This window comes from Rhopalosiphum padi, chromosome 3 (assembly GCF_020882245.1).
Source record: "Rhopalosiphum padi isolate XX-2018 chromosome 3, ASM2088224v1, whole genome shotgun sequence".
Taxonomy (NCBI): domain Eukaryota; kingdom Metazoa; phylum Arthropoda; class Insecta; order Hemiptera; family Aphididae; genus Rhopalosiphum; species Rhopalosiphum padi.
In genome coordinates this window covers 38,054,677-38,126,765 of record NC_083599.1, presented here as the reverse complement: position 1 = coordinate 38,126,765, position 72,089 = coordinate 38,054,677, and the positions used below count along the sequence as shown (strand labels likewise).

At 30.6% G+C, this 72,089-nt stretch overlaps 5 protein-coding genes across 5 annotated transcripts; 4 read left to right on the top strand and 1 right to left on the bottom strand.

Annotated features, from left to right (window-relative positions):
• Positions 1–12,795: 12,795 nt before the first annotated feature.
• Positions 12,796–17,230, bottom strand: LOC132924105 (homeotic protein female sterile-like). The gene has a single exon (XM_060988207.1). It carries the CDS (start codon positions 16,087–16,089, stop codon positions 14,020–14,022), a length of 2,070 nt encoding a protein of 689 aa, XP_060844190.1. The 5' UTR covers positions 16,090–17,230; the 3' UTR covers positions 12,796–14,019.
• Positions 17,231–28,357: 11,127 nt separating this feature from the next.
• On the top strand, positions 28,358–31,430 carry LOC132927873 (uncharacterized). Its single transcript, XM_060992453.1, has 7 exons — positions 28,358–28,702; positions 28,887–29,109; positions 29,171–29,431; positions 29,598–29,972; positions 30,221–30,748; positions 30,847–30,941; positions 31,021–31,430. Exons 1-7 carry the CDS (start codon positions 28,484–28,486, stop codon positions 31,222–31,224), a joined length of 1,905 nt encoding a protein of 634 aa, XP_060848436.1. The 5' UTR covers positions 28,358–28,483; the 3' UTR covers positions 31,225–31,430.
• A 9,368-nt stretch (positions 31,431–40,798) lies between these two features.
• On the top strand, positions 40,799–47,980 carry LOC132925033 (KRAB-A domain-containing protein 2-like). Its single transcript, XM_060989464.1, has 4 exons — positions 40,799–40,863; positions 46,410–46,520; positions 46,583–47,543; positions 47,616–47,980. Exons 1-4 carry the CDS (start codon positions 40,799–40,801, stop codon positions 47,784–47,786), a joined length of 1,308 nt encoding a protein of 435 aa, XP_060845447.1. The 3' UTR covers positions 47,787–47,980.
• An 8,174-nt stretch (positions 47,981–56,154) lies between these two features.
• On the top strand, positions 56,155–59,604 carry LOC132925032 (uncharacterized). Its single transcript, XM_060989463.1, has 2 exons — positions 56,155–56,453; positions 58,793–59,604. The coding sequence occupies exons 1-2, from the start codon at positions 56,155–56,157 to the stop codon at positions 59,472–59,474; spliced, it is 981 nt and encodes a 326-aa protein (XP_060845446.1). The 3' UTR covers positions 59,475–59,604.
• An 8,695-nt stretch (positions 59,605–68,299) lies between these two features.
• Positions 68,300–70,968, top strand: LOC132927889 (uncharacterized). Its single transcript, XM_060992464.1, has one exon. It carries the CDS (start codon positions 68,660–68,662, stop codon positions 70,529–70,531), a length of 1,872 nt encoding a protein of 623 aa, XP_060848447.1. The 5' UTR covers positions 68,300–68,659; the 3' UTR covers positions 70,532–70,968.
• Positions 70,969–72,089: the final 1,121 nt, after the last annotated feature.

Below are 72,089 nucleotides of genomic sequence, written 5' to 3'. Positions count from 1 at the left end.
AAACAAAATTTGTATTATATATATAATATGTATACATTTATAATATGAATTTAGTATTTTATAGATTGATAATCAATTTATTTTTACAAATGTACTTTTAATAATGAGGTGAATGCGAAATGTGTGCTTGTTTTCTGTTATGGTTAATAACAGCATTGACATCATAATTCAAAAAATTGTTTGCGACCCACCAAAAATTGACTGACGACCCATCAGTGGGCCGCGACCCACACTATGAGAAACACTGTTTTAAGGTATTTGAGATAAAATACTTCAACAAATTCTGAATACCTACACTATATTGGCTTTCATGGTTATACATATCTACTATCGGTATTGTATATGATATAATATTAATAATATTATATGTATCAGTGGCGAAACGTCATAGGAGACAATGAGACAACGTCTATCCACTAAGAAATTAGAACACAGGACAAATAATTTTGTTTTATAAAATATTTACAAATTTTAACGTAATTTATATTATAAAAATGATATACGTTTTAATATTTGTTAAAATTGGTTTTTCGTTGTACAGTTATAGTCTTTAAGAATTATTAAAATAGATTAGATGCCCGCGATACGGCTGTGCGGGTCATTCCAAATATTATATTATATCAAAGAGACGTTACGATGCAACATCTCCAAATTATGGGCGCGCGGGTACAGGGGAGATTTTAATGTAAGTGGGGTTTACTATCTTCGCTATGAGACATGTCTCGCTATTCAGATTTCCTCAATTATCGACATCGCCATCGTCCCCTGTAAATCGCTATTAGCTAGCCGATAGGTACCTACGTGTTTCTTAATATTGTTGTTATTATATTATAGTTTGCCCTCATGGTTGATGATTTAATTTATATCATTTTGAACGATGGAATTATTAATTACTCATACGAAAAAAAAGTATTATTGAATAGGTAAAATAAAAAGGGAGGAATCCAAGCGTATAGTGTCATTTTATTCAATGTCTCTCCAACTAAAAACTTAAGCTTCGCCACTGATATGTACTAACTATACCAGGTATATAAAGAAGTAGTGTAGAATATTCTCGATTTTATGGTTTTGTTGGGTATCTGCCGCAATATATTGATAATTTATTTTTAGTATAGGTATACTTAATAACTAAAAACTAAATACAAGTCCGATCTTGATCGCGATGTGTCATATTATGTGACGTTATATTTATACAAATTTTATTTTTTATGAATATTATCTTTCTTTTTTTTCACCATCAACAAGCGATACAACGAGGGAGAATACAATTTTTTAAGGAACCCGCCGCCACGTGCATAATAATAATAATAATAATAATAACGACGATGGTTAAACGGCTGTAATCCTACGCGCAGGAGGCGCGTGCGCGGCCGCCGGCCGTCGTGGTGGACCCACTACGATCACGATCGCGTTAAAACAACACCACTACTACGGTGCATTTCTCCAGCAACCCTTAAATCTGCAGAATACCTCCCTGCGTATACACGCACATCCACAAGTTCACATGATGAGATGGCGTGGACACGACGACGATATATGTGATGGTGACGATGAATCCCGGATGTAATTGAAAAAAAAGGCCGCCGTAAACCTAACCCCTTTTTTATCCTTTGGCGGTGGTGATCTGTTGCCGGCGGTGGTGGCAATCTCGTTAAACAAATATGCAACGGCCGATGAGCGCCGTCGTCGCAGTCGTTACATATATTACGCGCGGCTTAAAATACAAATAAAATGCGCACGCGCGCGTTTGCCGTCGTCGTCGTTGTAAGTTCGCGTGCGCACGGAAATTAAATAACATTTTATAAACAATAATAGACACGCGAAAAATGAATTGCGTGAACGATGCACGCGTACATGATTTTTTTTTTTATTATTGCAACTAGCCGATTATGTTTTTTTAGAGCTTCAAACGTGCGTGTACCTATATAGGCTATATAATAGCTATAATATCTATATCGGCTATACTATAGCCGCTATAGCCTACACCGCCCGTGCACGCGTGTATATTATATACTAAGGTCTAGCCGTTTAATACAGAATACAAATTATATATACGGCGGTATGAGATGTTTTTTAAGTATTTAATTCAATGGGTTTTTTATTTTTTTAAATATGAGATGGTATACGCGATACGACATTTGCACTATAGGTATATGTCGGTCGATATTATTATAATCTACCGTACAACTATAATAGATTTATAACTACTCGTCTATTTTGTCTATAATCACTAGTGATTATATATGTATTAACTATAAATGACAGTCAAATTAAATCAAACTGGACTTGGACGACGTACCTATAGTGCGACCAAAAGTTACGACGTTGTTCTATATAGCTGATAGGCATTTTTATACACTATAGTTTTGTCCCATGTTAACTGGTCATCGTTTTAACTTGATTAAACTATTTAATAATAATAATAATTATTATAAGAATATTATACCCATAGTATTAGGAATTATATATGTAGGCAATAGCAATATCATTATAGCCTATATAACCGGACTGAAGAAACAAAAAACTTGAAGTATTCATTTCTGTACAGAAAATCCTATAAATTATTGTACTTCCGTGGATAAATCAATAAAAATGATGACTTATTTAATCTCTGACTATAAAATTTCAAATAAAAATTTTATAAATTATAATAATTTAGTTTCCATATAGGAATTTTATATAGGTTGGTTAATCAAATAATTTTGGTCGAACCCGCGGCCTGTAAAAGTATTCCAATCGGCCCATGACCATTTTATAAAAAATATTATAATAAGCTTTTAAAAATTACAAATTATCATTGATAACACGGTATTCAGTATCAAGTTTGTGCTTTTTATTTTGAAACATTTGAAGAATTAAAATTTAATTTAGTATTTTTTGAAAACAAAAAATTTAATGTAAACTTGCAATTGCCAATTTCTAATGACGAAAACAAATTAGCGACTAGCGTGGAAGTATTCAGTACTTTAAACACATACGATAAACTCGATAAGTGAAAAAAAAAATACTATTATACTCGTACATATTGTACATTTTATCGAAATGAACAAAATAAAACCGTGAAGTATATAATATACGGCCCGCAGTATAAATATAAATTTGGAATGTAGCCCGCAAGTTAAGATACCTCTACTCGTAAATCAGAAGAAAATAATATGCTCCTGTAAAACTTTCGTGTATTGTGTAATGTATTTTATATATTATAATATAGTTGCGGGCACTGAAATCGTATCAGCGCGATTGTATTGTTCGACGATTATAACGGTGGCGGTATAGAATGGGGGGGGGGGGGCGAACAAAGGATAACGACGACGAGTCGGTTACAACCGCACCGAGTGGCAGAGGCATTTGAAAGTTTCGCGATTCGCGTTTTACCCGTCACCGCCGCACCATCGCTATACTCTATATATACGTATATCGAAACGGCAACGAAAACTTACGAAGGCGGCGGCGGTGGGGTTTTATCTGTTGCCGGCGGAACTTCTCGGCGTGCTCTCAGATACAAAATGCAAATACACACACACACACACACACCGACGAAACCGTAGAGCAGCGCGATAAACGAAAACAAGACGCCGAGCGCTCTCATATGTCCCCGAGATAAGCCTATTATTATACGACGTATTATTGTTATATATACGTGTGTAATACGCGCCGCGCGCGCTCTCGATTTTAACAATACCGTCTCCGTAGCCTCTTATATTACACATATATAGAGTATATTATTAAACACGTCACATGTGTGTGCGAGTGTGTGTGTGTGTGTGTGTGTGTGTGTGTGTGTATGTATATATAGGTATATTGTTATGCGCGTTGTCTTGTGTCGCCGTCACACAATCCGTTTAAACTCTGCTGCAGCCATTGTAAATGTATAATGTAATAATGTAATATTATTTTGTTATTATATACATCATTAAATTATCATATAATATCTCAGGTACCCCTGTATGTATACCCGTGCGGTGGAGGGATTGTCATTGTCGCGTTGGTCAAATATACATTATATACGCTTATATACACCATCGTGTTCTCACTCTCTAAGATATTTAAAAAATATACCATCGTTCACCTTATATACGCCACATATACACGTATATACCATTTAACGTACAGATATACTATACATTATATAGGTATTATATATAGTCATCGTGTAGGCCGCCGCCGCGATCTAGAGGAGTGGCTGCCGCAGACCTCACACGGTCCCGCCGCCGTTTTGTCAACAACCATAGGTGGCGGGCTGTATAATAGTATACATTAGGTAGGTAGGTACCTACGTTTTAGTGATGTTCATCGTCGTCGTCACCGTCATCGTCGTCTTCATATCTCTACACACACTAAAATATAATAGTTTTGAGAAAAAAAAACCACCGGCAAACAGGAAATATCATGATCACACGGCGAGCAAACAAAGTGCGTCGTCGTGTTCGTCATCGAGCGTACCTATAGGTGTATATTATATATATATATGTATAAACCTGTGCGGTGGCGGTATATAATAATGCGATATTGGGCGTGCGCAGTGGGTTGCGGTGGGGTGGTGGGTACGGCACTCGCGATGGCCGATGGGTGATGGGATGGGTTTTATTTTTTTGAAGCAGGTGACGGCGTGGCGGCGGGTATAAAGACAAAAAGAAGAGAGATTGTCAGCGACGGCGGCGGCGGCCCAGGTAGAAACTGCACCGCGCACACACTCTCGCTCGCACCACTCACTCGCCGTCACGTATACATATATATATATATATATAGGTACGACTATATGCGCGTTGTTGTTGTTCAAACAGTTCGTGGAAACAAAACAAGAAAAAAAAACGCTCGCACGGAGGAAAACAGGGTTGGGTTAAATGGGTAGATAAATAATAATAAACCGCTCCGCCGTCGTCGCGTAGTCGTTTCCCGAGACCCACGACGAGAACGACCGTGCGACCCGGCAGCTATATATACATAATATACGCATCACCATCACCGGTCGCGCGTACATATTATTATTATATTCGAATATTATGTATTATATTATATACATCGATGTGCGGTGTTATATGTGCTAGTGTTTATATATATATATATATATTTAAATATCTACGATATATATATATATATACGTTGTGTAACGTACGTGTTAGGTACACCTATTGTATATAATGTGAGCACGAGTGCCGTGCAAATGGGATGGTTTTTTTAGGATATGCGTGTGTTTGTGTGTGATGAGTGCGTATATTAATATATATATATATATATATAGTATATACGTTTACGTATATTATGTGTACAGTGGAGCGTATGGGTCGTTGAAAAAAGACACATGCGGTTAAAAAATAATAATAAATAATAATAATAAACCGCTGCCGCCGACACCGTCGGCGGCCACTCGAAATTGCCGGCAATTGATGGTGGCGGGGGTTTTGTGGTGGTCACCCTTAGAGAACGACAGTATATTGTGTGTGTATATATATATATATATATATATATATAATATATATGTACACCTACGTGTGTATATTAATAAAAGACCGATATTTAGGGGACGTTATAGTATATATATTATATTATATACGACGACATAACAAATACGCGAGGCGGTATTTATTGTTTTTACGCGCCGCCGTGTTGACCGACGTGTATAGTGGTCGCATACGTCGAAGCACACAAAGGGAGAACAGTTTATGACGACTACTACGCGACTCGGCGTCACGAACGATAATATTTTTCTTATTAAAGCGAATTCTCTTTCTCTATAAGTTTGCGCTTGATGTATATAACACATATATAAATAATATTTATAACTATATATACTAGTATATAATATTATATATTATAACAGTGGCGTCAAACTTTATTTTAAGAATTAACTTAAAAAAAAAAAAAAAGCGAACAAATGAAATATTATAACTGATGTTTGTTACACTATACCTGAGGTAATAGGTCATTTATTAAAATTATTATACATGCTACCAGATACATCGATTTATCACTTTCGTTGCGGGGATGGCTATTGTCTATTGCAGGATATCCACCATAGTTCATAAACCATAAGCCTTGCGTTCTAGATGGACGAGGAACAGAGTTCGTATCTTGAGTTCCTACACACACACACATGACACACAAATATATATTTATATTTATGTATGTATAATTGGTACAGCGAATAGATCCAACTTTTAAAACGTATTACGTATAATAGGTAATAATATAATATATACACGTATACAAGGGTCGTGTGTGTTGCATTTTTGTATACATATTATATACTGTGTATATATACTGTATATTAAATACAATAATTTGCAGCCTAAACACGTAACGTTGGTCCTCCCGTCACCGCCGACCTTTAAGTTCGGACTTGACGCGTTGTTGACTTTTTAATTTTTCCATAATTGTTACGAGTCACGATGATTTGTTATTCGTAATTCTCGGACACCGGCAGCCCATATGTCGCGGCAATAACGGACGTGGAAGTGGTCGAGGTGGACGTCGCCGGTTCCGGTCAATGGTTGCATATACACACACATACACACAAACGACGACACGTAATTTGACTTTATGTACGCAACTCGCGCGAATACGTGGTATCGCACCTGCTTGTACGCCTCCCCCCTACCGCCACTACACCCCGACAGTCATAAAATACTACTGCCGAGACCGACTTTTTAGAATTATTTTATAAACACTGCGCTGTACTCGTCACTCTATTAAATAAATGTTTAAAATAATTATTACAAATCACGCTGTTGTCGTGCGGACATCTGCTGCACACCGCGCGTGTCGTGGGGAAACAATAACGATAGAACGAAGCGATTTTGTTGTATTTCATATGTTTTGAAATTTTTAATCGTCATTAGTCAGTTATGCAGATGATATAAATTTAATAAATTCACAGAATAGTATAGTGTATTGCATGTATACAAATACTTATCATTTCCTTTACTCTTCATATTGAGAAATTGATTATAATTGCCAATCGGACTATAGTTACGCGTTAGGCATTACATAGTTAGCTAATCTAAGCTGTCGTCATAATTAAAAATATTTTTAGAAAGCCGAAACTATTTATTTGTTTAAAAATATATTAAAAATAAACTTATGTATTAAAATATAACATATCATTATTGAGTATTAAATCTATTATAATAGGTTTAGGTTTAATCTATATTATGGTTTAGGTATAAAACGTCAGATTTCAAATTAAAATGTTTACCTAAGGCCATTTACAATTATTTTTAAAAGCTTACCGTGATGAATGGTTGTTTCTATCAAACATACGAAATATACGCGTATTATATATATTTTCATTTTTCCAAGGGAATATCTCAACTTTTATCTATAGTTAACCAGGTGGGTATGTGTTTAGGGCCTATATTTGAATACTTTTAGTGGATTTTCAGAACATACATTTGATATAATATCTAAACCACCTACATAATTTATTATGAGTCTACGACTAGATATACAAATAATATACAGAACGAATCAAAGTGGTGCTGTTTTCTCGGTTTCACGTACCAAAATGTTGCGGAAATGCGGGAAATCAAATCACTGACAATACCGTAAAATCATTACAATAAATTATAACAGTGGTTTTTCATTTATATACCTAATATATTTAGAAATATTTATATACCGACTAATTATAATAGTAATATAATATACCTAATAGCTATAAATTATAAATATTTATAATGCTATATACTTCTTATATTATTGTAATCATGTTATACCGTGTTCTAAATATAATATGTGCATACCTACATACATTGTAATAATTGCTTGATGTGTACACCGCGATCTATGAAATATAGCTGGGCGGGCCACAACGTTTTGCCTTTTTTTCCCAGTATATTTAATATATGTATATATATATATATGTGTATACTGCAGAAAAAGAGAGAGAAACAATAAAACTTAGGTCCATCCGTGGTATATATAAGGTACATAGATATAATTATATATACAAAAAAATAATGAACAAAAGCTATATATATAATATACTACAACAATAAGTACAACAACTGTAAATCCCTAAAGTGGCGACCGCCGTCGCGTTTATTTGCCAAAGCTCGCTCGACAGCCGTCCGGTGCGGCGGCTATGTATGGGATACTCACACACACACATTTATATATGTACACTCAATACATACGCACGTGTACCGCCGTGGCCGAGCGACGACCCGCCTAGGGATGCGCGATATCCGACGAGCCGACAAATGGGTGGAAACGGGTGGGCCACCCCGCCGCCTCCCACACTCGATGAAAATCTCAGGCCACCGCCGCCGCCGCCGCCGATGATAATGATTAGTGGCGCATAAACGGCGACTGCGGGTATATTATTATGTGTATATACGCGTGTATATATATATATACATATGATATAGTAAACGGCGGCGGTGGCGGTGGCGCGTAGTAGTAGTATTATTATTTTGATCTCTCCAATCTGTTCTACCGCTGCAGGGGGATGACGCGGAGGGGTATTTGACGTCGGGTGCGGTGATGGGGAAGGGGCGACGGGGACGGTGATGAATTAATTATTATCGTCGGAGCGGCGGCGGTGGCGGATAGCTACCCGGTCGGCTGTGTACTCGACCGCGGGGCCCGCGGCCGCTTTGGAAAATGGGTCGGTCGCGCGGCGAGGGGAGTCGTTTCCCCCCGGCCCCGCGCGCACAGATTCGGATGATGATGGAACCCCCGAGAGACCGCTGCGCCGCCCCGTTACGGTCGTCGTCGACAACGGCGCGCATTACATATATTACAATAAATCACCGCCACCGGCGCGCGCGATGGCTTTCCGTTTCTATACATATATATATATATATACATATGTATATACATATAATATATACCAATTACTATTAATTATTGTTGTTGCGCGCGCACCATCTCGTCTGCGTACTATGCTTATATATATATGTACATATACTATTGAATATAGACTATATAGCGTTCCGTCGGCGGCGTTTACTGACGACGAAGACGACCCGTCAACACACAGCGCTGCATAATACAACAATATAATATTAAAATAGTTAAATATACCGAGTAATAACTAATAACTCCGTGAAATCTCATAAGCACACACGCGCGTACTCACTTATAATAATATATACCTACCAATAATGTAATATTATGATGTATTCCTAATTGTTGTTGTATTATATAGAATGCTATGAAAACGCATTAAACCCGAGTTTATTACAGATGTCCGTCATATTATTATATATACTCGTTTATAACCGTTGCCTGTATACCGTGGTAACGTATTATTAATATAATATTGTATATACTTACTTACTTCTTGCTTATATTAGGTTTCAATTTACAATGTTATATGAAAAATTATTGTGCAATTGTGCAAATTATACGTCATCTTTTATGCGTATAACTGCAGGTATATACTGCATGCAGTTATAGTGCTATATACGTCACGAAAAAAATAAATTATAAAATTGATAAATAAATAAATAAATAAATAGATATAATATATAATCAACGGACCGTTTTGACGTAAAACCTGCAATAACCCCGCACGTTGATGAGAATTAATAGAAATTAGTATTTATCTGCAGTTAAAGGTAGTTGTATGTATTATCAACATTCAACACGCATTGTTTTGTATATTATGACGATTCATTATGAGTTTACGACATATTACTCGTGAGTCGTGAGTAGTCGTTAATCGATATGGTAATTATTTAATTACACCATTTTTGTAAGTCGTTAAAGGCTACAGCGTATTTATTAATCAGTTTATGTCCTTAAAAATAAAATGTAGTTATGCTCTAATTTATACATTGTATTCAATTATGTTCTTTTTAACTTAAATAAGTTTAATCTTCTATATTATTCTACTGTTGGTACAAATAAATTTAATACAAAAATTAACTTAAAATATTTTTCTCTTTATTCACAATCATATATTTGTTGTATAACTATGCTAATTATTAGTTTATTTTCTTATCAGACATTTTTATTCCCACACTGTTATTATTTGAATAGAAAATATTATTCCCACATCCAATTGTTTGAATTTTAGAAATCAAAAAATATGGACTTTGGTTATTACTGAACTAATAATGAAAGCATCCGGTTATAAAAAAATACTCTTTCGATATTTATAAATATAGTTTAAGTTTTTATACCAATAATTTTACTATACATTTACTGATATACTATAATTACCTAATTAATTCTATAGAAACTGAATTAGGGATAATAATGGTTTGAAAATATTATTCATTATTTCTATACCTAAATAATAAGCCTATATAATAATATTATGCCCTATATTTTTTTAGTTTAATTATTCTGCTATGTAGGTTGGACAGCACACATATAAAATGTCTTGTGAAAAAATACATAATTGAGTAATATATGTACAGAGTGATTCAATGATTCACCAAGTATACTCACCTATATTGTTCAAATCATATTATATGGCCTTTATATATTTTCTAAACCTATAATGATTATATAGTATGATATTACTATTATCTTGTATATCCATAATATAGCCCATAAGCTTTAATATAACTCAGATATTTCTCGTTCAAATTTAAATTTATCCAAAGACCTATATGTAAGTAGGTACATAAAAATCATTAAGATATTAGCATCTAAAAATGTAAGTTTAAATAGGGTGGTTAATATTTAAAAAAAATGTTCTCAACTTTTCAAGTTCCTATTTAGCAACAGGTATTTAGCAATTTAAAAATTCAGAATTTGTATATAATAAATGTATAATTAAAGGAAATTATAGTGATTGAGTATGCTTGGTGAATAACTTAGTATAAGTAATGGTTAATGCATTTTAGATTTCTTTTCGTATATAATACTTTTTCGTAGAACAAGAAAGTAAATTTACATTTAAAATAAAAAAAGTTTGCACAATTTAACACATCATTAGGAATATCTTTGAGTGACCTTAATCGAAACTGAATAAATGGTTTTGAAGCCTTTCCAGTAGTAATGAATATTTAATGAAATTTCAATAATCATTAAGTATATTTTGGATATTAAGGCTAGACTTTTTATTTTTATGACATTGTCTTTTTGTATACGTAATTAGTTACTAAATTATACGGCTTGTTGCAATAAAATATTTTATCAACTTCGAAAACCTGCTTAAACTATCCACTTTTAAATGAATTATATGAAGAAAAAGTTTTAAGTTGTTTAAAATAAAAAAAATAATAGGTACGCGTTTTTATGCAATATTATAATAATTTTTCTAAAATACTTCATTGTATTCATTTTAATTGATACTGAATTAGTGATAATGTCATGAAAAATTAATAATTGTTACGAATTATATAATTATCATAATTGTTATACTGTCATATTGTATAGGTACCTTATATATTTTTTTTTACTGACACGATAAAATCCAACAGTTGTCTCTAAAATAAAATATTATCGAATGAATACTTTATACGTATACTAATCCATTTTTTGTATCAGTTTTTATTTTAATACATACCTATCAGGTATATTATAAATCATGATTGTTTTCTTTTAAGTTATAATTTTTATTTACAATAATTATATTCAGAGTAATATTATATAATATAGCTATTTTCCACTTATATATTTTTATATGCCTGTACATTTTTTTTGTGTATTTTTGTATATTTATTATTTAACATATTACATTATAGTTACAAAAGTTAATCATATTATACGTTACTATAAATAATAATTAATGAAGCTAAATTGTACATTGATTCGTGATAAATTATATCTGACGAATGTGTGTAATGTGCGCATTATCGTAGTACACATATATTATTATAATTTAATCAGAATATAAAAGTAATGATAAATGTAATGTTATTGTAACTGCCAGTTATTATACAAGTATTGGTACCTATATTATTGCAGTTAATAGAAATTGTTTGATTTATTGTTGTGATATGAAAAAATAATATTGCCACTATTTAAAACAACACACTATTTATGCTACAATATGAACGAAATCGTCATTTAAAAAAGATAAATGCTTATTCGTATAATTAATAAAGAATAAAGGTTTTACTCATATTAATGTTTAAAAATTAAAATGTGAAAACATGTGGTAGTCTGATATTCATTTATTCTGTTTGAGATAATTTTATATTTATAGGTATACCTGCTCCTACAAAGTAATATAACCTGTGTAATAGGTCAATGATATATTATATGATAATAAATATAATAATACATTATGATGCGAGGGAAATCGTGATGATACTTTTCCTAATTTTTTGTACAGTTGCCGCCGTGTTTAATTCCATAACACTATACATACGTAATGATAGTTTCATATACTTACAGGTTATTTTGTGTAGTTGTATGTTGTATCAGAAATATATATTGGGGTTTTCAGGATATTGTAAGTTGTAGCTAAGCTAAAACTATTGTTACAAGTTACGTTATTATATAATGAATAACCTATATATGTATATATGTATATAAATAAATAAATAAATAATTATAATATATTAATATGTCACACTGATACACGCGCATACACTGCAATGTTCTGCATATTTCATATAGGTATTACGCGTGTATATACTAATTACGTGTGTAGTATAATTAATTACCCTAATTAGGTACCCGTTTCCTAGTCAAAACTTGATATATAGCTCAAAACTCAAAAGGCATATAATTATATTAAAATACAAGTATATCGTGTAAAATTATACATCTAATATAAATAGGTATATACTATATAGGTAATATTATGTCGTGTGACATAAAATCCATCACACGGCATTGCATATTGAAATGATAATTTTACACGGTTTGTAAAAAAGCACGTTGGTATAATTTTGTATATGTTGTCGAATTGAATTTATTTTACTTAAAACCGTACACATGATAAATATTTATAATATAATATACACATAATATAAATATTTACATATTATATAGGTAAAATATAGGTACACGGCATATATTTAGGACATGATCGCAATGTGACAAAGTCACATTACAAAATATACACTTACAATGTACATATATCGTATTATTGTATTGTTGTATATATATATTAATAGATATATATATGTATATAAAAAAAATACTTAAAGTACAACAGTTTGCTGTGCGTACGCGTATATATATATATATATATATATATATAGAGTATAGTGCAGTGGCGGCGGCGGCGGCGTCGTTTAAGACCCGGCTAACACCGCCGTCGCCGCGCACGCGACGACGACAAAAAAAGTAACATAAAAAACTCCTATTTTCAACGTACATATTTTATATATTATATATTAGTTCTAAAATTATTTTAACATACTATATGGTAACGCGGCGAAAAAGGTCGTAAGTCGCTCGACGTACCTATATATAATATATATATATATACTGGCCGCAGTGAGCGTCCAATATATTCACAATAGTACAGCTTACTACGTTTACAAATATACATATAATTCACAATATTTACATATATTATACTTTTATTTGTATAAAATATATAAATATATAATATATTATATGCATACATAAATGTTTACGAGGGAAAAAACGCAACTACTTGCACAACAATTTTTGCATCACATCGCATTACTGTTTTGTATAAATTAATAATTTATATATATATATATATATATAGATAGATAAACGTAAAAGGTCGTTTTGTAATTTTTTAAACGCGTACACACTAACATAAAATATATACTGTACACACACACGTATATAATAATAATAATAATAATAATAATAATAATAAATCTAAAAACGAAACATGACGGTATCAAACACATATGAGTATAATATATATAATAGTTTATAGGCAGAAGGTACTCGAGAGATTACTAGAAAAAAACAAAATAAAAATTACACATTCGTTGCGTACCGCGGTCACGCATGCGCGCGTGACAAACGCTTGGAAATTAATGAAGAAAAATTAAGCGCGGCTGCATTAATTACTATTGCTGCTGCCGCTGTTGTTGCCCACGATCGACCACACCGTTTTCAAACAAGTGGCGGATATTGGTGCTGGTGGTGCTGCTGGAGCTGCTGATGGTGATGGTGATGTCACAACGGCGACGACGATCCGGCGGCGGCGGCAGCGGCGGATACTGACGATCCGGACGATTGCGGTCCGCCGGAAGCTGCTGCTGCTGCGGCAGCTGCTGCAGCGGCCGCGGCCGCGTGATATAGTGATGCCTGCTGGTGGTGTGGATGTGGGTGCCCGTGGTGATGTGGATGATGTGGGTGTGCGTGTGGGTGATAGTAATCGTTATACCCAGCCGTAGTACCGTATTGCGAAGCCGCTGCCATTTCGTACATTTTCTCGGCGGCGGAGGCGGCGGTCGCGGACGATGCGGTGGCCGCGGCCACGGATGCAGCTGACGACGGTTTGTCGGACGCTGATGCGGCTGCAGCGACCGATGCCGTTGGCGGTGGCGGCAACAGTCGCGTAATCGAAAACGGATGACTGGATGCGGCGAATTCGGCAGCGGCTGCGGCCGCGGCGGCAGCTGCTGCTGAAGACTTGAGGTGTTGCTGCAGTTGGAGTTGCTGGTGGTGGCTATGATGCTGCTGCTGCTGTTGCTGGTGTTGTTGTTGTTGCTGGTGGTTGTGGTGCGCCGCGGCCGCTGCTGCGGCGTAAATGTCCACCGGACTGTGCTGCTGCTGATGGTGTTGCTGCTGCTGGTGGTGGTGCTGTTGCTGTTGGTGTTGTTGTTGCTGGTGTTGGTGATGTTGCAGCAACGACCCAACCAACATTGACGATGACGAGTCATCGTCGCCACCACCGTGTTGTTGTAGGTGATGGTGCATGTGGTGCACGTGATCGTGGTCACTGTCGTGGTGATTACCGTTGTTGTGGCTGTTTTGGTGCTCGTGCGTGTGGTGGTGGTGTAGCAGTAAATGGTGTTTGCTGTGCTGCTGCTGCTGTTGGTGTTGTTGGTGTTGATGGTGCATGCCACTACCGAAACCTAAATCTGCCGCGGCGGCCGAAGACATGAGCCCGCCACCACCGGCACCTAGTTTTTGATTATGGTGGTGTTGCAGTTGCAGCAAATGGTGGTGGTGGTCCGCAGCAGCGGCGAGTACTGACGAGGACGACGCCGATGACGGCGGTACCGACGACGACGGTTTTTTGTCTAATACCATGTCTAAATGGTGCTGCTGATGGTGGTGGCCACCACTCAGTTGATGTTGACCACTAAGCTGATGTTGACTGCCACCGCCACCGCTGTGCAGCATGGGCGACGAACTCTTTGAGTGATTATGACCTCCGTGGTGCTGATGGTGGTGACCGCCACCGCCGTCACCGTGTTGTCGGATCGACGAAGCGTCTTTTTTGTCGTCTTTGAAACGCTTTTGTCGTCGTAGGTAGCAACCGTTCTCGAACATGTTTCCTGAGTCTGGGTGTAACGTCCAAAATGAGCCCTTACCTGGTTTGTCGGGTGTCCGTGGCACTTTAACAAAACAGTCGTTGAACGACAGCGAGTGCCTGATGGAGTTCTGCCACCGCTGTTGGTTTTGCCGGTAGAACGGAAACAGATCCATGATGAACTGATAGATTTCGGAGAGTGTGAGCATTTTCACCGGCGAATTTTGTATGGCCATCGTAATGAGCGAAATGTACGAGTATGGCGGTTTAGCGTGCGTGTAGTTCCGACGATACGTCTTGTCGGCACGTACACGTTGTAGCGCTGCGGCGTTCGCGGCACCGGTCGGGTCTCCGCCGGCACCAGCGGCTGCGGCCGCGGCAGCGACAGCGGCGGCCGACGCGTTCAAACCGTACATAGCCGCGGCCGCGGTTGCGGCGGAATTCATGCCGCCGTACAGTTGCTGTTGCATGTTAGCCGCGGCTGAGGCACTGCTGCCGAACACGAGCTGCTGTTGCTGTTGCTGTTGCTGTTGCTGCTGCTGTTGCTGCTGTTGCTGTTGCTGTTGGTGGTGCGACTGCGGAGGCGGCGAGCACAGCGACGGCGTCGACGACGGTCCGCCGCCGCCCCCACCGGCGCCGGTGGTCGACGAGTTGCCGCCGTACATGGCCGCCGCGTTGACAGCAGCTGCAGCGGCGGCTGCGGCCGCGGCCGCGGCGGTCGCCGTATCGGAGTACAAAAGTTTTTGCGACGATAGCATTGTCATAGTTAGCGTTTGTACTTTTACCTGTATTTATCGGTATAATAATTATGTATTGTATACCTCCTATGATGTGACGACGGTTACGGGCGGTCGCAGACGGCGTTGCTTCACGTGTGTACACTATGTATAATATACGACGCTGTCACACTTGCGCTGCAAACATCTACCTGTATGTGCGATATCAGAGGCGACGGCGGAGTGGCGATCGCGACCGCGGGGACGACGGCGACAACGGCGGCGTTAGCGAATGCGGCGGTGACGGTAACGGCGGACAATCGTACATAATATTTGTGCACAGCGACTGTACGGCATGTATATTATATACAGGTATAGATATTTCGTAACACTTGCGCCGCGCTGCAGCCGCTTTGCTGGCACTTGGATCTGGTGCGCGTACCCGCAAACGGCGCGGTGTATATTATAATAATAATAATATTATACTCTCGACGCGTGCGGTTCGCAAACACTGCGACGACGTATCGGCGCGGCGGTGGTGAATTCGCGTGCGTCTTCGACTCGCGGACACTGTAACACGACCGACGGATCGCTATATATTATATTAGATACGGTTCGCGGCTACAATAATAATATAATATTATATACCTATTATACGCGATGTACCGTACAAAATAATAACACGATATTATTATTATGATGCGTCTGTGTGCCTTTGCGTGCGCGTGAGTGCGTTGTTTGCTCGCAGGTATATAATATGATATTATTACGTGTACGCGCATATATCGTTCGTTCGGGCAAGGCTGATCGCGGCAAACTGCTGCCGTCGTTAAACCGACCGAGCGAGAGTGTGGTGCCCCGCCGGCCCCGGTCACGGTCCCGGTCGACGGACACACACACACACACGCACACACGTACCCACACACGCGCACGCACTAACGCACACACCCACAAAACACGTATACTCGTACACGTCAGTGGTGCGGCGCGGAAGGAGGAGGGGCCGGCCGCCGAACAAATGTACATGCACGTCGGGTGCGTGCGTGCGTGGTATCGTTGACGTGCGCGCGCGCGCGCGGCGTTTCTCCGTGCGTCGGTGTCGTTTGCCCGAGGCGCGGTGCGGTGGTCGGCGAGGTGCGCTCGCGCATTGGACGACGTCCTACCGCGACGCCGTGCGCGCGCTCCGCCCGCGATACCGCGCCGCGCCCCCCCAGCCGACGGTCTCCTAGACTACGACCAATCGGCCGTCGGCCCACCGTCGCCGCCGAACGTCACCCCGACCCCACCCGGCGACGCGACGACGGGTTTTCCGCCGCCGTCGCAGTGACGGTTTTTTTTTTCGTCGGCCGTTTTTTTTCCCACATCAGTCACGTCGCCGCCGGCACACGCACACACGGTCGGTTGTCTTGCCGCCGCCACCAGCGCACCAGCAGATGTTTGGCCCGCCTGCACTTCGAACTGCACCCGCACCGCGCCCCACACCGCGCCACGTAGCGGACTTGGGCGCGCACAGTAGTGATGGTGTTTCAGTGATAGACGAACTTTGCCTAAACGCCGCCGCCGCCGCCCGAAGTCGCGGATCGCACCTGAAGAGAATAGAGAGCGCTCGTTTTACTATATATTAATCAATATTTATTATTATGTTTTTTATCATACATTCATTATGACATAGTATGTAACATTAATGTAATATTATTACGATAATTTAATATACGCACGTAGTATATATACGTAAATATCATAATAGGCATAGGTAATATCGTGTGCGTTTAACGGTCCCATAGAATTACCCGCTTGGCCATTAAATTGTGGCGGCGCCGGAGTAGTAACAATATCCGTTAAACTCGCACTGGGCGCGTTTACATAATATTATTATATTGTAATGCGCTTATATATTATATAATATAAAACAATATATTATGTTGTTACTTTTTCGAAAGTTAGAATTTTACATAAAAGTATAGATATGGCTAAGTATAGTTATCTATCTATAATATCTACCGTATTGTAATATTATCGCAGTGTAGGTACCTGTTATAGCTAAATGTCCTACATATAGAATTATGGGTTGTATCGTAAATTTAGGCTATAAAATAAACAAACTATATATTGCCCGCTACTTGAATGTAGGTATTTTGGGTATGTTTTACGCTCATCGGCAGATAAACTATATCTTATACCCTCTCTGCATGTACATTAATTCATGAAATAAATATCTACAATTTTATACTATAATATAGTCTATATAACTGCAGAGGTGTATCGTGTATAACATATAGGTATAGTGTGCAGCAATATTCACTGGGTATACCTATATAACGATGGCTAGGTAATGGTGACCAGTTACATATTATAATAGATACTCATATATGCATCATGGAAGGTTACAGTTAATCTTTATGGATATATTCAATGTAATATACCTCAATTTACTACACCCATACTAATATGCAGGTTTAAAAAAATGTATTACTGACTATATTGTATACCTATATATTATATATAGTATATATATAATTATACTCATATATTACTCACCAACTAAAATTGTTAAACAGTTATACTTTTTATTAATTTTATTATTTTGAATTATGTTACCTAAAAAAACATTCATAGGTACCTACATAATATATATATGATTATTTCTGAATATATTTACCTAGTGTTACCTATCTACATTTTCGACAAAAAATGCAATTATATACCACAGTATATGTATATATAATGTCCATTTATCATTTTTTTTCCAAAATGTGTTTTTGAAGGTACTGATTAGAAAAAATTTTACTATTTACATAATGGAAGTTAAATAAAAACGACTATATAATCTATATAACGAATTTTGTCATTAGCAAGCATTATTTTTTCTGACTATAAATAATTGAAACTGGACATATACTCGTATAATAATTAAAATTAAAATAATGATATTTTCATAATAATTATTATATTATACATATACCTATGAATAGGTAAAGAATATTTTTATTTAAAAAAAAAAATAAATAGATTTTGTCTCATTTTCAGATTAAGTGTAATGAAATATATTTTGAAAACAATTTTAAAAACGAGCTCGAGTTTTAACTTCATTGTTTATCTATTTGTGTTATTTTGCGTGTGCATGCCGCATGGTGCACTCATATTTAACTTATTTTCTGAAATCGGTCTTATTATAGCTATACATTAACATATAGATATATATCGGTACACTATATTTAGAGGTTTTTTTGATAATAATATAGATAAATGCAAGGACTTTCAGTTTTAATTATTATTATTATAGGTATTATTTATACATTTATACGGCCTATTATATAAATATATAGGTAATAAACATTTACATTAAGTCAATAAATAATGACTATCGCAAAGCAGGTATATATATAGCGGGGCCTAGTTGTATTAAAGTTTTTTTTCTATTTCACTTTTTTTTCAACAATTGCTGACAAAAATAATCTATTATGTTATAAGTTATAATAACAATATAATGCAATTAGTTTTTCATGACAGATCATTATTATATTTTATAGTAGATATATAGCTGGCTGTGTTAGTGTGTTATATTTAATAATACAGAGTATCGTATCGTGTTATTGGTGATCGTGGAGAATGAGCGCTTTTACAAAATATTTAAAGTACTTATGTACTGCAGAGCCGTATTTAGTTAAAAAAAAACGGCTATTAAATTTTTTTAAATTTTCTTTCTGGATTGTTATACTCAGAAAACGTTTTAACTATAGTATTACGCAATGTAGTTTTATAGATTAATATTTTATGATAATGTCAATGATAATAATATTATATTATAATTTATGGTAACAATTTACAAAATATAAAAATAGGTATAATATATTCTGTACAGGAAATATATATAAGTAATAATATCCGCAGTTATGAGAGTGGATTAAGACAATGAAAATTTAGAAATTAAATGAAATGCCTCCTGTTGCCATACTCATTATAAATATGGCCATATTAGTGTATATAATCAATGATATTACCCATCATAAATTAACTTTTACAATTTATTGTGTATGACGTATATATTATATCATAATATAGAATATTATTATTGTGTCAGTTATAGCAGTTATATTATTGTATTTTGCGACTATCTATAAAAACTATACATACCAATAACTATACCTATGCATATGCATATATTGCATAGGCATCTACATGCAACGTGCCCACAAAATTTATAAATATATATTATATATATCGGTTCCTACTATATTCATTGTAATTATATTCACCAATTGGTAACAAATATAAGTAAATTTGTATATTGTATACGATATATCGTATATATGTTTATAATTTTGCATTGTATGTTCTTATAAATTGTTATATACACATATTTCCGATGGGTTTATAGATGAGTTGATTTTTTTGTTAGTCGAACCAAAATAATTGTACTTAAAATTACTAAAAGGAATTGTATAACTATAAATCTTCCACCCTTTTCACTTTTATAAATTCAATTTAATAAAAAATGTAGTCATCGCCTTCTTAAATAAAGTTAGCACAATTTATCGTGGTGAAAAAATGTAAATAAAATAAAAGGTTAACATAATATATATATATAAGTACTAATAGAACTATATACCTATATAATACTATTTGGCATGAGAGGGAACGACTTATTACTAAATTAATATTATGTATAATTGTTTATTTTTATGTACCTATATTAATTTAATTAAATTGTCTGTTTAAAGATATAAGACACCGTTCTAAGTTGTATCTATACCTATATTCACAGTTCACAGACAATATTGTCACAATATAACATAATAGTATGAAACATAATAATTTTGAGACAGCGCGTCCCAAAATGTTATACGTAAAATCGTGAATAAAAATAATACAATTTTTAAATGTGAAAAGAGTAACTTTATTATTATAATTGTTCGAAAAGTAGAATAGGTATCATTTTTGGGAGAAGGATAGTATCGCCTGTCCTATATAAATACTATAACCGCAATTATCAATTTAAATGATGCTATATAATTAGTCTATTATAATATACAGTACCTTTTAAATTAATTGTTTATAATGACTTTAATTTTGAATATATGTTTATATTGTATATAGATACACTATAATACACTATACTTTACAAAACCATTCTAAGTATAATCACGTCTATATGGAGGAGAAAAGAGATGTTTGCAAATGTTACCCTAACATTACCACATTACCCTATAGGGTGCCAATATAATATGACTTAACATGGATCTGTATAATATATACGCCTAATCCGTATACATAGTTGTATAATGGTCACGTTGTGCTTTTAGGTATTTTGTCCACAGTATATTTACGTCAACAACTAAATCAGCCGTGAGAGGTGATTATAGTCAAGTGAATTGCGATGTACCTATTATACTGGCATACCAACCAGTATAGTTTGAGCAGTATTATTGATAGATATATATATATAAGTTTGCGATATCTTTACTGAATTATTGTAGTACCAATAATTAATTATTTTATATTTAGTATCGTTATATTCTTGTAAAATTATAGACTATTATGGTTGACATTTGTAACTTGTATAGATACAGTCGCTTGTAGATATATTGAGTTTGTTTGTTTTACTAGTTATTTTTTAATTTAATTAATTTTAATAAAATGTTATAACAATAGTAGCTAGCGATCCCATAACTACACTACATAATGAATAGTAAATTATTATTATATATACATATGTACCTATAGCCGCATAGTTTTCTGTTAGGTATACTATCGTAGCCTGTAAGTATTAACTATTGTAGTAAACTTGTAAGACTTAGTAGTAAAATAAAATTTAATTAAGTTTCGTTGTTATTGCTATTAAATGTTTTTTTTTTTTTTTTTACTTTTTAGTATCTATATTAGATATTTCCAATCAGGTTATCACAAATTTGAATTGGAGGTGCTGTAAAATTATTTCAAAAATAAAACAATAATACATATTTTTCACTATTTAAAAAAATAATTTTACGAATGATATAACGTGTGAGTTTAATTCATTAATTAATTTTTTTATAATTTATAATGTATATTATTATAATAATATATTTGTATAATATGTTTGGTTGTAACTAGTTAAAAAAAACCCAAAGATATAAAATATAAATACAATACAGGATATACTGCTTTAGAGTATCACTGGTTTTTTTAAAAATATCTTAATGTGCCATGAGTCAAAACTCAAAAGATGTCGAGAAACTCTGATCTATAATAATATGTATAATATACGAGCGCACGTATAATTAAATAGACAACATTTATAATTTATCCCTGAACTAACTAGCCGCACTAGGTTATATATTCCTACATAATAATATATCTATTGAAAACATAAGTTACAACTAAGCGCTAGACTAGTCTAATGAAGATTTTAATCCTATTTTATTATTTTATATAGGTTATATATTTTTATTGATTGAATATCATGATGTGACGGCCCACGGTGACCCAATAATGACCGCATGTCAGTGTAGTATCTATATATAACTATACAATTATGGTAAACTATTTATTTTAACTGGTGCATATTATACACAGACTATTTTAGTTAATGCTAAGTGCCTTGGTTAGTGGTGACTGAATATAAAACGATATATTATATATTATTATAGAATATTATATAATATATATAAGTTTTGGGCCTCTAGTATTTGCATGCTTTTATTGGATAGTTCAATTAATAGGGTTAAATAAAAATCCTTTTTGGATTATAAAAAATCTAAATTAAATTAAATACATTTGCATATTTTAAGGTTTTTGCTTACTACGCGCATCAATTGTAGTTATACTATGACCAGTGTAAACTAATCTGAACTGGAAAAAAATAATATACTAATTGAATCCTGGTATAAACGGAAAAAGTATTGCGGTAAATGTACCTAGAATAGAGTAGGCCACTACATTGAATGTGTAAAATTTGAATTCAATGTTAAATCATTGCATGTATTACTATATTACTAAGTGTTTAATAAGTATATTATATTTTCATAATATGGTTTTTGATATTGCTAGTAAAGTAATTTATTTTGCTAAAAAAAGTTTTTTTCGATAATATTGCCTGTATTTAATTTGTATTTATTACTAATAAGTTTTCTTGATAGAATCTATTATACTTAGACTTATAAATTTACAATTTTTAAAGTAAAATATATCGGTTAGCGTGCTGCAATAGTTGCACATTAATCTAAATTTAGATTATTAGATTTTTAAAATGTAATTTACAAATGCATTAATAATTAAGCTTATATTATATAAATATATAATATTTAATTATTATGTTATAGTATATTATATTTATAGAATTTATTATTATTATTATATTTTGAGTGAATACTAGCTGCGTTACCGTAAAACAGTGGAATATGTTCATGATGGTAATATGATTGCATATAGATATGTAATAGTTCAAAATTAATGTTATTCTGTATATAAATACAATAAATAATATTAATATAAGTAAAAGTTTCAAGTGCTCACGAATAATTCATTTTCCTACCAGAAAAGTTATTATAACTTTATAAAGTTGAAAATTTAAGAATTATTACTTCTCCAAAAAGTTACGACTGAGAATAAACAAAAACATGCTATTAGGTATAGGTATTTATTGTAAAAATAATTTATTCATAATTTCGCTCAGAATCTAAAACATTTTAAATCATACCTACTTGTAGAGTTATAATTGTTACTGTGCTAATGTGTTACTAATTCTAAGTTTGTGCAGATGGAATAAAGGACGACGTTTTTTTAAAGTTATACCTACAGGACTCAATTAGTATTAATATTAAAACATAGATTTAATTTGTTTTTATATTTTTGATTTGACTGGACTCAATCAGTATGTGCCTAAAACAAATTGGACTTCAGTCGTTCTAAAATGTTTTATCAAGATTCGATTCGTATGCATTCCTACTAACAATAACGTTTGAATTCAATTTGACTCTATTTATCTATAAAAGTTATATATTTGTATATTATTTATAGTAGTTATATCTATAATATTGTATAACTATAACATTTCAATTAAACGCCAAAAGTTCTAAAAATAATTTTTTTTTATAATATAATATATTAGATACATAATGCCTTGGTGGCTATAGGTATATAAATTAGTGTAATAGATATAAAGTTTTAATTGTGACGTGAACAATTACATTTTTTATCACCGTAATAGTTGTCAGCTGTTAATTTCATGACTGCAGCGTACGTCGACTAATAGTTATTACTAAGAAAAATAATAAACTACTACAGTTAATCGCTATTTTTTTGCCACGTACCTATATCATAAAACAATATAATATATCATCATTGTCCCGTAAACTTAATAATTGCGCACATACTGCAGCCATATTAATGCGTAAATATAATAATAAAGTAAATATCTATATTACTTAATGGCTAAATATTTATTTTTTCATTTTTAAAATGACAATAAAAATAATATTAATAACACAGTATCTTCACGTAAGACTGCTTGTTAATGTTATTAATTATTATAATATATGAGTTAATAATTAATTTTAATTCTAAAATGAATAAAATGATTAAAATATATAATATACTATAGATTAAATTAAACGTATATTTTTCGTTATTTGTACAAATCGGAAAACTAGTATTGGCCAGACAGATTGTCATTGAAGCTCAAAAATATACTTACACAATATCACGTATATTAACGATTCTTCAAAACAATTATGCAATATTATAATTAATCGGTCGAAGTTGCATCCTTATTAAGTCATTTGATGTTCACTTTGAATTTTTGTAATTATAATCTATTATATACTTGGACAGTGGTCGTTTGGGCGAAGATAATAATTTTGACCAAAAAATTAATAGTCCATTTGGGCGAGTGAATTTTTGCCTATGCCATGTAAAAACCTGGTGACAAATACGGATGATATCGTTGCGCTAATAATGGTTATTAATCAGTAATCACTATTAGGTATATTAAAAACAAGATTACGATTCAGACGCATGATTTTGTTTAATTAATTGTTGAGTGTATATAATAATTTATAAGCATTTTCATACTAGTCATACTTATTCGCCCGGTATTTTTAGTTGAATAAACCCTCACCCAAACAGACCATATTTTGGATCGATTCGTCCAAACGGTCTACGCCCATATATTTATATGGGCATATCTAATAGATATAGGTATACATTATACAAAAACGGCGCATAATATGCAGTGTATTTACGTTAGGCTGCATATATTCTCTAATAGTAATTAAAGAATAAATTAAATAACTAAAATCACGTATCCATCAAAACACATAAACATTACACATTTTGTACATCGCATTACGCAACGGAGGGTTTTTTTTTATGATTTACGTCACGTATTTTTACTACTACCATTTGTGATTATAATTATTATATATATATTATAATCAATAAATATATAATTATAGGTAATTATAAGAGATAAATAAAAATTAAGTTACCTATGCATAAATCGTATCTGCCGTTTCAGCTTGAATATTTTAATATTTTAATTAAATATCTGAGAACAATAAAATTCTGATCTACAAACTCAGATCTGAAATCTGATTTAACTATCGTCGTTTTAGCAACTCGTCGAAATAATAAGTAAGTTTCAAACAATACCTAAATTCCCGTATACCTACCTAACCTAGATATTACGAATTAAATTTATTATTTATATTATTATATTAATTGGACTTTGCAAAATTGTTTAATTAAATGAAATACCTTGGCAGGAAGACAGTAGGCATAAAAAATAAATAAAAATTTTAATAGTATGGTCATTTGCATTTTTAATAGTAAATAATATTACATTTTAAGAAAAACTAAAGAAAAAAATGTAGTATGTATATAATATTATATGTGTACCACTGTGTTGTTACCAGAACATGTTTTTAACTATTATCTGTTTTTACTTTTTAGAATGTATGTTTTAACCATCTTTTTTCATAAGATCACAATAATTATGTGCTAATGATAAAATCTCACTTTCAAAATTTAAACTTTTGACCATATAATAACATCGTTTTTTACAAAAATGTGCACAAAGTTTCATATTGTTTGTGCCTAAGTAGAAATATTCATTAAGTTATCTTTAAAACAAAATGGGAAGAAGACATTTAATAAACGGTAGCGCCATTTCATCTAACCAATTAAATAATATTTTTATATTAATTCAGTTGTTAAGAGGACGTGTCACCCCAGAAAAATATGCCGTAAAAACATGTTTTCGTACTTCCAATAATACGGCTTACTGAAGGGTTTTACGTGAAAAACACCTATTATGAAATTTGTAGAGGAGAATTTTATCTAGAATCGTATAGAGCCTGATTTTCGATATTTTTATTAATTATTGAAATAATTAAAATAATAAATAGTAAAAAAAAACCATAAAATTCATTGTGAAATATTGGACGATTGAAAAAAGATATCAAAAATTGGGCTCTATACGTTTCTAGATAAAATTCTCCTCTACATTTTTTATAATAGGTGTTTTTTGCTTTATAACCGTTCAGTAAGCCGTATTATTGGAAGTACGAAACCATGTTTTACGGTAAAAAAAAGTATAATTACGCTCGGACATGTGCTGCGCTCATCGTCAGCGGCAGCCTTCGATACTCGGTCTTCATTCCTCCACCCCGCGTACAGTACCGTACCATAGACCAAAACGAGTTTTCTTATCGTGACCGCGCATGGTTTATAAATACTCAAATAATTATCGATACGTGAAATAATAATACTGAGTATGAATGTATGATTGGTATGAATATTATTGTTCGTATTTATATTCGTTATTCATATTATTTGCGCTACTGCTACTGTATAAAATCATTTATCGCAATGTTGAAGTTTTTCAACATATGATTAAAATATTTTTTTTTTCAATTGAAGTAGAATATTTTTTGTATAATAATTTATTGTTGACAATTTTTTTTTATTTTTAATAAAAAAATTAAATCAGTAAAAATTTCACCTATTATTAATAATTGAAAAAATGTAAAAGGAAAAACAGGAATATCAATGATGAATATTGTTTTATATTTTCCTATAATTTAATTATTGTTCTCGTAAGTCTTAATAGGTATAAGTACAGGTAATATATAGGTAAATTTGTTAAAAAAAAAAAAAATTTTAAATACATACGATTCAATTAAAATCTGAAATATTATAAAATATTTGACTCTCATGCACAATATGTACAAACATATTTTGTTACATATACAATAAGCAAACATAATTAAACACAAAAGAACCAGATAAACTTAAAATCATAACGTAATATTAGTTGGTAGATATAGATATAGATAGATATACCTATATATTATAGATATTATAATAGTTATTGTCACTTTTGATTTCTATAATTTTAAAATGATAAAAACATGACAAAACAATAATTAAAATAATCTTTATAATATCGAAATAATTATGTAAGGAAAAAAACAAAATTTAAATGTTTTAACACTTTATTTTTTACATTATAATATATATATATATAAATAAATATATGATATATTAGTACCTATAGGCTATAGGTACCTAAAATCATATAATTATTACAAATTAAATATTAAATTATAATCATTTGAATATTATTATACAAATATATAATTACATAATTATTAATCGTATAAATAACAGACGTATTAAAAAATTATAATATATTGACTAATTATTAATTCACAAAAATCATGATTTAAATTTCTAAAACTTATATTTAACAAATATACAGATATACACTTAAAAATAAAATATATATAGAATATAATATGTATTCTTAAAAAATATAAATAACTATACTTGCCTACATAGTGTGAATAAATTTAAATTTACATGAAATATAATTTTATTTTAAATTATTAAAGTGTATTATTATGTTTGAACCATGGGCTTAGGATAATAACCTAAATTTATATTTTCTAAAGCTGATTTTTTTTTTTTTATACAAAATTTTATACTTAAGTATAATAATATAACAGCTATTATCGTAATCAAATATTTATTTGTATATACAAATTCATAGGTTTTTTCTAATGTAAGTGAATTTAATAATTTTTCTTGTTGATCTAATTTTGCGTTTGTTATTCACATTTGTAGTGATTCAAGTTATTGTAGTGAAAAATATTCTTTCCGGGGTGGACGTCGTATTGTCGATATATTTCATATATTTCAACAAATACAAAATTTAACTACCCACACACCTGGATTAGATTGCTCATTTATGGACGTGGTGTTAATTAATGAGAAATGCAAGGGATTTGAAAGTGTTTGGACTTTTAAATGTAAAACGTGCAATTTAATTATGACTATTACATCAGAAAGTAATGAATCAAATTATTTACCATTGAATACCGCGATCGCAAGTGGAACGGTAGCAATTGGTATCGGGTATACGCAGTTGGCAGAATTTTCGGCAAGCATAGATATACCATGCATGAGTCCAAACACTTACACAAAATATATCGATAGATTGAGTGTAAATATTGAAACTACTGCATGGGATACGATGAAACTAGCCGGTATAGAAGAAAAAAGACTTGCGATAGAAGCAGGTGATATCGATGAAGACGGTACACCCATGTGTCCGGTGATTGCTGATGGACAATGGAGCAAGCGTAGCTACAAAACTAAATATGATGCGTTTTCAGGAGCGGTAAGATAAATAATTAATTTAAATTTATATTAATAATACTATTACATTTTTAAGTAATTAATAATTATCTATGTGTCAGTAGGTATAATGAGTATTTATAATTCAATAGTTTCCATTTTTTTTTTTAAATAATCGATAAAAAAAAATATGAACATCTTTATATATTTGTTTTCATTTGTTGTAGGCCACTATTATTGGTTTTCGGTCAAAAAAAATATTGTTTGTGGGTATACGAAATCGTTATTGTGTGATTTGTGAAAGGGCTAAAAATTTGGGTAAAAGTTCCGAAAAACATAAATGCTTTATGAACTGGTCGAAAGGCGCAACTAGTATTGAGGCTGATGCTATTTCTGAAGGTTTTTTAAGTAGCGTAAGCTTACATGGATTAAAATACAATAAACTGATTGGTAAGAAAATAAGTAATACGAATATATTTGCAAAAAAATTTCAATTTGTTTAAATTTATAGGCGATGGTGATAGTAGTGTTACTAAACGTCTACACGAATTACTTCCGTATGGTCCACGTCTATTAGTAGAAAAAATTGAATGTAGAAACCATATTCTACGAAATTATTGTCAAAAATTAATGGCACTTACAAGAAATACAACATACCCCTGTTATATTCGTAAATTTATAATTCGAAATACAATTCGATTTCGTACAGCCATTACCAAATCTATCAAATACAGGAAAAATTTAGATCAGTCACTTTATGAAAAAATAGAAGGTGAAAATAAATAAAAATATTTAATAAATTCTTTTTATACAATTCTAAAATTTATATCCAAAAATTAAAATATAAACAAAAATCCACTCCGAATCTAAAAGTAAAATAAATATAATATTGTTAGGTCGTATCTATAATTGGTATAATTATTTCAATTACATTTTAGGATTACGTAAGGACATACTGAATGCACCTTATCATATTTTTGGTCAACATACAAAGTGTGAACAATATTTTTGTCCTGGACCAAAACAATGTGAAACAAATTTAGTCCCGGAGGTAATAAAGTGTGGTCTAATGAATCAAATTGACCATATTCTTCGTCGTGTAGTGGACAACGCCAAGAGTTTACTATTCGATATTGATAATAATTATTGTGAACAATTCAACAGTATAATCAACAAATATATAGCCGGTAAAAGGTTAAATTTCAGCCAAAAACAATCCTACAACACAAGAGTTCAAGCAGCTATAGTATCATTCAATTCCGGTGGTGAATATATTCGTATGATTCATAAAAATATAACAAAGCAAAGCCCAGGTATTTATAAAAATTATAATAAATATTAATTGAATTCATAGTTCATACAAATTATTTACAAGTTATAAAGTACCTATGTACTTAAATATACAATATATTTTAATTAATCAATAGAAAAAACATAAATGATTTAGATACATTATATAAATAAAAATGTAAATCTTAATAAAATTTAATTTTGGCTACTTATTTGGTAACTTATATTTTTAAGTTTTTATAAGTTATTTATATTTTATCTTATTCAACAGGACTAGTTGCCAAACGTTTTATGAAATATTCAACTGACAAAAAAAAAAGTTTAAGAAATAGACGAGCCCTTTTCTTATCAAAAGGAAAGTATAAAAATAAAAATTCAACATCAAAAGGCCCGGATGAAAATTATGGACTTGCAGAACCACTCAATGATTGTATGTCTGATGAAGAATTTGAAATTAAAAAAGTACAACATATTTTATCGATCACACTTTCTGAGTCATCTAGAAAATTGATGGAAATTGAAACTAGGAATCAAGCTAATAACCAAAAGTGGTTTGAAGAAAGACGAAAACGTTTGACAGCCTCCAATTTTGGAAAAATATGTAAGATGCGACCTCATACATCATGTAAAATAATGGTACATAATATAATTTATGGAAATGTGATTACCAACGCAACCGAATATGGTAAAATAACTGAACAGATAGCCATAAAATCCCTCACAGAAATTATTAAAAAACCAATAGCAAAATGTGGATTGTTTGTCGACAGAATGGTTCCTTACCTAGCAGCGACTCCGGGTAACAATTTTTATATTTTTTTTGATTATTGATTGTCATTATTTGTTCATACTATATTTAATAAAAATAAATAAATTCAACAAAAACTTTGATTTTAGATGGGCTAATCGGAGAGGATGCGATTTGTGAAATTAAATGTCCTTATTCTGTTAAAAATTACGAAAGTTTAGAAAAAGCGGTTTTTGATAAAAAGGTAGTATTTAACATGTTGTTGTGTATTATATAATATACTCATAGATATATAATTTTAAAATGTTATATTATTGATTTAGCTACCTTATATGAAAGTTGTAAACAATATATACACTTTAAAAGAAGAAAGCCATTATTTTTATCAAATACAAGGGCAATTACATATCACTGGTCGCCAAATATGTATTTTTTTTATTTACACATCAAAATGGACTCATCTTGAAGTTATAAGGTATGACGATGTATTTTGGGCTTCAAAAATGGAAGCGCATCTCAAATTGTAAGTATTGCAGTACACATAGGACATAGGTACTTAATTTTACATTGAATCGTATATAATATTCATTCAATTTTATTTGTAGATTTTACGAAGAGTGCTTACTCAGAGAAATTATAGACCCTCAATATAGTAAAAGATTATTAAAAAGTGACATTATTGAGCCTCCACATATAATACAAAACATGAAAAATTTACAAGATAAAAAAAATATATAGTTCATATATATAACAAATTATATTTTTAGGTGTAATTATTTTAAATGGAGAAATAATACATCCACACAAACAATATATGTTTTTCTAGAAATTATTATTATTTACATTTGTTTTTTATATTAATTGTCTACCATTAGTCAATTAGTAAATTTACTACAATGTGTATTATAAATAGAATATATTAAAAAATAACAGATTAACGAGATAGACGAAACACGAAAATTTAATATTAATTCAATTGTGTTATTTTTATTTACTATATTGATTATTATTATTTTATTTTATTTTATTTGAATTAGAAGTAATAAAGGTATAAATACGAATCAAGCTATATTGTATTACAGTTTTTACGATCTATATTTTAGTGTATATACAAATGCTAGCAGTAACTTAATTTAAAAAATAGAAGGTGGGTACGCGGCGCGCGGTTATCAAGAAAATAGTACATCGCGACATATAAGTATTCAGAAGAACGTTCATATAATAATAAGCGACGCTCCCGAACGAGCAGCCGTCGACTGCGAATAGTGGGCGTGGCTTAACGCCGCGCGCTTGCGGATCGCGAAAACACCTAACAGCGCATTCTCTTGGACGTTGTATACGTTTCGCTTTGGGTGACACGTCCTCTTAAATAATATTAATAAAAATAAATTACCTATTTATTTCTTTAATGTTATTAATATTAATTTAATTTTTAAATTATATTATTTTGTTCAATATATTGTTTAATATATAAATAGTGGTAGTATTGTTTTATAATTTATAAAACAATAATAATATTTTTCATATAAACTAGTTTATATAGTTAATCATTTTTAAATGATATAGAGTCTAAAATATAATAGAGCCCTTAATGTTGGGAATTGAAGCATTTTTATTACTCTTAAAGGTAATAACAGCTATTATACACATATATATATATAATATAACAAAATAAACTATTTTAAAACCAATACATTTATTACGCCAGTACTTCACTTAGAATCTAATAATAATAATAATAGTAATAATAAAACATTGCCTTTCTGAGTGTAGACTGCAGACGAGTGCTTAATTAGATTTCCCTCGTGAAATTTCATTAAACTGAATGGAAACTATTTGACTGGGAATAGTTCTAAGATGTTTTGTGATTTTAGATAAATTTCAATTTTAAAATATTCTAAGTCATTAAACAATGAATAGAGATAAGCAACATAATAAATAATCCTTTAACATAAAACACTAAACTACGATGACGTATACTTAATCGTGTAATTCAAAATAATCTAAATATAATAAAATATAATATACAGCCATTGTTTAGTGTCTTTGGCTTAAAATGTTTATGGTCTTCATATTTTTTCACCTTTTTTAATAACATATACCATTTTGAAATGTTACATCAAATAATTTTAAATATGTATTTACTTAATAGCGTAATAATCTTTTTTATCAATTTTAATTTTTAATTTTATAAATAGACATTTTAGGTACCCACAATAACAATAATTTGTATTATTTTATGATAAATACAATTCGATATTACAATAAATTATAGTAAGATATCCTGCAATTACTTTAAAAATGTCAACTATAAAAAAAGTTAAAACAGAAAAGCTAGTCAACATTATAATTTTAATGTAATATAATTAGTAATTACACATAGGTACAAGAGTTTAGGTATAATTTGTATTTTTACCATAATAATTACATTGGAATGACGAATGAAGCATCATCAAATGTATTAAGGTCCTAAATTAAATCCAAGAGTTTTGTATAGGTAGATATTTTGTAAGTTGTATAGGTAACCATAATTCCTTTTAAAGTGAGTTATGAACATTTTAAAGTTGTTATATTTTACATAGTTTTAACTCCCGTTAAAATAATAATATCATTAAAAGCATATGTCATTGTCTAGATAGTATTTTTACCTTTAAATTTTATAATAGGTAAATTTACTCTAATATTAAAGCTAACGTCACAAAATGCATTCTACTGAACGAAAATTTGTTATGATGTACGTTAGTAAGACAGAGACAACACATGCGGATATGGCGTCCTCTGCTTAATAAATGAGCTGAGCATCTAATCTCTATGATGGAGTATAAAAAATTGAAAAAATTAATTTAGCAATCAAAGATAAAGCATTTATTGATTAGATATCATACTCGTATATACCAAATTTTTTGTTGTATAATGTATAATACCTAAATACATTTAATTTGCTCATAATAGTTTGCCCTGCAATATTCTTTTAATCGAATACTGTAAAATGTCATAGGTTGTAAATTAACTGTTTTAAAATAGCCAAATTTTCAATAAAATGTAAGATCGTAGAAAATGATACCTACCGTCAAAAATAGCATCATATTAAAAATGTGTTGGTCAATAATTAATAGGTAATTATTTAGAATTTTAAGTGGAGAGCCATGAATCAGCATAATAGTCAGTTCTACCTACTTATATAATATTGGTAGGTATGGTATAAATACATAATAGTGACTTAGGCGCCTATCTATTGGACCTAACATGCAACTATATAGTAAACGAGTTCCAGCAGGAGAAGGCCGTATTACCTATACATAACCTAACCTAACCTACTATATGTTACGGTAATATTAATATATTACCATTAAGTATTAAATACAAATTCATCTATAGTTATTATTTATAATTTATGAATTTATGATTGTTATTTTAAAATTATTATAACATATAAGAAGGCGATTTTATGTTATGTCAAGAAGCTTGAAAATTTAATACACCCTGTTCCTTATAACAATTTTTCTTACAAAATATGAATTGGAAAAAAAATTATAACTGCTAGTAATATACTATGAAATAATATTATAATTATTGTTATATAATACGAGAATAATAAACAATATTTTTTTAAGACAAAAATTCATTCAACCTACGATATTTTTAATAGGAAAATAAATAACTATAATAGCAGGTATTAATGTATTCAGTTATATGCGAGGCGCATAGCATCGACAAGACGACAACTTATTACACAAATTCGTTATTTAAAAAAAGTTAATATAGTTTACTATATAATAGTATTTTTGGGCTTTTATTATTCTTAATAATAATTATTGTTACGAAATAATCATTATTAGCTACCTACAGGCTATAATATCATTTAAATTAACTTTTTTTTTTTTTATAAATTTAACTTTTCTAAAAAGTTAGTTGTTTATAACAACTTTTGCAAATTGCTATAGACTATAGTAACAACGGAATTAACAATAAAACATATTTATTTATTTAGTAAAGTTGGTTCAACTAATATTAGTTACATGTGTTATGTGGGGCCAATAAAATGGCATAATCCACTATATTATCATAGAGTTGGGATAGGTACTCTGGTTCTGAATAAAATTATTTAAATATAGGGCCAAAAAACATGTATATGTTCTGCCATCTAGCGGACAATTTATTTTTAGGTTTGAGCTAATTTGGCTTTGAAATATAAAATTCTAAAATGACTATTATAATAAAATATAAAATTTTTTTTAACCGATTAAGCTGTTTTAACAATATTTGTTTATTTATATTATAATTTATATTAAATATCACCTTGGTACAAGAAGACATATGTAGGTTGCATGCAAAGTTGTCTTAGTCTTTCAAGTACTTAAAATATAACAAATGATGAGTTTTACTTAGCTTTTTTAAATAATACACATAAGTGAAATTCCTTAAGTGTTGGGAACATAATAATCAATATTTTCAAGACATTATTAATAAATATTTATAATTTATTCAAAAATCTTTATCTGTAGAAATAGTAGATACGATAATATTTCATTAAATAATATTGTATAAAAGTTTCAAAATATTTTGAACTATTTATTGACATTTGGAATTTTTAAATTTTTATTCAAACAATGAATACATTGATTGTACAATAATTTGTGATTTTCTATTTTCGAAGTGAAAACTATTATTATTTATGAGCATTTTAAACTTTCAAATTTATAGTTTTTTTTTCGGTGTTGAATAAACTTTTTTAGGCTCAATCAAAAAGATTGAAAAAATAATACTATTCTACGTAAGTTATAGAAACATAAAAACATTAAAATTTTTTTAATTTAAAAGTTTAAAGATTTTTTTTATTAGCGCTTGAAGTATATAACAGTAAAATTTGTAATTCATTCTATAATTATAAAATATAAATGTAGATATAAATTTTCAATTTTTATAATTAATACTTATAAAAGGTACTAGAAAATTGAATACAATATTACACAGGGCCTAAAATACATCTCATTACAGGGAACACACTTATTAATTTAACTATTACCTTTGGGCAATTTCTATAGCAAAAAAAATCTGTGGAGGTTATAACTCCCAAAATCTCCCCGCTTTTATGTACCACTTACCTGTCACATCAATATTATTTATATGATACTGGACTAAAAAAATAAAATAAATACAACAATAAGTTCTAAATATTTTAAATTGTGTTGAAATTCCTAAATATATGTTATTACTTATTTCTGCAATCAAAACTAAAAGCACGTTATAAAACTTGGGACACACATTTGTCATTCAGGCGACTCACTTTGATTTTGAGGGGACACAGCATTTTAGGCCCTGATATTACATATAAATTGTTTTTGTTTTTCTCTCATATCTAAAAAAAATTAGCTCATTTTTTTATCATAGTCATTTTTAAGTGATTTAAACGAAAAATAACAAAATATTGTTCAATTTAAAAAAAAGGTGAGGACTTGAACACATATTATAAAATATACTGGTTAGGTAAGCCAATATATATTTACTTAAAAGTTATAATATAATACCTACAATAATAGTTTAAAATATTACAAAATAATTTTACCACCACCATATGTATAAAAAATAAGTGTGTTTAAGATATTTATAAATTGTTGTAACTTTCTCAATTCCAATAAAATAATAATGCTCTAAAAAAGGCCATTATGGTAATCGGTCAGAAAGTCCGGAGACAAAAAATCCGTTTTAAAAAAAGTTGGACAAAAAGTCCGAATTCAGTTTTTATAGTCGGACAAAAATTCCAAGCACATTTTTAGTGTCGGACAAAAAGTCTGGAAATACAAAATATTTTATATAATTAATATTTATTTAAAAAATTTAAAAATTTAAAAATGTTGATAGACATTATATATTATTATATTTATTTCTATTATCTTATTTTCACTTATAATTATATAATTTATTACAACATATTAGAACAACAATATCAAAATTTATTTATAAATAAATACATTTTAACAAACAATGAATTTTATTTTATTTATAAATACGTCAATCTAAACAAAACTAAAAAAAAAAATAGTATATCATAATTATAATAAAATATAAATTTGTCATTATTATAGGTACCTAACTATACTACTATAGTGGATTTCCGTTTATATTTTTATTAGTTATACGAAAATATAATAATATGTGTACAGCATTTTTAAATTTTCAAAATAAATATTAATTAGGTATATAAAATATTTTGTATTTTCAGACTTTTTGTCCGACACTAAAAATGTGCTCGGACTTTTTGTCCGACTATAAAAAATGAATCCGGACTTTTTGTCCAACTTTTTTTAAAGCGGATTTATTGTACTTAAACTTTTAGTCCCCGGACTTTTTGTCCGCGATTCGACCATTAAATATGGTGTAAAAAAAATATTTTGATAAGATTACGATTTAAGTTAAACAGAAAAAAAATAACACAAGATATTATATATCTTAAATCGTGAATAAGACTAAAGCTATCTAAATCTATCAACTATCAAGTACGTAAGAATGTTCGATAGTGTGACAGAAATACAGAATATTATCATCATTAGTCATAAGTTATGACTCATAACTTCGTGATAGCAACTATCCATACCTATTGTCCTCATGATTACAGCCTCTTTAAACTATCAGAATAGCATTGTGCGGTCCAGTTCATAAGTGGTGAGATCCGAAATTATAAACCTATTGTCTACCTATATATCTTATGTAGACGTGTAGCAGTTGTGTATAATAGAATAATATACGTACTATAATATATAGAGTATATTGTGTTGTGCTGTTGTACCTACCGTATACAATTTGTATATTTATTTATTTATGGTCTTACGGAAAAAAAACTCTTTTAACAAAAATTATGTATACATATTATAGCAAATGTAGATATATAATAGGAATGAATAAATGTGTACAGAATGAGAATACATTTGTATACAGTTCTATAACAATAAAATAAATGTTTATGTTATAAAAGTTATAAATTATAATACTAGAAAGTCGAATTCGAATATTAAATTGGAAAATCATTAGTTAATAAAAGGAAACATTAAATTTAAACAAAGTATATTAAGTATAAAATACAAATATTATTGTTTAAGTGAATACAAAACTCAGTAATTTTCCTTCTCAATTGTATAGAGACTTATGACTTTCTATGATTAATTACAAGATTGATATTTGATGAGTTACTTATCAATACTTATGATGTGTAAATACAAAGTATTTTATTACTTGCAGTTAGTTATAAAACATTTTAGAGTAGTAAAAATGCTTAAATTTTCAACTTTAATATCTTTTCTAATAGAAAAGTAAATCTAGTTGATATTTTTTTTGGTGGAGGGCAAGAATAAAAAATTTCTGCACTTTTCTCAATAATAATTGGAAAAAACAGGAATTTTGTAAGTATTTTTTAATTTAATATATTGATGTATAATACATTGAAATACATTATATGTATTCAAAACATTGTAATTTTCAGTAGTATAATAAATTTATAAGTAGGTATAACTACATAGTCTTGTTTCACTAAAAAAAAAAAAGATTAATTTATTAATCCTGTAGATTTGTTACGAATGATACTTAACTATATAAATACATTATGTCATCAACTTAAAATCTTTAAAATACTTTTATTAAAAAATATATTTAAGTACTTATTATTAAAATAAGTAGGTAGGTAGTAGGTATATGTAATATGTGGTAGGTACTAGACTTGATATGGGATGAGTGGATTTAATTATTTACTATTTAACGAACGCTTAAATTTATGTTTATTTTAAACATGATTCTTGAATAATAATAAGTTTTACTTTTTGTGTATACACACAACGTCATTCTACATTGGTCGGAAGTGGGAGGTGTCCTAAATGTAGTCATTACGTTATTACCACAACACAGTAAAAAAAAGCTAACTTAAAAACTAACTAAAAATTTAGGGCACTAACAAATACTTTAGTTAGATGCTTAGGATATTAATTAATAGTATTTATTACACAGTCTTTATTAACTTTGAAATTCATAGTAACATCGCACACGACTAGGTAATAGGTAATATCTCCTACGCAGTATTGGTTGACATACAAATCGTATGAAGTTAACAACTAACATAGGCGTGTCAAAATTATTATTGTTCATCGTTTATTTATGACCAATTTTTTTTGTGTCCACAAATGTTTTAGTGTACTGCTTATTGGCTATTGTTTAAGTGAATGCAAAACTCGGTAATTTTCTTTTCAATTTTATAGAGACTTATGATTTTCTATAATTGAATATAAGATTGATATTTGATGGAGTTACTTATGAATACTTATGATGTGTGAGACACTTCTTTTTTGGATGTAATCATAAGAATATATATAATATATATCATAAATATCATTGAATTTTAATCTATATTCTATTTATTATACAAAAATAGTTTCATCTTTTATCAAATAATTATAAAGGAAACCAATATTATTATGCAATCATTGGAAATATAGTAAACAAATGATAATAATTTATAATATTTGTATAATTTTTATTCAGTTTTTTTAATTAGAGTTATAAGTTCTCAGCTCGTAAAAAATAGAAGTGAGTTGGCGAGCGAAGCGAGTAGGGTACAGAGTCCGCTAGTAAAAAATAAATAATTTTCTTTATTAAATAGCTTTGTTAAAATCTTCCAGTAATTTTAACTCGTCTGATTTTTTTGCCCTTTGTTTTTGAATATAGGTATCACCAGTTATACTAAATTATCTTTTCGCGGAAGCACTAGATGACAGGTAAGTCAGTATGACAGTATATTAAGTTAAGTTAAAATATATTTTTTTCGACTGTTGGATCTTCGATCAAGGTAGACTGATTAATGTATATCTCTCCAAAATACTGATAAAATTCATTATACATGTATGACATTGCATTGTATTATAAATAATAAAATTTAAATTAAATGCATAAATTAATTACTATAATAAAATTATGAGTTGTTATTATATAATATAGCATTATTATACATATAATATTATAACAATGTATAATTAGTATAATTGCTTCAGTGTTTTCTGTAGTTTCTAAGAATCCATTAGCAATTTATGTTTTTGATTATTTGTTACATCTTACATATGAATAATTTGTGTTATAATTTATAAATATTAGCTAACTTTTAATTTTATTTGTTTATGCATTTATTTGTCACACTAACAAATTAACAGTACCTACCAAAATACTGTCATATTAATTTTCCTTAAAACAAGGTATTGACTTAAAGTTTTTGGAATGCAATTCAATAGGTACCTGTATACTTAAAATACTTATCTTATGAATATTAAAAATAAAATGTATATGTCATCTGATATTATAAACTATAAATATTTTTATGAAATAAAATAATTCGTACATATTGTTTATTAATAATATTTATTCATACAGATATATTTTTTACATCTATAAAAAATACTATTATTTAATATTTACTAATACCTACTATAAAATATTTCTATATATTATACGATTATTATAATATTTATTACATGCTTACTTTGTTTGTAAAGTAGAGCTGTAGATAAATTATAATTGTTTTTTGATTTGTACAATATTAAGTTGATTTCATAGTAGAAAAGCAAGTTAGCAATATTTTTTTTATAATTGTAAAACTATATTATATAAATAATTATAAAGAGATAACAATTAAGAAATGTATTATCATCTGAAATTTGTAAGTTCACAGACATGTTTGATATTGTTTAATACAATATATAGGTATTTACTAATTACTATACAAAAATGTAATTATTTAAATTAATATCTACTATTAAGTTATATTTTATCATACCTGAATAATATGCATTATACATGTTCATAAATATAAGTATTGATTAAAGGTATTTAAAAATTGTTCAATTAAGATTTTTAACTTAATTTTTAGTTATACGATTGAAAACGCTCAATTTATATTTTTTTTCTCCGATGTCGCCTTATTTAATAATTTATATCGAATGATTGAATACTATATACTCTGTACTTATTCAAATAAATATCGAATATCGAAAAATCAAAATACATATAGAAAGTCTAATGACCCAGAAAAGCGACTCCAGCTATTTTCTGGTTTACAATATTGAAGTCATGAAGAAGTCGAATTCTTCGACTCGAAGATCTATTTGTAGTGGTGACACGACAAAATATCCCACGTAAATATTAATTCAAAATGTAAACTTTTTTATAAAAGTTATATAGATATTATTACAATATAATTATTATTAACATAAATTATAGAATACAAAAAATTAATTAAAAAATGTTTAAAAAAATATTAAAATGATAAGTTTTTCGTCAAAAATTATTATACTTATTATAATACTAAGTTATGTAGGTACTTATGTGCTTGATTTTATGTATTTATTGTTATTCGTTTCAATTTATCCTCTACAACAGCATATTTTCGTCTTTTCTTTTGATGGTATAAAATGACTCACTATTCCATTATCAAAATAACGAATAACACACATTCATTTAAAATAAAGTTTGATTATTACTTATAATCGTAACTTTTATAATAGAGGTTAACATTTAAAATTATTATTTACGCAGGATATTTTGGTTTAGGGATATTTTTGCCGAATATTTTGTCATGGAACCATTTTTAATAACTACAAATTAATAAGCTGATAATTTGTAAGGTAAAAAAAAAACTAATTAAGTAGGTACCGAACAAATAAAAGTCATAACAGTAAATATTTAAAGTATGCGATGTATTATAATATATATGATACGGAATTCAGTAAATTTATTAAAATATTTAAAATATGTTTGAATAATGCTTTTTAGGAATTGGTGTATAGATTATTTATTACTATTATTATTTATTGACCCATTATTTTAGTCATAATTTAAAAAAATATATTTTATATATAATTATTATAATTTATGACTACGTCATTAAGCATTTGTATCACATATTATGTATAATGTATAATAAATATTATTTATTATAATTTTTTTTTAACGATATATGTATACCTATTTTTATTATAAATTATATGTCAATATTTAGTAAAAAAATTCAACGCCTTGACTCGTTCAATAGCTAATTAAATGGGCATATACAAATTTCGCTAAATACAAAATTTTCGTTTAGTATACCAATTTATTGCGCTCTTTATATTTTAGGGTCAGTATACAAATTGAGCTCCTTATATTTTAGGACAACTAGGATAAGTATGTTAATTGTGCTTGTATAACACATACTAAGATGCTTATTGGTTAAAGTGTCTGGGTATAATATTCCTATGTTTTAATAATATTAGGAATTTTATAAAACAAATTATAATGTAATGTAACTGATATTTAATTTTGAATAAACGACGACCAAAAAATAACTTATAAAATTCGAAAAAAAATTATTTATTTTTTTATATTATATTATTTATTATGTATTAATACTCACAAAAAAGTTAGTTAGTGTTTTCATTTATTAAATAATAATTTTAATTAATTAACACATTTTTTTTTTAGGTATATTGTAAAATGTTTTGAGCGCAATTGATCTATCGGTCCTTAAACATATAGAGCGCAATTGGTAAATAAAAAAGTAATGTTAGGCGTAATTGGTAAACTGCCAATTAAATACGTAATATGGAAACGTTGCACCTAAATTTGTTTTTCGTCGCATAGTATTTTTGGTTAATAGCGAGTATGTACTTTATGTTTTCAATCAAGGCTAGGTTAAAAAATGTAAAGTGTTCTAAATTGCTCGATAGCTTTGTGTTTGATACTGTAGTGTTTGCAGGGTGTACCGCGTATCTATAGGTACCTACGTTTGGATAGCATATTTGCATATTTGATAAGTAGATTAATAGGTATGTATAATATATATTAAACTATTTAAACACTATGTAAAATAATAAAAATGTACACTATTATCCTCATAACCTGAATGATGATATAAATTATTACCTAGTGTTTGTTACATCAGTGAAATTTGGTGGTTTTGTATGATTTCGTGCGTTAAAAGCTGAAAATAATAATAATTACCATTATTAATAAATTAAATAATCTTAATTGAATTAAATTAAAATACTTTATGTAAAATGATTAAATAAATTACCATTATTTCATGAAGACAAGGTAAAATTCCTTTCAATATTATTAGAAAATATGAATGATGACTATCCATTTGTAGGCTTGATTTCCATAACTGTAAAAAAAATATATATAAATATTAATATTAGTTAGATATATTATATATTACTAAAATTTATAAATAGATACTAATCAAATTTATTATAGGAATTTACTTACAGAAAAATAATTTTGGCCATCATCAACAAAAGCTAAAAAAAATAAATATATTTTAATTATAGAACATTATAAAACATTTTTACCTAAGTTATTTCTATACATAATAAACATTAAACATAATTCAATGATAATATAAACACATAGATTAATGATTAATATTTGATAGTCATATTTGCCTTACTTGTTACTACATTTTTCTATTTATATGAATCTTAGTTCTTGAAATATAGTGAAGGTGTCCAATTGGTTAGGTATGCATTGACGCGGTGCTAAATCAACCATCACTTGAATCGTACTTTTGTTCCGTTATATTTATTACATTAATAATAAGAATAAAAACAGTGGCGTACTAACGGGGAAGGAGGAATACCCCCGCTAAATGAAATTTTTAGGAAGAATTAGTTTCTTATGAGACGTATATTTTTGGTCATACAAATTGTTTATTTAAAAATTAAGCCCTCCCTCCAAAATGCAGGTCTAAGTACGCCACTGAATAAAAAGATAACACATTATACTAACATTAAACTAATATATTTACTGACATTAATTATTTACGCAGACAAACCAAAATAGTTGGTGCTTCCATAGTACGTATTAAATCGAATTAAATTTACAGAAAAGTGCTATAGGAACTTGTATCATATATTCATTAAAATCATAATTGGAATATTTGGAGCTAAAAAGTACTTACCTACTAAGATCAGAAGATTGAGAATATAAAATGATAGACCAATATTTCGGTGTCTTACAATAAATATTACTGTTTTACTATATAAATCATTATAGCATTATTTAAGTAATACAAAACTAATGTCGTATACAGTGGACAGTTATTGTAAATATAATATTATTATTGAATGTAGATGCACAATAGGTGGGAATATATTAATGTTAAAATAGGTCAGGCCAATGAAGCAAAATATGCTGAGGCAACAACAAATTTGGCTAAATATGACTGCCGCACGCGCAGGCATGGCTCCCGTTGTCGCTGAGTGATTCGGCGAGGACGTAGGCACGGCGATCGTGCATTTAGTGTTTTCGAATTAGTGTAAATTTTATGTTTGTTTTACATCTGAATAAAAGTGTTTCCGACTAATAAACCCGAATCTGAGTTATTATTTTATTATTTGTGGTGATACCACACTAATAAAAAGTTATAAGATAGCCTTTTATTTCTATTTAATAGATTTTTTATTCTGCTGTAAATAGAACGGTAATTTTTTTATAATTGACCAAATATTTCCAATGTTATCCCAGAAGCATTAATACATTGTTAAAGGATGTAATTTTTTCCAATATTTTGAAATATTTTAGCTTTTGTTTTCTGTAAAGTTCTAGGGTTAAATGACAGTCTTGACCGTCAATTAACGAAATGTTGGCAATGACGTAGAAAGTAAAATTTAAATCGTGAACATAAAGTTTGGGAAAAATTGTAAATTAAGAGGGTATGTTAAAGCAGGTCCAAAATGTTAGAGTACCAATACGTTAAAAAATAATACATATTTTTATCGTTTTTATTGCGATATATACCTAACTGTTTTTTTTTATCACGATACGCAGAATTATCACTTCCAATCAGGGAATTAATATAAGAGATATTTAAAATTAAAAAAAAGTTCATACATAATGAGCGCGACCAATGCACATAATAAGCATCAGACTGTTTTTGAAAATGTTAAACAAAAATACGGAAAACCTATATATGATGTTCACAATATACATTAATACACTAGAACGTGTGTATATCACATATTATACTTATATATATATGTCGCATCCACTTAGTGTAATCGTATTTTTCATGAAATGGATATCCATTTCATGAACAACGATCATATCGTGTAAGTCAAATTTTAGTTCATGAAATGGACATATATTTTATCCATTTCATGAAATGGAAACTCTTATTTTACACTTTGTGTAATTTTTTTAATTAATTACATCAATAGGTAACTTTTTGTGAAATCGAAATAATAACATTGATACGAGTACACGAATCTAGTATCTTTAAATTGTAAGCATTAAGATACTAAATAGGTATTGTAGAACTTACTGTACTATACTAATAAGTAATATGTTATCGACACCTGTTATCGATAAATAATCGCATCAATTGTATGAGTGTAATAGCACTCTGGAAAGTTTTTATTTTTATTTTTATATGATGCCAGTACGTTCTCTGACTTTATGCGAGCCGTATATTAACGTTATTACAAGGAATACAATTTATAAAATGGAATTTGATTCATTTGCTGAATACTATGAAAAATTAAATGCCTACTATGTAGGCAAACCCGGGAAAAAACCACCCACCCAAAATGAGGTTCAATTAATAATTGAAGAAATATTAGCTGCCAAAATAAAAATGTAAGTAATTGTTAAAATATACAAAATATTTACACTTCAAATAAAATTATAACAATCAGCCATCAGGGCTTGTATTTCAAAAAACTATTTTGTTTTATGTTATTTGGAATTAAGAGGACGCTATACCCGCAGTGTTGTCTCTGTCATAAGCTTCTATATCTATAGCCGCTACGCTGTCGTGATGTTATTATTACGCGTATATTAATATTATTAAGCCTACAATTTATACGGGAAACCGGTATTTTTATGAGCGATTCACAATGTCACACAAGCTACGGCGTTGCAAAGGCGTATAAGCTATCCATATACCCGTTATAATAACATCGCGAGTTCGTAACGATATATTATAATAAACTATAAAAATAATTTTAATAATAATTAAAAATATATTTTATTGTTAATTGTATATATAAAAATAATTAATAACTAGGGCTGTGCATTTAATGCACTAAAAAACCTTAAAAATGCATTTAAAATATCAAAAAAATGCAATAAAATATGCACTTAAAATGCAAAAAAAGGAATATAAAATGCCAAAAATTACCTACTAATAACTTAATCTGGAAATTCGTGACTGATAAACGATATACCACAATAACTTATCTAGTTGTCTAGCAATTGCCTTATTTTATCGAATCGTTATCTTTACCCGTATATAGCTTATTGTGACTTGTGTAAAATATTATTTAATAAAATATATAAATTTGACATAATATACAGCCTGTGTAAAATAAAAAAAAGTGTTTTCAAACAAGTCAATTCATGGCATTTGATTAAAAATACTAAAAAAGCAAAATATGACCTAAAAATGCAAAAAAAACGACCTAAAAAATTAAAAACGTCAAAAAATGCAAAAATATGCAAAATAAAAGTTTCATAGATGGATTCGTAGTTACATAATTCAAATTATGTACCTTCAAAGCTATGTTTTACAATCACCAAAAAAAAATGCACTTTTCTATAAATTCACAGCCTATTAATAACATTATCTGTTATATAAAGTTGTGTGTTTAACCATAAATATTTAAACAATATTTCTTTATAATTTGGAATTTACATTATTTTATAGTGGTAAAAAAGAGAGGCGAGATTATTATCTTATCAAAACATATGATGTCCTGTGCGTTACAGATCAAAAGTTTTTGATTTATAAAAAAACTGATGAAGATGAAGACATAAGGTAATTTTTGATTTGTTTTTTATAATTTGTATTCTGTATTGTTAATTTAATTATTTTAACAGGTACGTTGTACCATACGAAGAGTTGTACGATCGTATTAAGGATTTTCACATTAAAACGGGACATGGTGGAATTGTTAAATTACGTATGTCAATGGGTCATAAATACAAAATTCTGAGACCAGCAATAGAAAAGTTTTTGTCTGTATGTGCAATATGTAATTCCAAGCAAGGAGCAAATCGGAAACTAGTTATCAAACCAATTGTAACTAAAGATTTCAATGAAAGAGGCCAAGTCGATTTAGTCGATTTCCAGTCAACACCTGATGGTAAATATAAATGGATCATGAATTATCAGGACCACAATACAAAATTTTTATTATTGCATCCTCTTGAAAGCAAACGAGCTATAGAAGTGGCGAACAAATTACTCACTATTTTTCTTACATTTGGAGCCCCTAAAATACTTCAGAGTGATAATGGACGAGAATTTGTTAACTCCATTATTAAGGAATTAAAGGATCTGTGGCCACAATGTACGATAGTCCACGGCCGACCACGTCATCCCCAAAGTCAGGGAAGTGTTGAAAGAAGTAATCAAGACATTGAGAATATGATTCGTGCTTGGATGAAGGATAACCAATCTAAAAAATGGTCGGTTGGATTACAATTTGTACAGTTTCAAAAAAATTCGTCTTTCCATCGAATAATAGGACGATCGCCGTATAAAGCATTATTTGGATGTGATCCGAAAATTGGATTGTCTTCATCAAATCTTCCATCAGAAATAATAAAAAAACTAACCACTGAAGAACATCTTGAAGAAATTTTAAATAATATTCAACCTGAACATGAAAAAGAACAGATTACATCATATTGTAGTATTTGCAATACAGAAATGTTAACTGAGGTTGAATTTGCCGAAACTATTATTTGTGATTTATGTAAAACTAGTGAAAAAATAAACAAACAACGTCAACTTGGATATCAAGGACAAGAAAAAGCAGCTGAAATCATGTTAAAGGTATCTTTTTAAATCATTGTACCTATTTAATCTATTTTTTATTTAAAATCATTGTAATATCATTGTCTTTAGGTCAGCCAAACAAGGGTTCCTGATTTACAAATTGGCGATTGCGTCTTAATAACAGTACCTAAAGTAGATCGAGGACCGTCAGATCCTGCCAATGTAATTGCAGTTATTGTCAATCAGAACGAACATAAACTTCACCAACTCGGAACTCAGTATGGCTTAGTAAAAGGGTAGTACAATTCAGCAAGTTTAAAACCCGCGACATCTAATTTTTTAAAAATTACCGAAGTTAATAATGATAAAGAACTTACATTACGTGAAACAGTTTCTCATATTTCTGGGGGACAAGGTTTTTTAAGTTGCATTTGTAAACGCCAATGTGAATCAAAACGTTGTGCTTGTTTTAAAGCTTCGGTAAAATGCAACAGTCGTTGCCATAGCTCTAGTATTTGTAAAAATAAGTAATAATTTATTATTTATATAAATAATTAATTATTAATTATTATTATAATGATTATTATAACTATTTATATTTATATAATTTATTATTATTATAAAATATAATTATAATACAATATTACATAATTATAATAATCATGAATAAATGTAATAAAATGTACTCGTATCAATGTTATTATTTCGATTTCACAAAAAGTTACCTATTGATGTAATTAATTAAAAAAATTACACAAAGTGTAAAATAAGAGTTTCCATTTCATGAAATGGATAAAATATATGTCCATTTCATGAACTAAAATTTGACTTACACGATATGATCGTTGTTCATGAAATGGATATCCATTTACGATTACACTAAGTGGATGCGACATATATATATATATATTAAATACATTTAAATATTCCTATTTAAATCACTATAGAGGTATAATATTATTGTAAAACACAATTTTATTGTAATACGATGTATCATAATTTATCGTGTAAATAATATTATGCGCACATACATACGTATCATTGTCAGTTGCGACTTACATCGGTACCTACACATAATATTTATGATATATTACAGTCGTGCGTGCGTACTGCAACGGCAATATAATACTGCGTATGTAGTACTAACAACAGGGGATAGGCACAGTGGTGTATAGCGCGCGCACATAATATTATAACTTCCGCCGCAATTAATTTTTCATTACCCTGCGGCGGCGCGTGCGGCCACTGTCGCCGACGCGTGTCTTCCCCGTTTAATAATATCGTATCCGTATCCGTATATGTATATATGTGCACGTATTTATATGTGCATAAATTATTCCGTTAGCCGCCGCCGATGCCGCAGCGGCACGTCGCATTTCCGCATTTGGCGGCACGTCGCGTGCCACTCGTCGCCGTCTATGGGTGCTTTTGGTCGTCGTCGTCGCGCGTCGTCGTCGTCAAAAGCCCCGTCTGCCGGGCAGTTGGCCACGCCGACGCAGCGCACGCACGCCTGCACTCACGCGAGCCGCCGTCATCGAGTATTCCCACAAGAACGCGCACGCGAACGGTTTCGTCTGTTCGTATATCTATAAGCGTGTGTCCGAACACAGCGATGACGTCGAACTTTCGCACGCTCGAGAGTCCGAATCCCACTCGGCAGTTTGATCGCGGGCCGTCCGGATAATCGCTCCTCAGAGGTATATAGCGATTGGAAAACCAATTTCATATGGTATAAAGGAACAGTTGTATTACCTATTATGAGTTGGTCGCGGATTTTTGTGTAATAAAAAAGTCGTAATCATGTTATTTTTTCAAAAATACGTATCGTTTGAAAGCATGAAATATTTAATAAAAAAATTCTTATTTTGTTCTATAATAGATAATAATTTGTATTTAATTTAAATCCATTTTCATATGAATACTAGAACCCACTAAGAGGACTCGTATGTTGAGTACATTTTTCATATTTGAATTAAAAATTCAAATTTAAAAATAAAAAACCAAATTAATGAAGAGAACAATAAATTAGTAGTTATAATTACTATGCAAAGGCGCACCTATGATTTTTTTTTTTTCGGAGAAGGCTAAATAAAATAATTTTTAAATTGTTTTAGCAATATATTTTAATATTCTTAAGTATGTATATTGTACATAGAAATTAAAAAGTACAATATTTGCATATGATAAAAGTGCTGTATACGTCATGCGATGGCTTGACGAATAGAATAGGTATCTCGGTATCCGATTCCCAAACCGTCAAACAAGTAGTATCGATACCTGCGGTAAGCGCTTACTCAACAATCCTTTGGTGATCACGATAACGAGTACTACACAAAGGACAATTTAATAAGACCTCGTAGGGTTTATACGATATAACTCTTAGGTTGATTTACTCTCAAACAACTGACCATGATAACGAGTACTGGATATTTGAGTGAGATCTCATTAACCTGGACAAAACCGTACTATAACTCAACTGGCCCCGATAACGAGTACTGGAAGAGAAATAAAGTATTATAGTGTCTTGATATTTTCTACTAAAGCGTTTCCTCGCCACAAACGCTTTGGTGCTTACCTCGATATGAGAATAAAAACAAATAGTTATATTAATCGAAATAAAATAAATATAATATAATAGCACAATGAAACAATAATTCAAAGATAAAATAAACAGTTGTTAGGCGTTAGCCGTAACACAACACGACTGCCCAATCGCTCCAATCTTTTTGTCGCCGTCGACTATTTCATTATTAATTTTTGTTGAATCGGTATTTATTGACTCCCGCTCTGTATATAAAATTATAAAATAATATCTCGTTTTATATACAATATTACAACAAAAGCTATATTTGAATATTAATTTTTGGCGTTTTGGATTTTAATTTAATCACTTGATTATTTTTTCTAAGTCTCATCTTTAATCACTTTGATCAATTGTTTTTCTAATATTAACAATATCTTCAAAGGCTTTATCGTTGATCTTTTTGTGAATATGAAGCATAGCTAATCCATTCAGTTGTTTCTGACTTACCTATATTGTGTTTCTTAAGTATGTCTTTAATAATTAAAGTAAAACGTCTAATATGGCATTAAGCTCAACTGTGTTTTTATGTATATAAATATGGTATACACATAGGTAAAATATGAATTAACATAAACACCAAACACGTATAACATTTTTTTTTTAGTCCTCGTTGGCGATTTATGTTTTCACATAAATTGTATTGTGCATATGCGTGTTGTGGTCTTATAATATTATAACGATATTCGGACTGTTTTCGTCAACTTAAAAAAAATCCAAATGTAAACGAGTAGGTAACCTATAATGTCTATGTTATAATTAATTTATACGACGGTAAACGACGTTTCGGATAATACTGTAACTATAAATATACTTAATACTATAATATTGTGTGATGTATAAATCATGACAAGGTACAGCCAGTCTTGTTAAGAATACTTTACAAATGTATTCAGAACACGTATTCGAATATATCCTTTTAAAAGTATAAATACAAAATACAAATACTTTTTAAAAGTATTCAAAATCTGCAGAAACAAATACTTTTTTTAGTTCAATAAATTTTATATCGAATTATTTATTTTTATTAATAATTTATATATAATTAACATTATTTGTAAATTTATAGGTATTTAAACTTATTTATAAATGTTTGAATAAATAAATATAATACTTTAAGAGGAGGCCACACGTAAAGCGATTATTCAATGCCCGAGAAAATGTGTTTTCGCGATCCGCAATCACGCGACGCAACGCTTATTATTTGTAAACGGCGGCCGGCAGACGAGTCTGCTTATCCGGGAGCAATACCTAATATCTATTATTTTCTCAACCTTCAATCGTGATGGATCGCATCAATTTAAAATTCATACACGTATCTGCTGCAATATTTTTAATACATATGTGCATATTCACGAAGCAATTATTAATTAAAACCACTGTTTACCCATTTGCATACACCATTTTGTAAACTTCAGAAAATATTGACCTTTCGCGTTTTCACATCAATATAGAGTTGACCGTTGGCCGTTGCGGTGTTGCGTATTATAATCGACTAACACGAGGTACGCTCGCTATACTCTCACAGCAATTACAACTTTTTATTAACCAAAGTTCCCGTTACTAAGTATGTGTACTAATACATGAAGCACAAAATATTTTATACAAGATTAGTAAATGACTTGATTTATAGTACGTTATATTTATAATAATATACAGTAAAGTATATAGGTATATTTATATATTATTTAATTTATAACTAATAGTAAGTCACTTGTTTTTTTTCTTTTATATATAGATTTATACTTTCTTGGTGATGTCCAAATCCATGATAAGGTGCATTCTTTAAATCTTTTTAAGATCAGCAAACAACTTTTCTAACGATAGTAAAATTAATTTTAAAAACATGCATACCAAAATACTATAAAAATTAAATTATCTGCAATTTTTTGAATCTTTTATTTATCTTATATGTTTATTTTAAAAAGTAATTGCTTTAGTTATATTAGATTGGAATCTTAAAATATTAGTTTCTAGTTATTACAAACTTTCTGATAGTTACTGGAAACTCAGTTTTTGTTGCGAGTTTTTTAAGTTTACTAATGTAATTGCGTAACAAGTGGTTACGACATTCGATTTTTTGTATCTAAGGCCTTATAGTAAAATCTCATTTAAAAGTTTTACGACACTAATTTAAAATATTATTCTATTAAATATTGTATAAAATGAAAAACGATTTTCGAATGGAGACAACCAGCTTACCAGCCTATATGATTACAAAAAAAATCGCGATATTGACAAATTTTCTAAACATTTTTCATTTATTTAGAAAATTACTAGAAAATTTTCACTTTTTATCCACTTCTTCTCCCCCCCCCCTGAACACACACACAAGTACTAAGAATTATTAGGATAATTTACAAACAACATTAAATTATAATCAAAATTTGGTGAATGTAATAATTTAATAATAAAATTGAAAAAGAGTCGAAAAAAAGATAAAAATAAACAAAATATAATAATGGCCTTCAATCAAGTAACACACAAACCAGATATTTTCTCAGATAAGGAACACGAGGACAAAAAAAAATTAATAAAACAATTTGAAATTTTATCGTTTGTGAACGAGTGGGAAGATAAGGACAAATTAATTATTGGCAGAAGATTTCTTTGAACAACTAAACTTAAAAAATTAAAACATAACATGGAATGAAGTTAAAAATGAACTAATAACGGAATTCATAATGCTAGGAAATAAACATTTACTAATGTCAAGATTAGAAAATAAAATCTTAAACTAGCAAAAGGAGAAACATATTATAAAGAATTTATAATTAAAATAATAGGAATATGTTGTAAAATAAATAAAACTATGACCGAAGAGGAAATATGCGAACATATATTAAAAGGACCTCCTAAAGACACATTTCAGTAAATAAGGTTGACCGATAATACATCAATCGCGAGAATTAAAAAAACTCTAAAGAAGCTCAAGATAACAAATCTATTAAGATCGGAAGATAAGGTAAATTGAGATGTAGAAAAATTAACTAGAGAAATGGAGGTATTAAAAAATCATATACCTAAGTTAAATAAAGATTGGACAAGTGCAAAATAACATTCCTAATAGAAATAATAATTATTAAAGCGGAAAGGACAGTAACTATAACAATATGGTGTTATGTTTCATCAACCATAAAAACCACCTATATTTAATAATCCAAATTAATATTATCAAAATAATTCAAGATCACGCTTTTATCCGAACCACTAGTATAACACAAATAATAACCAGATGTCAAACGCCTAATACCCTAGACCAAACAGTTATACAAATTATAACTATAATACAAATTAGCCAACACTCAAGTTTCTATACAAAGTAATCAAAGAACAATACCCCCTATATACAAGGGGTATAAGTGGTATTTTTAAAATATCTGTGTTAAGTGTACAGCTAAAATACTAATTTTCTGTTTTATTTGGTGGTAAAGAGATACGAGTATATAAGTGAATTATATGTTATGTGCTGCGATCTAGTAGCAAATCACTTAACTTCCATACAAAAATGATATCTATATTAAAAGGAAATGGACACAAGCGCACTTATATCTTTCTCCACCAAACCATAACAGCTGTTAACGCATATAAACTCATTTACTGCCAAAATGCATATTCGACAAAGTGGCGCCCAACTCGTGGCTCATTACTCTTTAGTCTGTCGTATACTCCGATCGCTCGAAATATACAATAAAACGTACATTTCCTCAACCCCACCCATTTAACATTTTCAACTTTTTCCAACGCCAATATTTAGTGCTCCATTCCTGCCAATTCCTGCCACCACTCCCGGAATTCCTGCTCAAAAAACGCCCCCGCAAAAATTAAAAAACTCCGGGTGGGGCTGGAGAAACGTTTCCCCCACTCCACCCATGATCGGTATTTGACATTTCCAACTTTTTCCAACGCCATTATTTAGTGCTCCATTCCTCCATTCAATAAAAATAATCTCGATTGAATAAAACAAATCTAAATAAAAAATATTAATAAAAAATCTATTTTTGAAAAAAAAAATGTGTATTTAAATATCAATCAAATCTAAAGAGAAATCAAAAAATATTAATTAAAATTAAAATTTGTTGAAAAAATAAAATAAATATTTTATTCAATTAAGATTTTTTATTATCTAATTTAGCTTTATTATCCAAAAAGCCTTGAAAATTCGATTTTTTATTCAATTTAGATTTTTTTATAAAATTAAGTTTTTTATTTAACTAGGCTTTTTATTCAAATTGAACTTTTTTATCCAATTTAGTTTTTATTGATTTTTTATATTCGATTGTTTATTACCATTGATTTTTATCCTGTATATATTGGTTTAAAAAAAAAAAACTAAATTTCTACAAACGAAAAAAAATAAATTACAAACCAATACAAACTGACCACAAACGAATGGTAAAAACAATTCGAAATTTTGCTCAAAATTTATCTGTGCCTATAAAACATAATAAAAAAACCACCCCGCCACCGATGGAGAGACGTACTGTACAATTATAATTCTAAAAACTGGTGATCTGTTAGATAGTTACAGCTACATGAGTCAATTGAATCGTGCAAACGTAAATGAAAAATTGGGTGTTTATACTTGAATTAAGAGTTCGGTATTCGTGGGTACGAATTGGTAGCCAACCTTAAATGTACAATTAAATTTACTTTAAACAAAAATAATTAATACTATTTAATAAACAGAATGTTTTATTTTTAATTATATTATTATATCTATATGTTATATGTATTTTATTAACTTCAAAATATATCTGTATGTCGTATGAATAAAACTTTATTTAATTATTTTTAAATTACAATCTGTTTATTATTTTAAGTTCATTGCTTATTGTAAAAAATTGAGAGGCACTGTGTGTTATGAACTTGTTGATTTATCAAAACTTTAAACTACAAGCACACACCTATCAATGTAGTTGTCCAGCAATAATTCTGTTTCGACTTTTTGAATCAAATAGTTATTCATTACCTACTATTTGTTGTAACTATATAAATAATTTTTATTGAAGATCGTTAGTTATACTTTTCTTTGAATTATTTCGTTTTTTATTTAATTTAATATTTATTGATTAATTCTAAAATGTATGATGTAAGTTAATATAACATATTATGGTATACGTGTTATACGGGTTTATTTATTCTAGCCAATTGTGTCATCAACGTTAAATTGGTACCTAATCAATATCTTTTATAAACAAATTACATTTGATATTAAATAAATATCAAAAAAAAAAGAAGATCACTCTGTTTTTTTTTTAACTTGATATCTAATAGTGTTTGCCTTAAGCGTCCTAAGGCATATTTCCTACTTGTATCCTTAATGTAGATTGTAGACCATAAGACAATAAGTCTAAGTACATAGTCTAAGTATACCTATTACTGAATCTTTCAATAGCCGAATAAATTATATGGCTCGTAAATTCGTTCTCAATCGTATTCTATTCTTTGGGTTTTTTGGGTCAGCTATAAGTTCTTTGTTAATTTTAAGTGTTCTCATTGGATTGGCAAAAAGGTATAATGTTCTCATGCAATCGTTCGACAGCCTAAGGCTTGGATCACACTATGCGTTTTGTCGGCAACCGAAAAATACTATCCCGATCTACCGCAATCGGGACGACCGATCATACTGTGCGTTTTATCGATAACCGAATCCATATAAACGAGATTAAAAAGCGCGGGAATCGTTTTTAATTTGAAATTTTAATTTTAAACTGATTTTTGATTTCAACGAAATGTATCTAATATTATAAGTTATATAATATAATCATGAAAATCAAACTAGCCAACATGTTATACGGTGGTTCAGTTTGTTTGGTGCAACAAACGTGATCACTTGTTCTTTTAAGTACCTATAACCTATTAATCTCCTAAAAGCATATTATTACTATAATATACTCTATATATTGTACTAAAGAATTAAATCAAATTTTTATTTTTTATTTTATTTATAATTACCATTATTTAAGAAAAACATTTTAAATCAGGTAAGTGTTTATAAATTCAAAATATAATTTATTTAATTTATGAGTTTATATATTTTAATTGTAATATGTATATACTATATCGTATAGTATATACATAGAAATGAGTTCTCTTCTGAAAATAATTTGTATCGCTGAAGCTGCTGGTGAACTTGATGAACCAACACATAAGCGCAGAAGGTATTGGGTTCATCCTATACATAGTAGTAATGAACACGACATACGATTTCAAGTGTTTTATGATAATCTAAAAAAATATCCTGAAAAATTTTTCGACTATTATCGGATGTCAATTTCTTCGTTTGAAGAGCTACTCGAGAAGGTCCGATCACATTTAACGAAGGAAATCACGCACTTTCGAAATCCTATAAGCCCGGAAAAAAGATTGACAGTGACTTTGAGGTAAAATTTAAAAAAATTTAAGTTTAATTCTAATTTTATATTTTTATCTACGTTATCTATATAACACATATTAATTATTAAAATATATAATGACTAAAACACATCATATAATATTATTTATTTAGTATTAACTGGTATAATAAGTAACTGGGGATTTTCCACTTTTGACCACAAAGTACAAACTACATTATATTTGCTACTCCGTCCCTCAAATGTATGTTCACAGCATTTTTTTCTACTAATAAAAGTATAATTATAAACATAATTTTTTTTTTAAAGTTATAAAACCAATACTTCACTCATGACGAGGTAAACCCAAAACCATGCCATAATAATATAATATCAGACAATACTTATTACTACTTAAGTAGGTACTTATATCAAAACAATTATTTTAAATAAAAATGAAATATTTATTTTAAACACTATAAAACACTGTATATGTATTGGTATTTAGTATTTTTTAAACAAATGTGTTTAATCATACAAAAGTTATATATAAAAAAAATAATAATAATAACCTTTTAAACAATTTGCGTTAATATAATAATACATGAGAATAGCTTATTATAAAATGCATGAAATTATGATAAAATAATATTAAAAATAATAAAATAATAGTACCTATTTTGGCTAATTTTCTGGTATTTTAAATTAATAAAAATATTTAAAAAATAAGTGTAATATAAATGTTATATAAAAAAAGTTAATACTTATTATTTGTTTGTGCATTATTAGGTGAATATTGATGAATGTAAGTAGGCGATGTTTCAGATGTTTGATTATTTGAGTAGTCTGGGTAGGATAATTGTTGGGAGTGAAGTGATTGAAGTGTATAGTTTGGTATTGGGACAGTATTGGTAGAATGTTGAGGGTATAACGATCGAGATAAAGATGAAGTTGGCATTGAATAATGAAAATTAGTAGGAACAGGACTTGACTGGTTTTGTGAATACTGTAGGGGAGAATTATTTTTTTGAATGACATTTTTTAAATATTGAAGAGTGTGGACTTGGAAGTCTAACTTTTCGTCGTCACTCAAATTTTTAACATAAGGAAGAAAGGACATAACAATATTTTTGTCGGAATCACTGTCCTCTTTTAAATGCTCTAAAAGATTTTGTTGAAAAGTGCTCAATGATTTTTTATTTTGTTTTTGTTTTGAGGAACGTCATTAGAAAATACCACTGTGTTGACTGGACTTTCTGTATCATCGTTGTCTTCTTGTACATTCAACGATATATCCGAGGTTGAATCTTCGAATTCTAAATTACCAGTTGTCCTTAATAAAAAATAAAAATGGTTTAACACGAGTAATTATAGTAATAGTAACAAAGTGAATTTGAACAAATGGCTATTAATTTTTTATTTTTAATCTTAATAAATATTAGATGTAACAAAATATGATTTTTTTATTTATAAATAGGTATAAATAACAGAATAAATATTATATATTATTATCTTACTTCCGTTTTTTCAATGTTATATTTAAAAAAGACAAGGATTCAGCGTAAGTATATGCCTTTTTTTTACTTCCTCCTGAGCCACTTTTTACATTTTTTTCGTCCGACACGTGTTTCATGTAAGCATCACGAATATGCCTCCATTTTTTATTTTTTATTTTTTATTTCTTTTACTGAGTATATGCAAATAAATAAATGTATAAATAATAAAATATAAAAATAAAAAAAGTACAATTAAGTAAAATAAACAAAATACTTAATGCATTTTTTTAATCATATTTTCTATTTTTCTATTTTCTTATTTTCATTATTATAGTCGAACTTATTACAACTATCTTCATGGTACATTGAAAACAAATCATTAAATATAAATTTTGTTAAAAACAGTTTATGAATTCAAAAAATCAATAATAATATGTTTTAAAAATAAAAATTTGTATTATGAGTTTAACGCGCGGATTTAAAAATATGTTTTCATTTTTTTATAAACCATTACATTTTTTTTTATAAAACATTTAAATATAACCCCAATATGGCAATTATTATTACTAAAACATATTATTTTGTTGAAGTTAAATAATATTTATTTTTAAAAAACCAGTAGAAAATAAAAATAAGTTATCTTTAATATACAATTGTGTTTTACGTAAAAAGGCGAATTGAAAAAAAATATGAAAAAATTGTACTGTTACTAATATTTATGTCAGTGTTATAAAATAAACATAAAATAGTTTTATATTTATCAGTTTATTAGTTCATTTTTGGAAACAATAGATAATAAAACAATTATTTATCACCTATAGTCTATAGATATATATTATATTATATTATTAAAATATAATAATATATTTTAATGTGTTCATTTAATTTAAACAGATATTTGTCCACGGGAACTAATTTTGCGGCATTACACTTTGATTTCTCCATCGGAAAAAGTACTATTAATGGAATAGTTAAAGAAACGTGTAAAATATTATGGTCAGTGCTATTAGAAGCCGAAATGCCACAACCTACAAAAGAAACCTGGTTACAAATATCGGATTTATTTTATAAAAAAACCAACTTTCCGAATTGTCTAAGTGCTATAGATGGCAAGCACATCAGGTGCAAAAACCCAAACCACGCAGGTTCGCTGTACTTCAATTATAAAAAATATTTTTCCATTGTGTTGATGGCTGTGGTAGATGCCAATTTAAATTTTATTTCAATTCATGTTGGTGCCTATGGAAGGGAGGCTGATCCAAGTGTGTTTCGGGAAAGTGTATTTGGACAAAAATTATATTCAAATTTACTTCAAATTCCTGAACCCAGAGCATTGCCATCTTCCGAAAATAATATACAACCCTTTGTATTCGTTGCTGATGAAGCTTTTGGCTTTCATACAAACGTAATGCGACCTTTTCCAGGTCGTGATCTCAATATACTAGGCGTATATTTAATTACCGATTATCTAGAGCAAGAAGAACAGTTGAATGTGCGTTCGGGGTACTTGCAAATAAATGGCGAGTATTACATACTGCCATTTTGGTTGAACCAGAATTTTGTGACGATATTGTGAAGGCATGCTGCATTCTCCATAATTTCGTAACAAAAAAAGATGGGTGTAATTATGAAGAGACTGAAAAGAATTTCAATGTTCAACTAAATAATTTGCAGTTTCATGGAAGAAATGTTACTTCTGGAGGCATAGAAACAAGGGATAATTATGCTGACTATTTTGTTACTGAAGGGGCGGTACCATTTCAATATACTAAATAATTTTAATAAAATATTTTTATTTATATTACACTAAATTTAATCTGATTTATTTTAAAATTATTATAAATTTTAGTATTATATTTATATAATTTAGTATTTACCTTTTTCTTCTTTTTCTTTGTCGTCGAGGTTCAACCATTCGGGGTACAAACACTCTGCCACTTTGCGCCAACATGATCTTTTTAAATCCCTATCGTTGTACAAAGGAGAACTCATGTCCCAGAGGCATGGGAAGTTTTGAACTTCCAAAATTAATTTTTCCGTATCAAACATAATTTATTGATAATTTAAAAACAATAATATTAAAAAAAAATAACAAAAAGATCGTGTTAATTTGAATTATTTGTTTTTATTTAAAACGTGTATCAACTAATTATACTACCTAATAGGTAATAATATACATCTATAATATAAATTATATATAATAATATATAAATGTATATTACAAATATATTTTATAAGTTTTTAATTATTTAAATTTAAAAATGTTTATTTATTATTCATAAAATTTTCAAATTCGGTCACCGATAATCCGTTTAATGTGATCGAACAAACTGAATTGCATATGTTGTGCTTTACATCCCGAAACGCATCCGGACGGTTTTTAATCGGTTCCGCAAATCGGTCTAGTATGGCCCTGATAACGCGTTTTATATTTAAACCTATTTTATTTTGGCTGTTACGGTTCAATTACCGATCGGCTCCTGTTAGTCGGCAACCGACAAAACGCATAGTGTGATCCAAGCCTAAGTGCTGATAATTCTGTAAAGAATGCTGAAGAAAATGATATAAACTTCACTGATTGTTTCATTAATGACACACTAATGACAGTGGATAATGATATAGAAAATGAGATTTTAGTAAATTCAAATGATGAATCAAATCTAGTCAAATGGAAAAGAGAAACTAAAGAATAATAGAATGAATGGAGAAATGTATACTAGGTATAAAAGAAACGGTAAGGTAGTTGAACATAATTCTATAAAACCTGCTAGATTTATGAAAAAATCTTGTACATCAAAAAGATGCGAACAATTACCAAATAGACATTTCCAAGAGTTTGAGGAAAGTAGAAGGTTGAAGATTTTTAAGAAGTTTTGGAATGCAATGTGGGAAGAAAAAAAAATGTTTGTGATTGGTATGGTGTCAAAAATGTCAACTAAAGCAAATACAACAAGACTTGGTAGTTTAAGTAGAAGGGCAAATACTTACAAATATTTCTTGAAGCATGATAATTTTGAAGAACTTTTACAAGTTTGTAAACTGATGTTTTTAAACACACTTGGCCTTAATGAGTGGATGTTACATAACTGGGTAAGAAATGCTACTCATGGCCTACCTGGAAAATGATCAAGTCCAAAAAGTTTGAAACTAAAAGAAAATGTTAGTGATAGTAATTTAATTACTAGTTCACCTAAAAGAGTTGGATTATCAAAAAGAATCGATCACCTTCAGTTATGATTTTCTAGCTTACCCAAAATGCCTTCTCACTATTGTAGGCAAAAAACAAATAGATTGTATCTAGAAGGTCCATTTTTTAATAAATAACAAGTTTTTGAAGCATATAAACAAAAATGTAATGATGACAATCTGGTTCCATTAAGTATCTGCTATGTTTATAATTTTATGAGAGAAAAAAAATTATCTATATTTGTTCCACGGAAAGATAAATGTGACTTGTGTTCTTCTTATGAAATGGGAAACATAGATGAGAATGTAATGGCTGAACATTTAGCATTTAAAAATAGAGCACGGGAAGAAAAGAATTTAGATAAACAACTAGCAATAAATGAAATCAAATTTAAAAAAAATATTATACGTTTACAGTTCATCGCGGTCAGCGTAGCAATACACATCGTTGTAAATTGCTCCGCGCCATGCGTACACTAACTAATGCAATTCGTAACCGATTTTATTCTAACTTAGATCAAAATCTTAAGGAAATCAATCCACGTATTGCACAAAACTCTTATTCAAATCAACCGTAAGTGAAATTCTACATGGTCAAATAAGTGTTAAAACTAATAAGATCGATTATCTATTAAGCACACGGTTCAAAAAAAATTAGATCGATTAACTATCAAGCGTACGGTTCCAGGCACCGTACTCGCGGCGCAATGCCGCCCAAGATCATCACGCCTATCAACAAACAGTCCTCCGCAAGTAACAGTATACAGAGCGGCTCAAATCACGATGAGAAATCATTAAATATTGTCATAACTAAAAACATTGAACACTTCATCTGACAGCACAGATTGGATAATTAAAACAGGAAAACGCACGTCTTCCCCAGGTAACTCGCTTACATCTAAAGCAAACAACAACAACCTTAACAAATTCACATACACCACTCCCAGCCGCTATGAAGCACTCAACGCCATAAGCAAAGAATCAAATAACAAAAATGATGTCGCAAATGACCAAATGCAAACCGAAAATGTCATACATCTCCAACCCCTCCACCAATCTTTATCATCACTAAAGTCAACTACCAAAATTTTTGTAACCAAATAAAAATTTTGGTTGGCAATGAAGAATTCTTATGCAAAACCACAACCAAAAATCTGAAGTTAATGCTAAAATCCCCTCATATTTTCCGTCAAGTAATTAAATTACTAAACGATGTTATGAACCCCTGAATCATATTATAATATATAATATTATTTCTACATGATATTTTTTAAGACCATCAGGAATAGTGTGTTATACGACGGCGAGACCGTGGAATCCGCTGACATAGGATTTTGATTGTGACACGGAGCGTCGTCGTCCAATACACTATACGGGAGGCCAGGCAGTTTTTAGTCTTAATATTACGTCTGAACCGATACATTGTCATTAGCCGTAGTAAATAATAAAAATATAATTTTTATTTAATTATTTTGCGTACGTTCTTTTATTTGTTGTGTAAAATCATAACATTTTTGGTGGCAGCGGTGGGATCCGATAGTATTCCAGTTCTACGCTCAAGAATAATAATTACTTTAAGCGGCAAATTAATGATCGTATTTTTTTTATATACCGTGTATAAGTAGTGAACAGACGTAATTTGTTTTCGCCAAGACTCAACAGAAACTTCAGACCATCCACAAACATTCAAGAAAATCACAGACAATCTACCAGAATCTCATTCATCCAAGAATTTCTGAAATAACAGGTATATCATAAATTTTTTTTTATTCAACACACGTTGGGTGAAGCCTACAGAGCGCCACCCGAATCGTCGACTGATGAAAAAAAATAATCGATAGTGGAAATCGATTGTGAAAATCGATTGTGGATATCAATAGTGGACATCGATAGTAGACATCGATAATCAACACCGATATCAGTTGATAGCATATCAATTGATATCTTATCATATAAACAATCTTATCATATCAACAATCTTATCATATCAATAATCTTATCAAATTGAAAAATAAATAAAATTAACTTGTTATTTATAATCATCATTGATTGTAATAAACATTATTAATACACTACGTGGATTAACCAACAACGACATCTGGGCTAAACCCACTATCCGTAGTGGTCCTCGCGCCAGCTGATTCGAGGCGTTCCAACAAGAGCAGTCGAAGCGAATACGTCGTTGATACAGCGTTGCAGACTACCGATACCCACAACAGCAGTCCAAGCCAACCAGATCAATTCAAAACATTCACCACAGAACATTATGGCAAGTTCAACTACGTATTTGGTATTGTGAGTAATTGATAATTAATGTAACATTTATTTTTTTTAACTACTTTAAATTATAATTCCTTCTTTCTTCTACAAATATTTCAAATTTCAAATCAATATTTTTATTTTTTTTTATTTTTTTACTTTTTTATTGTATTATATTAAGTAGTAAATGAGCGATAACGTGGAGGATACTACTGAATCCAGTACTTCTAACCCGGTCCCCACACCACGTGTTAGTCTACCTGTCAGATTTGCTAACCCAGAAAATCCAAATTCAGAGCGTCCTATAGCCCTTTTATCATCAGAAACTTTAGTAGGTCAAACGAATCAATTAGTTGACAATAACGAATCCCTCTTAATAGATATTAGTCAAACCTTAGTTGAAGTAGATAGGACACTAACTTTAACTGATAGTATAATGAATAACAATATACTAAACCAAACAATAGAACCTAACATGGGGGAGAATCAAACATATTTAGAACCTAGTAAAATAGCAGGTAGTTCGTCGAGTGGAAACATCCAAAATTCGCCACAAATCACAGAATCTTTATCTACATCAGACAGAGCGGTGGACACCATAGGATTAGAAGCGGCACTAAAACTTTTACCCTCAACTTTCAGTGGAGTCAATCAAGAAGACCTTGAAGTTTTCCTCGAACAATGCGAGTTTGCGATCATGTGCGCAAACGATCGTGCAAAACCAAGATTGTTACAAGGAATTATGATAAGGTTAACAAATAAAGCTCGTGCAGCAATCAAATTCCGAACCATTAATACTTGGAATGAGCTCAAAGAGACGTTAAAAAACTCACTAGAGCCCAAGCGCACTACTACACATTTATATCTAGAGCTGTACTCAAGCAAACAAAGACCAAATGAAGATGTAGCTTCGTACTCTTCACGAATTGAATCATTACAGACACTCATCCTGGAGCAGGAAACCAGTGGGAAAACTTTAGAAGCAGCTACAGCTTTGGAGAATAGCTTAAAAGCGCAAACAATCCAAGTATTCATCGAAGGACTTGGAAATCTTAAGGATTTTATAAAGGCAAGAAACCCTCCTACCTTGGACAAAGCCATACAGGCAGCACGCGAAGAAGAGAGAGTAAGAAAATCTCTCGAAGAATCTAAACGATTTTTATGAAGTACCTAACAAGCATAAAAACGGTAAAACCCCGAACAAAAAACCAAGTACACCATGTTTCCATTGTGGGAAAATGGGGCATTGGGCACGGGATTGCCGATCACAGCAAAGTACATCAAACAGCGGAAACTCAGCAAATCATCCACCAAAGGCTACAGTTAACACTATCACCTGCAGATACTGCAAGAAACCCGGCCACACGAAGGAAGTGTGTCGGAAGTTAAAATACGTCAACTCTAAAAAGGGAACAGAAACTTCAGAAAACGCATCGAAAAATCAGGGAAACCAATCACAGTCGGACATCAACGGCGGACGTCCGGCAAGCAGTATAAAAACAGCCGCAGTCTCTTTCCAAAATTCATCTTAATGACTTCCATTAAACAGAAACTCGATGACGACAATCACATTACTTGTCAAAGTCTCCAGACCAAAAAAAAATCTATCCGATTTCTGCTCGATTCGGGTAGTGACTTAAATTTAATTAAACTTTCAGCCCTAAAAGGTGACGTAATAGTATATGATAATACTATTTACCAACTAAAAGGGATCACAGAGCATTGTATTCATACCTTAGGGTCTACAAATCTTGAAATTCAAGTTGGAGGTGACAAACGAACTGTTGAATTCCACGTTGTACAACCGTCATTTCCAGTGCCACATGAAGGCATATTAGGAAAACCTTTCATTGTCGGACAAGGAGCGATTGTAAATTACCAGACCAACGAGTTAACACTCACGGATCGCTCAAGCGTTACACTACAACCACGTACAGAAACTATTGTAGCAGTTCCGGCACCAGACACAGCAGAAAATATTCAAATCCTAGTTGATAATCAAAATTTAGCAGAAACAGTTACATGTGGAAATTGCATTACCACCGTAAAAAATAAATCTGTCTTTATATCACTAATAAATCCAACAGACAATCCTATTCAAATTCAAATCCCTAATCTAGAACAATTAGTTCACGAAGAATATAACGAAGCTTACGTGCAGACTACACAAGTTCAAGAACTATCAGAAATTCCGATACAACGTAACAGAATAGCCCTTTTACACGAGGCCCTTCGAACAGATCATCTTAATGAGGAAGAGAAATCAGCCTTGTTGTCTATTTGCAACGACTACTCAGACATATTCTTTTTAGAAGGTGACAAAATTAGCGCAACTACGGCAATTGCACACGAAATCAGAACCTCAGAAGCAGTGCAACCAATAAATGATAAACCGTATCGTTTGCCACAACGACATCGGCAAGAAATAACTGACCAGATGGAAGCACTAGAAAGGGACGGCATAATCACTCCCAGTGATTCACCTTGGAATGCCCCTCTACTAGTTGTACCAAAAAAACCAGACATCAATGGGAAAGTCAAGTACAGAGTCTGCGTAGATTTCAGAAAATTAAATCAAGTGACAGTGGGAGATGCCTTCCCGCTACCAAACATTACGGACATTTTGGATCAGTTGGGGAAATCAAAGTATTATACGACTCTTGATTTAGCCCAGGGTTACCATCAGGTCCCTATGAATCCTAAAGATCGTGAAAAGACAGCCTTTTCAACCGACAAAGGTCACTACGAATTCTCACGCATGCCTTTTGGACTGAAAGGTGCCCCCGGAACCTTCCAACGGTTGATGAACAAGGTACTCCTAGGACTAAATGGATTAAAAGCCTTTGTGTACCTTGACGACATAATAGTATATGCTAAGGATCTCTCCGACCATTCACAGAAACTCGTCGATATCTTCAATAGGCTTAGGCAATACAATTTAACACTTCAACCCATAAAATGCGAATTCCTCAGAAAGGAAGTAACGTACTTAGGACATCGAATTACAGACGAAGGTGTAAAACCAGATCCTCAAAAAGTGGAATGTGTTCAGAAATTTCCAGTTCCAAAAAACGTTAAAGAGATCAAATCTTTTCTTGGGTTATCCGGATATTACCGACGATTCATCCAAAACTACGGCCAAATAGCAAAACCCCTAACAACATTACTCAAGAAGGATGTCCCGTTTAGGTGGAGTGATTTGTGCCAACAATCGTTTGAGACATTAAAGAATTGTTTAATCCAATCTCCGATACTTCAGTACCCAGATTTCTCAAAACCTTTTAACCTTACGTGTGACGCCAGTAACTATGCTATAGGCTGTGTTCTTTCCCAAGGACCAATAGGTAAGGACTTGCCAATAGCATACGCTTCTAGAACCCTAAACAAGGCTGAAGTTAATTATAACACAACTGAAAAAGAACTTTCCAGTATAGTATGGGGTATAAAGGTATTTCGACCATATCTCTTTGGACAAAAATTTAATGTAATAACGGATCATCGCGCACTAGTATGGCTCTTCAATCTAAAGGACCCTGGTTCTAGGCTTACTCGTTGGAGACTAAAACTAGAGGAATATCAATACACGATTCAATACAAGCCGGGAGCGAGTAATACTAATGCCGATGCTCTTAGTCGAATTCATAGAGTTGTAACTAGGTCACAACAAAACACTGACTCTATTCAAGACATCGAAAATCAAGTAATACTTTCGGAAATCCCTCAGTCATCCTCAGAAACTCGACCAGAACTTCCAGAGTATTCAGAACCTTCACAGTCACAAGAAACAGATGAGTACAATGGTTTCTTAACAGCTGACTCAAGTAAAAAAAAATCTACGCCGAATGTTCTCGAAATCCCAGGAAATATTTTCGACGAAAAATTGAATGCATCTCTAGTAGTATGTGTATCGGCAGATTTTAAAATGACACAAGGAATAGCGCTAGCTGTACGAAGAAAATTTGGGAACATCACGCGATTACGTAATCTCAACAAATCCGTCACGGAAATTGCCTCATTAGACACAGAAAATATATCAATATTTTACCTAATAACAAGAGAACACTATTGGCAAAAGCCTACATATCAAAATGTGTTTCAAAGCCTCATAAATCTCAAGAAAGCATGCATGGAACGACAAATCACGTATCTGGCATGCCCGCGTTTAGAGTGCGGTCCGCAAGGATTAAAATGGGAAACCATTCGTTCTATGTTATGTTATATATTCCGGAACTCTTCTATTACTATCAAAGTGATGGTAAAAGAGCAGCCGACACAAGAAGAACAGCTACAAATACTAAAAGAATTTCACGAAAATCCTATGGGTGGACACCAAGGTATTACCCGTACTTATCGACGAATATCTCAACAATACCAATGGAAAGGTATGAGACAGATGATCAAAGACTACGTCCTATCATGTACAGTTTGTCAATTCAGCAAGACCACTAACCGAACAATCAAAGAACCGATGGTGATCACAACCACTGCATCTCGTCCTTTTGAAAAAATATTCATGGATATTGTTGGTCCATTACCTAAGTCGACCAGTGGAAACGCATTTATTTTAACGTTACAGGACGACTTATCGAAATTCGCATGGGCAGTCCCCATGTACAATCACGAAGCAAATACTGTGGCACATCACTTCGTTACTCAATTCGTGTGTCTACATGGACTTCCACAGACCCTCGTCACAGATTGCGGAACAGAATTCTTGAGTAAAGTCTTTAAAGAAGTATGTACTCAGCTGAAGATCAAACAGACTTCCACAAGTCCTTATCACCCACAGAGCAATGGTTCCTTGGAAAGGAGTCACAGAACCTTAGGCGAGTACTTGCGTAGTTTTGCAAATAAAAATCCTCAGAATTAGGACGCACATGTTCCATTTCACATTTGCCATGTTCTGCCACAATTCAACAGTCCATTCAGCTACAAACTTCCAACCATACGAACTAGTCTATGGAAACAAGCTCACAGTTCCAAACTCATTTACTCGGACTCCGGAACCTCAATATAATTATAATGATTATTGTCATGAATTAAAGAAAAATATGCAAGAAGCTCATCAACTAGCTAAGGCACAACTACAAACTAACAAGATTGAATCAAAGAATCGTTATGACCAAAAGCTAAAATCTCTAAACCTAAACCCTGGTGACAAAGTAATGATGCAAGAAAAGCAAAGCAAAGGAAAACTAGCACCAAAATGGCTAGGACCCTATATTGTTATAGAATCTCTCCCAGACTCTCCAAATCTAACAATACTAAAAAAGAATAAACCAGTCACTCTGCATAGAAATCTATTTAAAAAGTTTCATGAAAGGAATTAAACTATGTTTCAGAATCAGCATGATTACTCTACAACCTATACAATCTTCAATCAAGAATCTCGAAATGAGTGATTTCAACAGACCATTCACATCAATGTTTAATGTAACATCCTTCGAAAACAATCAAGGACTGTACTATGAGTCATATGGAGATATTAGATTATCACATCTCAGTTGGAAGTTGGTGACTTATCTCGACCTTGATACATTAATTTCGAAATACGCTATGATAATGAAATACTATGAAGCGACTACAGAGATTTGTAAGAAAATGACAGAACGTTTTGGAAGTGTGGAAATCTCTAACACTTGTGAACTATTCATGCAACAGTTTTCTCGAGCAACATTACCTTACTTAAATGAAATTGACGCAAATCATCGTAGTTTGATGTTAGCCATTGGTTATACACATACAGAGGAGACTAGGATTCGCCGAGGATTGGGATCTGCCTTTAGGCGTGTGGCCAACGTTCTATATGGCATATGCTCAAAAATCGATATTGAATTCATAATAAGCAGAATAATGGAGTTAAATAGAACCAAAGTTAACAGCTTAAACTTAACACCAGAGAAGATAAGAATATCACAAACAGAAACAAACCACGCTACACAGCAAATTCAAAAGCAACAACAAAAGCTGGAGGAAAACCTTCAATTCCTACAACAACAAACAAATAATAGTATTAAAAACATTAATAGACTAGAATTTAAAACCAGAATATTAGAACAAGTTTTATTATTTGAAGTATTACTGAACAAGTATGCATACGAAACCCAGAATCTCGTAGCCATATTAAATACAGCAATAGACGGAAAATTACACACTAGTATGTTCACACCACAAAAACTATACAGAGAATTGTTAGAAATAAAAATGGACATACCTATCGGAAATGCTCTTCCATTGGAAGTTAACACGGAAACTCTAATCGAGTTTTACAGAATATCCGAAATCACTATTATTCACAAAAATAATTATTTAATATACGTTATGGAAATCCCTTTAATTTCCAGCGATGAGTATACTATGTATCACCCGATACCCTTACCGATACAATACAATGGGAATACAATAATATTAATTGATCCAGAATTAGACTATATAGGATTTAGCCGAGACAATGAACATTTCCTAACGTTAAGATTAGAACAATGGGAAAAATGTGTACAAGCAACACCCTACAAAATCTGTAAGGACATTCAACAAATTCACTACAGTGCAGCATCCGAGTTATGTGTTATCTCATTATTCACAAATCACCAATCAAGCTCAAATAATTGCAAGGTCAAGTTTTTATCTTTACATTCATCAATCTGGCATAAATTATCCCAAACTAACTCTTGGATATATTATAGTCAACCCGAGATAGGAACCATAACTTGCCAGAATTCTTCACAAACTTCTAAAATTGAGATTTCAGGTGTAGGAAGGCTGACTTTATCTCCTTTATGTAAAATCCATATAGGAAATTCTATACTTTTCACAACTAATCGACCAATTAAGAATACCCTACATGATATTATACCAGATTATAAAAAAAATAACTTAATGAAACTTTTGGAGGAATCCGTTAAGAACGTTTTACCCCAGAACATTACGGACAACATCCTTAGTAAAGATCTTAACCATTTAGTAAATATAGCATCTGACATTAGTAAGCTTCCACACGTTTCCTCAGAACCTTTATTAATATTAAGAATTGAATTTTATGTAATAACTATTTATGTATTTGCCATATTTTTCGCTATGACAATTAGTATAATAATTTATAAATTAAGAATTAACCGTATTAAAACATACAACCCTGAGATACCAGATAGTAAATCAAGTATTAGTCAGGTTGATATTCAAGTATAAAATTAATTGTATTCAGTAGTTTATTTAATCAGTACAAATTGTAATTTTTATTTATTTTTTTTTCTCTTTCTTACTGTAATGGCACTGACCTCCTCAGAAAATTTCGAATCCTCGCAGACACTTAGGATTGGGTGAAACTCGGTGGTCATAGGACCCCCGTGTTTCATTTAGTTTGGGGGGTGTTATGAACCCCTGAATCATATTATAATATATAATATTATTTCTACATGATATTTTTTAAGACCATCAGGAATAGTGTGTTATACGACGGCGAGACCGTGGAATCCGCTGACATAGGATTTTGATTGTGACACGGAGCGTCGTCGTCCAATACACTATACGGGAGGCCAGGCAGTTTTTAGTCTTAATATTACGTCTGAACCGATACATTGTCATTAGCCGTAGTAAATAATAAAAATATAATTTTTATTTAATTATTTTGCGTACGTTCTTTTATTTGTTGTGTAAAATCATAACAACGATAAGTCTGTGGAATATTTCACATACCAAGCGAAGGAAGACAAATCTTATCGAGTCGTGTTAAATAATCTACACCACACAACGCCCACGGAACTTATTACTCATAATCTCAAAGATCTTGGATTTTCGGTCAGAAACGTTACCAATATAATGAATAAAAACCAAAACAGCAGTCCACTCCCACTCTTTTTCATCGACCTTAACCCAGCGCCAAACAACCCAGAAATATTCAAGCTTAAGACGCTATACCACTCAATAGTTAAGATTGAAGAACCCCACTCCAGACGGGACCTACCTCAATGTCACAGATGCCAAAACTACGAGCACACGCGTACTTACTGCAATCGTTCACCTAGGTGTGTCCGTTGTGGACAAGCCCATGTCTCCGACATGTGTGAAAAATCAAAGGACACCCCAGCTACTTGCGCTCTATGCGGAAAAGATCACCCAGAAAACTACAGAGGATGTGCGGTACACAATGAACGCCAAAAGACCAGAAACACGACAGCCTCAACCGCTCATGTGGACGTCAGCAGGAGACCACTCGACAGCAACCATCCAGATAAGAACAAGCAACACTTGAATTGGGAAAAAACACAAGGTAAGCCTCCTAGTAATGCCACCTATTCTCGCTCTTACTCAGATACATTAAAACCACCTAATTCTAACTCTCAAACATATGAATCATCCTCCTTTTCCCCTGGACCCCCTCCAGCCACTCTTTTCTTATCCTTTCTTGAACATTTTTAATCACTCATTACACCATTAATAAATCTCCTCACAACGTTAATAAACACAATTTTAACCAAAAATGACAACTAGCCCAAACGTAAATCATCCATTATCAATTTTCTCTTGGAATGCCAATGGTCTCAGACCACACATAAATGAACTCCAGCACATCCTATTAGAAATAAATACCGACATTGCACTTATTTCTGAAACTCACTTCACCCCGAACACCCGCGCGAATATCTATGGCTTCAATGGCTACTTTTCTTGTCATCCTGATGGCACGGCTCATGCAGGCGCTGCAATTTACATCAAATCAAATATAACCCATCACTCACTACCCCCC

Coding starts and splice junctions, on each gene's coding strand:
- LOC132925033 (XM_060989464.1), top strand. CDS start 40,799: ATGAAGAAGTCGAATTCTTCGACTCGAAGATCTATTTGTAGTGGTGAC. Junction 40,864..46,409: donor GACACGACAAAATATCCCAC/GTAAATATTAAT, acceptor ATTATTTTATAG/TGGTAAAAAAGAGAGGCGAG. Junction 46,521..46,582: donor GATGAAGATGAAGACATAAG/GTAATTTTTGAT, acceptor TTATTTTAACAG/GTACGTTGTACCATACGAAG.
- LOC132925032 (XM_060989463.1), top strand. CDS start 56,155: ATGAGTTCTCTTCTGAAAATAATTTGTATCGCTGAAGCTGCTGGTGAA. Junction 56,454..58,792: donor AGATTGACAGTGACTTTGAG/GTAAAATTTAAA, acceptor TAATTTAAACAG/ATATTTGTCCACGGGAACTA.
- LOC132927889 (XM_060992464.1), top strand. CDS start 68,660: ATGAAAGGAATTAAACTATGTTTCAGAATCAGCATGATTACTCTACAA.
- LOC132927873 (XM_060992453.1), top strand. CDS start 28,484: ATGAGTCCAAACACTTACACAAAATATATCGATAGATTGAGTGTAAAT. Junction 29,432..29,597: donor ACTTTATGAAAAAATAGAAG/GTGAAAATAAAT, acceptor ATTACATTTTAG/GATTACGTAAGGACATACTG. Junction 30,749..30,846: donor TTACCTAGCAGCGACTCCGG/GTAACAATTTTT, acceptor CTTTGATTTTAG/ATGGGCTAATCGGAGAGGAT.
- LOC132924105 (XM_060988207.1), bottom strand. CDS start 16,089: ATGACAATGCTATCGTCGCAAAAACTTTTGTACTCCGATACGGCGACC.